General features: G+C 41.2%; 3 protein-coding genes across 5 annotated transcripts in view; 1 reads left to right on the forward strand and 2 right to left on the reverse strand.

Moving 5' to 3' along the window:
• Positions 1 to 7,420, forward strand: part of si:dkey-43k4.5 (potassium voltage-gated channel subfamily S member 2) — a 14,802-nt gene extending 7,382 nt beyond the window's left edge. Inside the window, exons 8-11 of one of the 2 annotated variants that reach the window (XR_005706283.1) lie at positions 1 to 77; positions 2,628 to 2,720; positions 3,008 to 3,936; positions 7,393 to 7,420. The exon at positions 1 to 77 is cut by the window's left edge and continues 7 nt beyond it. Coding sequence is in view for 1 of the 2 variants with exons in the window: in XM_040115553.1 (XP_039971487.1) it covers positions 1 to 77; positions 2,628 to 2,720; positions 3,008 to 3,472 (635 nt within the window). In the remaining variant the exon portion in view is untranslated. Of the gene's footprint in view, positions 78 to 2,627; positions 2,721 to 3,007; positions 3,953 to 7,392 lie in introns of those variants that run through there. The other variant, XM_040115553.1, reaches the window with a different exon arrangement.
• A 4,154-nt stretch (positions 7,421 to 11,574) lies between these two features.
• LOC120806953 (serine/threonine-protein kinase 4-like) lies at positions 11,575 to 52,904 on the reverse strand. Its single transcript, XM_040158521.1, has 11 exons — positions 52,846 to 52,904; positions 45,162 to 45,242; positions 43,137 to 43,265; positions 41,518 to 41,632; positions 41,125 to 41,289; positions 39,864 to 40,031; positions 39,457 to 39,594; positions 38,882 to 39,013; positions 38,440 to 38,650; positions 21,661 to 21,812; positions 11,575 to 12,936 (listed from the first exon to the last, which is right to left on the reverse strand). The coding sequence occupies exons 1-11, from the start codon at positions 52,887 to 52,889 to the stop codon at positions 12,778 to 12,780; spliced, it is 1,494 nt and encodes a 497-aa protein (XP_040014455.1). The 5' UTR covers positions 52,890 to 52,904; the 3' UTR covers positions 11,575 to 12,777.
• A 1,343-nt stretch (positions 52,905 to 54,247) lies between these two features.
• LOC120783491 (cytochrome c oxidase subunit 6C-1) lies at positions 54,248 to 59,499 on the reverse strand. Of its 2 annotated transcripts, none has more exons than XR_005706343.1 (4): positions 59,373 to 59,499; positions 55,848 to 55,962; positions 54,555 to 54,756; positions 54,248 to 54,383 (listed from the first exon to the last, which is right to left on the reverse strand). XR_005706343.1 is itself a non-coding variant. In XM_040116554.1 (4 exons), exons 2-3 carry the CDS (start codon positions 55,950 to 55,952, stop codon positions 54,631 to 54,633), a joined length of 231 nt encoding a protein of 76 aa, XP_039972488.1. In that variant the 5' UTR covers positions 55,953 to 55,962; positions 59,373 to 59,499; the 3' UTR covers positions 54,248 to 54,383; positions 54,624 to 54,630. The 2 variants fall into 2 exon arrangements, 1 of the variants encoding a protein (XP_039972488.1); XM_040116554.1 differs by having other exon boundaries at positions 54,624 to 54,756.
• Between the last annotated feature and the right edge of the window lie 1,449 nt (positions 59,500 to 60,948).

Genomic DNA, 60,948 nt, shown 5'->3' on the forward strand with positions numbered 1-60,948 from the left:
GGCTGATGCGGATCTTCAGAGTTCTGAAGTTGGCCCGACACTCGACAGGACTTCGGTCACTGGGAGCGACGCTTCGGGTGAGTCAGTACTCTGTCAGGCGGAGTTATGAAACATTTGACTTTCTGACTCAAACCTCGGAAGGAAAATGAAAACGATGCGATTGATTTTATTATTTCGCTTGTGACATTTTGGTCCGCTGGCCTTTCTGCAGCCGCCTCAGATAAAGGTTGATGGATTGTGAGCAGATGAAGGTCTGAGCCGATAGGTTGCACACATTTAGAGGTGGTAAAGCCCTCGTTGTGCTTTTTTCACGGATGTGGTTTTGATTTTCAGCGATGTGAAGAAGTCTGGGCCTTTAGGTGTGTGGGACCAAAAAAATAAAAAAGTGGATTAAAAATAGAAAACAGTTAAACATTGAGCTGTAAGTTAATAAAAAATTGTCCCATAACCCAATAGACGAATATTGTACATATGTAGTTTTGATTTTTTGCCTTCAGGTTGTTTTCAACATTTCGGTAGTAGAGGAACTCGCATTGATTCGGACTAAAAAGCAGTGTAGATGTTCTGCTTAAAGGTGCTCTGTGGAGTTTTCATGTAAACTAAAGTTCTGTTTACCTTCAGTGTTTCTCCGTAAAATGAACTGCGTGAATCCCCGAAGTCTGACAAATATGTTGAATGGACTTCCTTTCTCATAAAACACTTGTGAAGCCGTCTTTCATTTGTTTTATTCTATGTTACATCTGTGTTTACTCGCTTGCAGTCTTCTCTGCCTCTGCTGGCGCGCTGCAACGCTTCTTGGCATGTTACCGCCACCTGTTGGTGATCGGTGAAATGGCACGAAACCAGTGGCAGGATGCGAACGTGCACGCGTGTCATGTTGAGCGTGCAATATAAACACGGTAGGACTTGCTCCATAGCCCTACTAGTGGTCAACAACTCCACAGGAAACCTTTAAGGCAAAAAACAATAGGACAACAGTGTGACAATGTGAAAGTTGTCTCTGGTAGTTTTGAACCTACAGAGAATCATCAGCTGAATCTTCAGCTCCCCTCGGATTTACAGAGCTTCACAGTTAGTTAAAGCTCATTGTTTATCTGTCCGGACCACAGCTTTACCGTTCTGGTTCACTCTCACGGTGTCGTTTTCAGCAGCAGGAGGCAGCTGGTTTCAGAGAAATAGCTTTAAAAAGCCACTGTCCGCTACCTGCTCAGCAGCAAACAGCAGACAGACACAGTCAAAGACCAGCTGGTGAACACAGTGGAGCATTTAGCTGCTAAATTGCCAGAGATTTCCCTCAGGAGCTGGTGGAGACCAAAACCGGAGCTAAAAGAGAGGGAGTACTGGACGAAATCAAAAATCAGTTATTGCGGGTCCAAGTTTGTGTTTCTACCTGTAGTCTCGGTTGTACTTTTCCCTGCCTGGCTTTTATGTTTCCTTGCGCTTTATGCAGCGTTTACATTCAAATGTGCTGCTAGCTGCTCTGCCCAGTTTCTTCTCACTGCAGCGGATGTTTTCCAGACTAAAGCAGTGAAAACCAAGCTTGTGAGATTTAGGCCGGTTTGTGAAGCTATCTGCCTGTCAAAGCTTTCTGAAACGCACAGTGTTTAATTTACAATTCAGGTCGTGTTTTACCTTAACTTCGACGACCAGGGAGCGTCTTTGTATGGTAGGGGACTTCTTTCTGCAAACGATTGGTGGTTACATCTAATGTCATTCCTCTGTACGGTCCCATGTGAAGTGTATCGGTCACATCAGCAGAGACGTTGGATCTGATGCAGGCTCCTTTATCTACAGCTGTGCCTCCCCCTGACATGAGATATAAAGTATCTGGGACTAGTACAACAGATCCTGTTACACTCTCATCTATCGTAACGTAGGCGTGTTCTCTCCACCAGAATGATTATCTGTGGATAAAACCCCCTTACGCACGAGTCGTAAAGGCGAATAGATCAATCGTTGTCTTTAATAATGTGTTGTACTTTTTAAAATGTCGCTTGTTTCCTGGATTCGGGTGCATTGTATGTACATTTAGATTGCAGCAGCGCTTTAATTCGCGCTCCCGATCCGTGATCATTATGAGGAGTGAAACGCTGGAAGCCTTTTGGCGTCTTTCCGACATCAGCTAATGTGGAAACGTTAGTTTAAAACCGAGCTCAAGGACTTAAAATCTGGACTCAGAGACCGGGTTTGAATCCCGGCTCTTGTCCCTACAGTGATAAAGCTTTAACTTGAACACACAATAAATATATTTTGAAAAGCAAAATGTCACATTTGGAAAAAACAGTTTCAAAGTGACAGGCTCATTTAGTCGTGATTTTTACTTTAATGCTGGTTGTTGCTTGAAGTAACATTTTATAGTACAGTACTTCAGGGCTAATGTTCATCCTTTTCTATTTATTCTAATGGTGCAGTCTGGAATTCTGTATCTCCTCTTCTCTTCTCTTGTTGAAACAAAGTGATTGTATTCAAACCGAGGGATCACAAGCTTTTGTCGGTGTTGAAATGAGCAGCTATAAGTAAGGTTAAAAGATGAGACACCATTTGTCTGCCTTTTAATTCCCCTCCTGTCCCTGAACCCGGAGACGGTTAAATTTCCTGACGAGCTTCCCTCCATTTTGCGTCTGCAGCACAGTTACCGTGAGGTGGGCATACTGCTGCTGTACCTGGCTGTCGGCGTGTCCGTCTTCTCCGGCATTGCTTACACCGCTGAATACGAAGAGGTAAAATCTGAGTGACGTTTGGCTCTTGAAGCCTCACGTGGACTCGTGCTCTGTACTTTTACGTTGACATTTGATTCTTTTTCATTTCTTATTTCAGCCAGTGAGTTTTTGGTGTTTTCCTCATCGTTTTCTCATTTTTAATTTTGCATCATTTGATTTTCGGTGTTGTAGTTGGTCAGTCAAGGTTTTTTAACTTGGCTGAAGTGGATCAGTTGATGCATGAAAAACCTCATTTGAAATCCGTAACCACATGAATATAAAGCACCTCTGTCCGTGTCTTCTTCCAGGACGTGGGTCTGGACACCATCCCGGCCTGCTGGTGGTGGGGGACGGTGAGCATGACCACAGTCGGTTACGGGGACGTGGTGCCCGTCACGGTGGCCGGGAAGCTGGCAGCCAGCGGCTGCATTTTGGGTGGCACGCTGGTGGTGGCGCTGCCCATCACCATCATCTTCAACAAGTTCTCCCACTTCTACCGCCGGCAGAAGGCTCTGGAGGCGTCGGTGAGGAACAACAACCGCAGGAAGATGAGGATGAGCTGTGAGAGCGAGCCGCGGGAGGACGAGGAGGACGAGGAAGACGAGGAGGAGGGATCGGACGAGGACAGCCGGTGTCTGGACGATGATGATACCGATGATATCGAGGAGGACGATATAGATTATGAGGATGAAGGAGGCGTCATCAATTACAGCTACGTGGAGCACCCGTCCTACACGTCAATACTGAGGAGGAAGGGGCTGCACCAGCTGTGAGGATCGGCTCGGCCTCGGAGCCGCCACAGTCCGCGTTCACACTGGAGGCTAAACCCGCTCAGACTCAGAGTTTCCCTCTGAGTGGGGCACAGATCGGATGTGTCTGATGTGTTCGGTTCTGATCGCGACTGTGACTCGCATCTGATCCAAGGCCGCACGAATGCTGCTGCGAACTGTCAAAAAGGATTCACGCGAGACCTGCTGTCCCTCCACGACCGGTCACTGTCGGAAAACTCTGCAGCAATTCCAACAAACATGGAGGACAACAAATCCAGAAGGCCGCAGTGTGATTAGAGTTTGAGTAGGTGCCTCTAGAAAACTGAAGTCACAGGGGCCACATTGCAAATCACAAAATCGGGGTCTGGACTCTGACTCTGTGGGTCTTCCATGACGGACTCTTCTGACCTGCCGTACTGTAGTTTCTTCTCATTCATTTTGTGCATGTGGGCTGTTTCAGGCAGGAGGTAAAAAAAAACACACACACACACACATGCACACACACGCACAAAAAAAAATCTACGCAAAAACAAAAGGTCAAATTTATTGAACATTAAGGCAGAAGAAGTGATGAACTCAATTCAGTCCTGAACTGAAGTAGCATGCACGCAAATGAAGTTAACTGAATGAAAAATATCATGACAAACGGAAAAGGACTTTTGTGGAAGAAGTAGAGAGAAAAGTCCAGCATTTTGGGAAATATGCTTATTTGCTCTCTCATCCTGGGTACTCACTGGAAATGGGGGGGGGTTGCCTTTGTACAGGGCTAGGCTAACTGTTTCCCCCTGCTTTCAGTCTTTATGCTAAGCTAAGCTAACAGGCTGCAGCTTGACAAATGCGCAGGCACCAGAGTGGCACTGATGTTCTCATATAACTCTCGAGCAAGCGCATTTACCAAAATGTTGCGCTGTTCCTCAGTGAGCCGGACGTCTTGAACCTGGGGCCTCGTGCAGATGTGCAGCACCTTCGCACAGCGCTACATTTTTGAAGGGTTTCACGGCCACAGCGAGCGGGCGGAACATGCGGCAGCTGCAGAGCGAGCGGGATGGTTAGCCCGGGTGCAGTTACTCTCCAGTGAGCTGGGACCACGCGGCTACGGCGCCTTCATCAGTGAATCTACTGTTATCAGCTGCGGCCTTTGAGAAAAAAGGGGATTCGAAACAGAGAGCAAATCCCTCAAGGATGTGATTGGCTCTCGGTTTCTACAGAGGGTGAATCCTGTACATTTTGAGTCTAGTCTAGTTAAACCAACGAGAAACACACAAAACATCTGGACTGGTTCAGGTTTTTCTGGTCCGAAGGATGCGTCGGCGGCTTTGTGCCACAGGTCATTTACCATCACCGACGACGCTCCGCACAGAGGCTGCTGTGCTCTGTTCGCCACCGGCTGCCGCTTCGAGCATCAACGTACACCACGTCTTCCTGAACTCACACCTCCTTTTCGTTCATCGTGTTTACTTTCTTTCACTCTCTTTTACTCTCAGTCCTTCCACCGGACTCTCCTTCGACTTGTCGTCCTCTGTTCCTCTTACTTCTTTTTTTCTCTATATCTGGTGTGTTTCATTTCACGTTTACTGTGCTTTAAAACAAAAAGGTGGTCATAATTAAAAAAAAAAAAACAAGCTGGAAATGATTAAAATTATTAAAAGGTGCATGTTTCACACTCCAAAAAAACCAACAAGGGTGTTGTGGTTTTGTGTGTGTCCGTTGATTTTAAAAAACAATGACAAAGAGCTGAAATAACAATATATTCACACTTCTTACACTTTTTATGTGTAAAATCTTTGTCGCCGCTTCATTTCAAATCCATATCAAACCATATTTGTTAGTGGTGGAAGAATGATTCACATCTTTTACTGGAGTAAAAGTACCAGTACAACAATATTAGAACAGTAAAAGTCCTGCATTCAAAACCCTACTTGAGGAAAAGTATATAATAGTATTATCTAAAGTATCAGAACTAAAAGTACTCGTTCTGCTGAAAAAGGCCCCTGAGAGAACACGAGATTATTAAATCTTTCAAACTGACGCATCAGTGTAAAAACAGGCCTTTTACCGTTGTAGCTGCTGGAGGTGGAGCTGGTTTTAACTATTATTCACCTAGTTTAGTTCAGTGGTTTCCAACCTAGGGTCGGACCCCCCCAAAGGGTCTCAGGGTAGATCTGAGGGGTCGTGAGGTGATTCATGGGAGAGGAGAGGGAAAAAAAAACCACCCCAGTGGTCTGGCGTTCATTTGCTGGACTTTTCACTAGTGTTTGGTTTTTTTTTGTAAAATATTGAATTCCTTCATTTAAGTCAGAGCATGTGGGAAGCTTAGAGGGGAAACGTCTCTTGGGTGAAACTGCCGACGACACGTGTCCGGGAGCCACCAACGGACACTGACTCAAGGGATCAGGAGCCAAAAGGTGTCGAGCGGCACCGGTTTGCCTTCGTTGCGGCGCAGGTCACGTCAACACCGGGAAGAGCTAATAAAAAACACACGTGAAACACCAGCAACCAGAACATGGATCAGTCTGTGAGTCTCTTCCATGGGAACTTCTGTGGTCATACGAAGCACTAAGAAGTCTGAGAAATCCGTGTGGGTAGATGCGACTGGAGGTCAGCAACAAAATATGCTACTTTTTCCTGATTTGAGTGAAGTGACCCTTTAAACGCAGGCCTGTCCCCCATGTTGAGCGCACAGTCCACAGCTCTGCTCCACTAAAATGCTTTGAGACACGCGAGACGAAGGACGTTGAGATCGTCGCGGGGCTGAGTTTGTGTTTCACAAGATGGATGCTCACGCAGGGAGGAGTCGTCCGGCCCCAAAGGAGAGGATGACGCTAACACAGTCCGACGCTCTGCCGGGGCCGGAGGCTCAGTTACCTGTCAGAGAGAATGAAGGGAAACTGAGAACGGCACCAAGATGGTTCTGTTGTGGTTTGAAAAAGCTTCCGGAGACGATTCTCTGCCGTGACGACCAGTTCAGTATTTGGCTCTTTACCACGGTGAGAGAGAATAAAAACATGTTTTGGTTCAGATCAGCTCCGAAGTCACTATTAAAGCAGTTTGAATGAATGAATGTTTTCTTGTAAAGTTTTAGTCCCGAAGTCGTCCGTCCCGGTTCGCCTGGTGACTCTCGCGGCTGCCGGCGGTAACAGCACCTGTGCTGTCCTGCCACCGGCATGGCTGTCCGTGTGGTTCCGCACTTTCATCCAGACTGAAATATCTCAACAACTACCGGATGAACTGTCACGACGCTTACTGCAGGTATTCAAGGTCCCGGGAGGATGAGTCCCACCGACTCTGGCGACGCCCTGACTTCTTCCCCAGGTAGATCCGAAGGCGTCCGTCGTTGCCAGGTGGCTACTTTGGTTCCTGCTGTTTTATCATATCGTCACGTCAACATTAATTCATCATCGCCTGTTCAATCTCTGTTGTCACTAGTTTAGCAACTTGTAAACAGGGACCACGCTAATGTAACATTTAACAGCGTAGCGACATACGTCGTCGTTGATGCACGGGATTTGCTTTCTCACGTGCCACTGAAAATGGCTTCGTATGCCCATGTTTAACCAACGTCACCTGTTTTGCTTCTTTCAGTGATTTCAAATAGTAGCTAGTTCATTTTCAAACTTAGAAACCAGTAGTTTAGGAGGGAAAACAGAAAAACTCTGTTCACGCCTTGAATCCTGGTCTGTGGTTTTTACTTTCCAGTACTGAACAATTGTTACCCACCTACATTTACCTTACAGTAGGTCTAACAGTCTTAATTAGAAAAATAATCATCAACAAACTCAGCTTTTTCTCTGACCACACACACACAGACAACTTTCTGTCTTTACTTGGGCTGAGAGGAACAGCACACCGCCAGTCATGGTGAAGGAGAGAGAGATCAGATTCACGGCCGGCTGATTAAAAATTCATCTCTGCTATTTTGGCAGACAGAACTCTTGACACGGAGAAGAGGGAAGAAAAACGGGGAACGAGCCGTGCCTCCAAAAGTTCCAGCGTTCCCGACGGATGCGACGGGACAGGAGAAGTTCTTCAGAGAGTCTAGACGGCAGCGAGCTCGGTCGCTCCGTCCCCCCGGTCAAGGCCGAGCATGAAGGCGGCGCGAGGCAGAGGAGGAACCAGTGAAAACACAGAGAGGGAAATGTGAGAACCGAAGCATATCATAGAAATAATTAACTACTGGAAGCTTTGCTAATAAGCACTTTGTACAAATCGGAGGTGGTTGAACGATTTAACTTTTTACTGAATCCACTGCCTTTCAGAGTAATATTGTATTTTTTTACTCCACCACATTTATTTTTAACTTGTTAAACTAGTTACTGTACAAATTAAGATTTTAAAATCCAACAGTATTTAAAGTATTAAAAAAGGCTTCACCTCCATGAACGGCAACAGTAAAATGCTACTTACACATGAATGTATCTGTAGTAAGAATGCAGTGACAGAATATATCGTATCATGACACTCAAAAGGGACATTCTCCGCTTTTACTGTGACTTCTGAAACACATTTCGTTATTAATACACTTTCAATTTATGACTTTTACTTGAGTACTTCTACAGCCTTAAAACAACAATAAAAACAAAAAACCAGTAACCAGATGATGGAAAATCACAAATGTCGATAATCAAACCCATAACTAACTTTCTCGTGTCGTTCTTCTTCAAGAAAAAGAAGAAAGACACAAGTTCTTTGGGAAAAAAAAGACACAAGAGTCTCATGTTTCCTTTGTTTTTATTTGTTTCTTTATTAGACAATTAAAAACAAAACCAAACAAAATACACAGAACAAACATCAGGGATCTCTAACATACAGTTTGCGTGACTTCCGCTGCGAACTTTAAGGCAGATGCGCTTCAGAAACTTCTTGTGAACATCACATCAGGCATCATACAGCAAGTGTGCAAAACACGAGCAAGAGCTCAGAGGACACGGGTCCACAGCAGACCCCTACGCGCCTGAAAAAAAAGGGGGTTCGAGAAACAAGGCAGTGAAAACTTCTGGGTTCTCAACAATCAGCGTGAGTCGTCTAAAAACCAGGTCAGCGAAAAACCGGGGCGTGTTTGAAGCTCTACTCGCTGCCGAGAAGCTGCTTTCCTCCTCTTTTCTTTGCTCTGTCCATTTATTCGTTCACCTTCGCAGGTGTCACAGTTCAACATGGAGGCATGACGGGCGATATCTGAACATTTCCTGGTGGAAAACTGAGCCGACATTAGACCACGTGAATTATAAAACACGAAAAAAAAACAAAAAAAGTATCACAAGAAAAAAGTAGAACGTAAAAAAAAGCCCCTGATACTGGAACCGCTGAAGATTTACTATGAAAATGAATAAATTAAACCCTGGAGCAGCCTTAACAGAGGTAACACTTGAGAGATGATGAATCCATACACTGCATATGTTTCAGTAGGATTTACACATTGTGACCGATTGACTCGTTAAATAAAACAGGGCCTGCTGCCGAAATGTCCTCTTTACCTGGAACGAGGAAATAAATTAAACCACATCGCGGTCGGTTGCGTTCCAGACGTGTCTTCCTGAGGAGACCAAAGTCAGAGCACAAGTTTAAGCGATGCTCCACCTTCACTGCCAATTCAAACGAAGCAGGAAGCAGCGGAGTCGTGAGCCCCGTGCGCGGAGCTTCCGACCGTCCGGACCGTCCCGTGGTGCTGCCCCACCCGCAGGCCTTCGACGAACACTACGAGCATCAACGACCCGACAAACAGAACCTGCCCTGACCTCACTGGTCAGCACTTTATAAACGACAAGGACGCGTTTAAAGCTTAGACAATCGTATGTAGCATTAAAAGTTGCGTGAATAAAGAGGAAGAGAAGAAACAGTGGTTCCTGCTGAGACTGGCCACAACATCAGCGACAGTTTAATTTCTGTCTCCGTTCTCCAGTGATTACGACTTAATTCCTGATGCATCGCTTCTGCGGCAGCAGAGCAGCTGCTCTGCCAGCAGCAAATAGCTCAAGCATCAAATTCAATAACAATCAAGCTCAATTATTTTCACTTTTTTTTTTTCTTTTCCCTTTTTCCTCGGTTTCACTTGACCAAATCAGGTCAGCAAAACCCGTTTCTGCATTTAGATCCCTGATCGACTAAAACAGCAGTGCATCCGACAGACAGATAAGGCAGGAACAAAAATACCTTTGTGCTCGGCTTGTAACGCACGACAGAAAACGAAAAATGAATTGTGCTCATGAGCCGTTATCTCACAGACAAACACGGGAGTCCTGCACACAAAGACTCCTACAGCAGAGGTCTGGACTGTAGCTACAGCAAATCCAGCTGAAGGGGTTTCAACCAAAAACATCCGACCCCCATTTTGACTTGTTCTGTTGAGAACTGCTCAGTGAGTAAAGCAATAAGTGACTGAAAGGTGTCTCGTTTTACATGGAACCCTTCACGACATACGAATACAGCCCAGCGTTGCTCATACGTACAGACGTGACTCTTTGCGAGAAGGATCTTCAAACTATCTACAGGAATTTCTCGTCACTACTGTCGTTATTTTACACCCCTGAGGAGTTTCATGACCTGAGAAGCTCGTTTTCATTCCGTGATCAAAACTAAAACTTTTCTCCCCGCTCACCTGCGCGTGACCTCTAAACCTACGTAGAAAAATAGAAATCGTCCCTCATTGCTGGATGTTCCTCAAACATGACCGAGAGGCGGCCGGGCTGCTCTGAGGAATGTTAGAAGTAAGGTTGAATCAGACCTGGGTCCACGCCAGCTCGAGTCTGCGGCCTCTTGCCACTTTCTCGGGGGACTCAATCTTGCTGAGTGCGCTGTGCCAGATTAAACTAATAAATCCAGTAAAGTAAAAGCTTTGTTGAATCTGTTCCATAAAAAAAAAAAAGCTGACTTAGGAGAAACAATAGGTGCTGGACACCGAAATAAGAACCCAAAATAAACACTGGGGGTGGCTACACAAAGAGAAGATTAAATTCCCGTCCCCTCCGAGCGTTTTGGTGCAGACGGCTTTTCCAGCAGTCGGTCAATTAGAACTCCAGGCCAGTGGATCCCAACCCTTTCGGCTCGTGATCCCATTAAACGAAGTAGCTTCTACCTGCCGACCATCGTCGGCAGTGGCGTCCGCACATAGGTTGTGACCAAGTCGACCAAAGTGTGATTACTTGGAGACCTGAAGAGTGAAAACGGCCAAATAATTTGAAAATAACGTGGAGATTCGACGAACATCATTACTTTGTTTCCGCCTCCCCGTAGTTAGCGTTAACAGGCAATATATAAGCCTGTAATAAATGGCTTATAACAGACGATAGCAACGTTACATGTAGATCTAAGTGTTTATTAATGTACTTGTTAACAACTGTAACTCTTTTGCGTAAACAGATAATGAAGGACAATATGTTAAAAAACTGATATAAAATACGTCTTTGTAGTTACAATTCTTGACTTATAAAAAGTCCTCATTTCTGTTTACAACTACATCATAGTGTGTTATAGACCATTTATTACATGTTTATATGGTGATTATAAACGCTAAATGGGAGGGTTCGAGTAAAGTGTTACCAAATATATTTATTTTTTTGTGTCTCGCATTATTTTCTGGTGCTTTTTCTTCCTTCTTCCAAAAAAAAAAAAACCAAACAAACGTGTCAGATCCAGAGCTCCTTGCATTTTAGGATCGTCATGTTTCTCGTACTGACAACAACTCATCAACAACCAGGGGATTCTACATATTTGTCCGTAACTAGTCTTGTAACATCCAGTTAGATCCATGAAGTGGAAGACGAGGATGAAACCAGTATTAATCTCCACCAGCTGCCCTAGTAAAACATTATTATGAAAAAAGAAACCAAAAATCCTCATCATCCAGGCGTAAAGTGTAAGTTGAGCGAATGAGGCGATTTTAAAAGAAAAAACAGTCTTTGACCGTTTTGCATTAACTGAGCTTTTTTTTTTTTTTTTTTTAAATAACATACTCTACATAGAAAAGGCCGATTTTTCTGTCCCTTTGTTGAATTTTGTACAGTTTGGCTTCATGCCGAAGCACAACTGTGAGAAAAATTTCAGCATCAATTTTTATTTTTAGGCAACAGAACATTAAAAAAAAAAAAAAAAAAAAAAAAAGCACCCTGTATAAATAGAAAACGTAAAAAGACGTACCAAATTTAAGTATTAAATTGAGTTTTCATGAACTGAGGAACCTGATGAACAAAAACTGGGTGAAAAAACGCCGAAAAGGTACAGCTCCCCTCACCTGCCAAATGATGAATACGCGGTGGGAAATTCAACAAGAGACCGACCGGTCCACCGGGATTTGTCCAGGTGGTCCCGATGGCCGGTCCAACTATGGGTGAATACGTCGATCTCCTCTGCTTTTAGCTATTCGCCAAATTCAGTTTGAATGACAGTGTAGCAAATACATGGTTCGTTCACATTAATTATTCAGCGATCTTTTTCAAAGGTTCTGGAAAATTTGATCTGTGTTTATAAAATGCAGCTCCGTATCGACCGACATATTATTACATAAAGAGCAGCCATGTGCTGGAACAAACCAATAATTTCCCTTGTATTTTTAACCCCTTTTTTTCATATTTTACAAACTTTCAAGGGCAGGGAATGATTCATTTCTAGACTCGATACTTTCTTAGACTTTCACAGTCCAGTGTGGAAACATCGGAAAGTCCAGCGGCATCATTGTTTACTGACAATGATGGGAAACAGCTGAGGAATCAAATGAAGCGTACCTAAGCGTAACGGTCTGAAGTTAAAATGATAATGTACCACACGATTAAGTAAATTAAGGGATTAAGGGATCTGCGGGGATTTTTAACAATCATCACTGTGGCTTCAGAGAACAGTGTACAAGCTAGAAAAAAAGAATAAAAAAGAAAAAAAAAATCGGAAAAAAAGTCCAGATCAGCTGATGATGATATCAAAATCAGACACTTTCATGTCTTCAACCACTAAAACCAAAAACACAAAAAAAAGTTCTCAAAAGATGATCTCAAAAAGGCGGAACAGAGGGAAGAGTGAATCTCAAATCAAATGGACACAATAAATGTCAATAATCTTCTGTCAAACAGAGAACAGCTCTTTGGAAGTTCTTCTGACATAAAGTCACAGTTCAACAAACTCAGCAGTTTCAACATCCAAAGTGATGATCGTCAGAGGTCTTCTCAGAGGTTTCCAAATCAAGACGTCGCATCCAACCTGCATCATCTCATGACCTATCACTAGGAAGAGGAAACCACAGCGCTGCCTGAGTGTCATTTCACAGAACTGCTGCGGAAAAAGATAAAACATCCAGTTGTTGCTGTAAAGGCCTCAGCGGGTCCTTCTCAGAAGTTCTGCTGCCGTCGTTTTTTGGCCTTGATGGCGTCCATGATGGGCTGTCTCTTGGCCTGGTAGCGCTGATGGATCTCCTCGATCTCCTGCTCCATCTGAGGGTCCAGAGAGGCGAGTCTCATCCGCAGCTCCTCCACCGACCACGTGCTTACCTAAACAGAGACACATCAAGCTGGGTCAGCACTGATACTCCTACCTGTCTGAAGCCACCAGACACACTGCCACAGTCTGGTCTTCTCCCCACTATCCCTTCAAAATGTCGCTAGACTGGGGCCAGTGCTGACCTACAGTGTGACCCCCAGTCACGCAAAACTCAGCTGCTCATGTTGTAACTCCAACCAGGCGTAGACACACTAAGGCTGCAACAAACAATTATGTTCATTATTGATTATTCTGCAGATGATTTTCTCAATAGATTGATTAATCATTTTGACCATGACATGTCAGATAAAGAAGAAAAACGCCTGTTACAATTTCCAAAGACCAAGGTCACTTTTTCAATCTACTTGTTTTGTTCAACCAACCAAGCCTCCAAAACCCAAAGATATTCAGTTTCACGAAACAGAGAAAAACTGAACATTTTCACGTTGGAGAAGCTGGAGCCAGTAAATGTTTGGCATTTTTACTGGAATAAAGATCGAAAACGCTAAACTGATTTTTAAAGTAGTTGCAGATTAATTTTTAATCGACTAATTGATTAATTGTTACAGTTCTAACACATTACAAATGGGAAAAAAATCCCTGCACCAGTAAAATCTTAAATTATTAATTTATGTCGTCATTCAAACTGGTTTATGACTTTAATAGGTTTTACCTGTAAAATCTAATTCAATCCAATACAACAGCTCAGCTATAATTTCCACCTTCACAGAGATGACAATGTTCTGTTTTGACTCACACTGTCAGGGAGGCGTTTGTGGTGTTTTGCCCACCTCATTTACAAACACGAGGGAGGAAGAATATTAGAAACACATTTCAATATAACGTAGTGCAGTCCGACACCCAGTAACTACGGCCATTATAGCTTCACAAAAGGTAAAATATGAGGCAGAGCTGTTTTTAATGGATTGCATTAGATTGTAGAGGTGCTCCAAATAAAGCGGCCAGGGAGTGTATGTGCCAACTTGATGCCTCCAGAATTTTTACCCAATAGATATTGTTGAGTTAACAATCACAAAATAATAACAATCTCACCTACTAAATGGACCTTGAGTTGTGACTGTTCTGTCAACTACTGTCTCCAAGGTCGAGAATGAATTTAAGCATTTGAGCCAATGTTGATGGAAATTCCTTCAAGTGATGATAAAAAAAAAAATGGAAATCTGAACATCTACAATTCTGTGACAACTGGTTCAACTATCTGAAGATGAAGACCATGCACTGTGATGGAAAGCGTCAGTAAAGCTACAGAATGGACCTTAAAGTGACTGTGTTTTGTCAACTGCTGTTTCCAAGGTAAAGAATTAACTTTGAAGGTCGAAATGGTCCAACAATGGCTTGACAAACAATTACTCAGTGACATAGACGACCTTAATTATGCTGTCATCATCTTGTTTCACATCTAAGATCTTCAACATTACTGCTATTGGCTGCATGTGTACTCCAGAGTCACTTCCTCAAATTTACACTTGCAAACGGGTCCCAGATTCACTGCCTCAAAGGTTTGGGAGTTTTTCAAACCCTTTAAAAGTCTATTATTCAACCGTTGGAGAGTTTATATCACCTAAAAAGGCTGGATATGAAGCTAGTTACTCTCTGTAAAAACGACTTCTCTTCCTTATTGATATAATCCTGTGCAGATAGAGGATTTCATGACTGGAAGCCCAGGGATCAATCGGTAACAAGTCCATTAATGGATACTTAAGAAAAACTTCACCACAACTTAAAAATATCTCAGGCATGACACTGATAACCATGGTGTCTGATAAGTGTTATCTATTTTAGTAGCTTTCAAAGGCTACAGCTATTGACATTTATTCAATCTCCCTATCTCTCTGTTGTAGGCCCCTAGATAGGGACCTGGTGCCTGCTTCAGCTTCTCCCCGGGGGATTTCCCCCTCTCGGCTTTTACCAGCAGCACTTCGCTCTCAGGCTATTTATTACCCACAATCAATGGAGCTAAAATAACACTGGCATCCTACTCCGCTGGACAGATAATGGCGAAGAGAGGATGGAAGGTCTTGCAACTGGACTACACCAGGATCAAGGTAAAACGGATACTGAGGGCGAATACCTCAAATAATTTTTTAACCCTCATATTGTTTTTGGCCCGAGACCTGGGGCAACATTCACTGTAAATCCAAATTTTTTCAATATTCCCTCAGTGATCAGTTAAGTTTACTGTTTGCAGGAATACTCCACTTACACATCAAAATGGACTAAAACATCCAGAGAAACTAATCAAACAACTGCTGCAGCATAATCTACTTTCTCCATAATGGAGCTAAATAAAATTCCTGTGTTGCACCGTCACCGCCTCATACTGTAGCTAATATACAGGTTCATTATATAATGAGCCTACATAGGCTCATGTAATAAAGACTGATGTTTATTAACTGTCAGTTAGTCACCTTACAATCTAGCTAGCACTTTGCCACTAATCAGGTTTAAATTCATAGATTTAAATCTAAAACATCATATGAAAACAGGTTGCAGGTGGAGCAAGTGTGCAAAACTTTCGTAGAAACAGAGCCAGGGGCAAACAGGCCGGGCGGTATTTCAAACGAGCGACGCGTCGCTCGGCCTGTTTGCTGAAGCACAGAGCAGGTTAGGACATCGTCATTGGGAAACACTGAAATAATCTGATGTTCGCTCGCTCGCTCGTCCGCATCGCGTCCAGTTAGGAATCGCTGTTAGCTGCAGCCCTAAATATGTTTTTCTTGATCCAACTGTCCATTGAAATCCATTGTAACACCCGTGAATCAACGCTGACTACTGCCGTTGTCCACAAAGGAGTAAGCTACAAGCCCCTCAGAGCCACCTTTCGTACCTACATGGCTGAGTGTTTGAGACTCAAAAGACAAATTTTTTGTGGAGTATTCCTTTAAACAAATGCGGTTAAACACATAAAACTCTTCAAAACTGCTGCTAATAAATGTTTTCTGGCTTTGCTGGGGCTCACCCATCTGTTTACAAAACCCATCTCTTCAATAAACATATTGATTGAACATACCTGGTCAGTTGAAGACATTTTGACCGGAAACCAACAAAAACAAGGTGAAACACCTTCACAAAAGTGACTGTACAGGCTTCGTCAACACCGCTGTCCTTAGAATTTGCAAACAGTTATGAATTATAGATTTAAGAGAGGTTTTTCTTTATCAGGGTAAGGTCATCATAATGGGGCAATAAAAACAAAAAGACCAAGAAAGAAATGCATTAATATTCCTTCTGACAATGTATGTTCTTAAAATTGTTGCCACTATAGTACAATATTTATAGCCGACTGTAGTAGCTGCAATGTTTTGTTTGCAAAGAACAGAAAAACACTTAAGGTCATTAAACATTTAGCATTTGAGCTAACAGCCGACAAACGGTTTGCTCTCATGTTCACTCCCTCTATCACAAACACGGATCCAATAGAAAAGACGGAGCTAAACTCCGAAATATCTCTGAAAAAAAAAAATTAAAATGAAAAGCTTGGAAGCACTTAGAGGCTGTAAAAGAAATGAAAGGTAGAATAAACAACGAGGCTTTGGTTTTATTTTAAGTGGGGAAAAATAGTAAATGTCTTCCTTAACAGATCTTTTTCCCTAGACATAACTCTTTCAGTGGAATGATACAAGAGAACAGGCGTGGTGATACAAGCCAAGAAGATATGAGAATATGGGAATGCAAACTGAAGGAATGCACGCTCTGTACCTTTGTTGTTTTTCTTGCACAACCCTAATCATTTAAATAAAAGTAGCTATAATCAGTAATTTCAGGAAAATGAACAGTTACAAGAAGATATCTGGAGTTTCTTCAAAGTGAATGGAAGTAACTTTGCAAATTGTGAAGAATAGTTTGGAAACAGAGAGACAAAAAAACAAAACCCAAAAAAGCTTAATACAAGCTCAAAAATTGCCTCCAAAAATGTCTAAAAATCTGCCTTCAGTCTAAATCTCAAGTCCATTTCACCAAAATTTAAACCAATGTGGTCTCCAGAACAAGTTCTGTTGATGGTTTCCAAGTCAATACGAAAACCAGCAGTCTACTGTGTGTTATGGATGGACCACTAAAAACCACTGTCAGGAAACCCAACACACACACACTGTGCCCTCTTTATGTAGAGTTTCACTATTACACTGAAGGACACCTGGACAGAACAGGTGCGTGATGATGGGCTCATTAACTGCTGACGGGTTTGAACCTGCAGCCTGAGATTTTAACCTTCTGTCAGGATCTGTTTGATAAGACTGTGGACTCCTTGAGATGTATTCTGGGAAGACAGAAAGGATGGAAGAAAGGAGGGATGAGAGATGGAAAAAAAGAAAACCAATAAGGTACGAAGAAAAATAGATAAAGGGAAGAAAAATAGAAAAAAAGGGGCGAGGACAGAACGGAGCAATTGAGGGAGATTGGTTGTTCTCTGTCTGCTTCTCATGAATAATAACGTAGGTTAGTGCTTTCCCACCACGTGTTGTATGCTGCTTTGTCACTTCACTTAACTGGCCGAAGATAAAACTACAGATAAAATGGTAAATATTAAGACAAGGCAGCTAAATATACGTCTAAAATACTATGTGACATACATGAGCCTTATATAAAAATATTAAACCAGAGGGGTGATTAATTGCTGAGACTCAATTTGGGACTTCTACTGTACTGATACAATTACTATAACTCTGGTATTTACCTGAGAAAGTCTGGAGATACAGTAGGGGTCTCCTTACACAGTAAAATTAAACTTAAGCTAAAAAAACAACAACAACAAAAACAAAAAAAACGCATATGTAAACCACAAACTCATGGAGCTGTCAACCAGGCAACATGCGATAGGCTTCCTGTCCCAGATAACGACATTAAAAAAACATCTGGTAGCAAAATACGAAAATAGCAGAGTAGATAGATCTAAAATTAAACACAGTCAGCATGAAGCTGTCAACAAGCTGCCTCAAAGTATTAAAGATCCAGGAAGGAATTAGCTTTTTATCCTCACATTTGCAAGTCTAATGGAACGACAAATCCCCCCGAGCGGCATCTGTGGCTTCAAGTGTAGCCTCATATTTGACTTTACTTTCACTGCCTGAAACCTTAAACGGTGCAGTAAAGCACAGAGATACGCGCTTTATGTTGTGTTGTACTTCCATTGCTAGACGCTACAAGGTCCTGCCGTCTCTGTAAACACTGAGTCACTGTGATAATTGTCACCGTGTCTCCGTGTCAGTAAAAATGGGGCAAATTCCTCTTAACTCAACCGTGTGTGTCAGAAGTAAACGTACATTTTTTAAATGCTAAAAACGCCAAAAGATGTCGAACTTGTACCAGGACCGGAAAATAAGGCCGATGCTTTCACTGTAATGCAGTGTTCTCTAAATGATTCTTAATCATTTGATTATGCACTTTTGTAATCAATCAAGTGCTGGATAAGACATACCCCTCAAAGCTGTTATTAGCGAGACGTTTTGTCCATAAAGTGTAATGAGACTGTAACTGTTTAATCTTTGAAATAGACTTTTTGGCCATTGGTCAAATATTGAATAACAGAGCATGGGGAGGAATCCTGATCGGTGGAAAACATGACTTTGGTATTTCATAAAGTTTTAATGGTGAATCCATCACTGATCTTTGACGTAGCAAAGATTGATTCACCTCTTATTCCAGTAACTCTAAAGAGCTTTGAGCGCATCTTGGCTCAACCAGAGGAATGAGCTGCCCTTGGAAAACAAAGCATGACATGAAGTATCTTCTTCGTTGTTGTTGTTTTGGTTTTTTTTGTTGCAAATTTTAAACAAGGCTTGAAATAACAATAGTGCACATTGCTTATATTCACTGATCACAGTGACGGAGGACAGTGTAGTAAATGTTAGAGACAACTCTTTTTTATTTTTCTCTTTCTCCCTGAACCTGAACTTTGAGTTGGACCATATCTGCTACCTGACTGACGCCCCTGTGAGATGATCTACTTACTGAAGATGATCATGCGCTTTGTGTGAGACATCTACTACATTTGAGTATGTGGGTGTCACAGCAATGAGTGATACGGCTACTGAAAACAACGCTGTGTGTGTGTGTGTGTGTGTGTGTGTGAGAGAGAGGGAGGACGGCCTGTGTGTTTCGCTGTGAACACTTCAAGTATTAAACGATCCAGGAGAACAAGGGTGAAAATCAGGGTCAGCCAGCGGTTACCTGTCACCGGCTGTTAGCGTAACAATCCTCAAATGCAAACTGGCACAGATCTGGGTCTCAATAGGTGCATGTAACACTACACACAAACACGCAGAAACACACAGATACGTCACGTCACATTCTGCAGTTATGAAGCCGCGCATGCATTTCCCCCCACTATACGAACACACACGTGCTGACACGCCATCGCACAATTCAACATTTCACAGAATTATAGCTGTACGTGACTCCTGCTAATAATCACTGCTGGCAAAATTCAGATTTTCTTCTTTTAACAATCACAGATATCAAGAAATTGTCACCTAGTTGTCTGGGAAACAGATTTATTGTTCTGGTAACCCCTTCAAGTGTGCTTTGCAGCAGATGAGAAAGAAGAGGCTTCAGTGTCCTCTGAATATCTACAGCTGAACAGGAAGCGGTGTGGCCTGGTAAGAGAAACCACCTTGTATTTAAAGGTCACATATTTAATATTTAATTCCAGCAATAGCAATTTGTCCTGCTTAAATGTCCCCGAGCAAGACAAACAACCGCAGCTTTCTAACTCACTGTAATATGCTCTCCGCAGAGGCATCAGCTAAGTGCCCTGAAGTGTAAAGGCACTCAGAAATCTGAGAACAAAGTTTGTCGACCTAAGGTGGTGCATAAACATCAACCCCACAATGATTTCTAAGCACGACTTTTGGCAACAAAACTGAGGAAATTACTTACGAAATGACAGAAAAACTTGAAAAACCTTTAATAACGTGATCTTAATACCTTAGAAGGCTTTGATTTCAATTATTTAAGATTATTTCTGAATTCCTTTACACATTGGAGGTCTTTAAAGGCCAGGACCCTGTGCACAGGAGACCCGATCTGAACAGACCTGAGGATAATTCGACCCGATCCACGATGCTGTTGACCTTAACAGACCCAGACAGAGAGAGAACATGACACAAACTGCAGCCATGGTCAAGGAGAGCAGCGCTACACGTTGTTTTTACTGCCTATCACAGCTCAGACTCTGTCTCGCATCAGAAACACACATTTTTCTGCAATGATTTCAACACAGTGCGATCAGAGGTAATAGCGAGTCCACGTACAGTCCTGGTTGAAATTACTGGCAGCCCTGAATTTTAAATACAGAATTTAGAATATCTTAAGTGAAAAATACAAATTAACCAATTTTGTACAACCAATTTATTTTAATAAAATGTCCAAGGTTACTGAACAAAAAATAAATAAATAATTTTTTTTTTTTAAATTGCGTAATAGCAAAATAATACAAACACAAAATGTACCCCAGACACAATTATTGAGATCCTTCACTAATATTTGGTTGCAGAAGCTTTGGCAACGATGACAGCCTCGTAAAGCTTCTTGTCGCCATCTAGAGGCTTCTTGTAGCTGTCTGCTGGTAGTTTCTGCCACTATTCCACTGCTATGCGTTCAAGCTCTTTTAAGTTTACAGGCGTTTGCTATGGCACGTCTCAGCTTTAGCTTTTCAGATTTAGGTCAGGAGTCATTGCTGCCAGTTTAAAACTTTATTCCTTCCTTTATTTATTATTATTATGATTTATTAATTTATTATTTATTTCATTCCTTTGACACTTTCAATGCCTCCAGCACCAGAGGCAGCAAAGCAGCCCCACAGCCTAATAGAACCTCCACCATGTTTTCCCTATGGGCTTCATTTCGTCACCTATAATCAAACTGGTGTGTTTCATTCCAAAAGACCACTACTTTGGTTTCATCTGTCCATAGAACATTACCCCAGAAAGACTGTGGCTTATCTGTCAAATGTTTTTGAAAACATTAGTCTGGTCTTTTTGTGCCTTTATTTCAATATTGGTGTCCTCCTTGGCCTTCGCCCATTGAGCCCTACTTGGTTTAATGTGCGGTTAATGGACTGGATTTATGGTGATTTTGTAACAGGCTTGAAGCTCAGCAGAGTGACTGGCTGTGTCTGTAGTTGTCCAGACGAGTTAAGAAGACAACTTTCTGTCTAAGATCTCATAGCCACACAGCCGTTGTCATTAACCTGCTTTCTTTATGTTTATTTTGTCAGATGATGTCGTGACCATAAAATAACGATTTAGTCAGCCGGGCTCTTTGTGTCCGGCTCCTTATTAGACATTGAAAAGAAGAAGAGATGAACCCGTTTTCATGTTGTTTAGGTGTTTCCCTGTGGACAGAGGTCTCTACAAAAGAAACCTGGAACTGCAGGTGCAAATCATTTTCACACGAAAACTGCGTTTCAAAATTTAAGACTTAATGAAGACGTAGTCTCCGTCTCCGTTTGACTGTTAAAAAGCAGCCACCTTGTGGCTAATCTGTGTCATGTTCACGGGGCCCTCTGAAAACTACGGTAGTCACGGTAACGCCGATACTGGAACTTTTTACCATCAGAATGTATCACCGCGGTATAGAGTAAAACTGGTACAACTGCAACACCTCTCCTGGAATACAGGAAGACCTTTACTTCACAATGAACATATTCACACTTCTACAGCTCAGTAATTCACAGTATCTGACACACACACACACACACGTCAGTTCTAACTTACCACTTCGAGATCTCCTTCACTGGGCAGTTTGCGGTTGTCTGCATTGTTTTCTCCTCTTCCTCCTCCGTTGTTATGACTGTTGGCCTCCTTCTCTTTCTGCTCAAAGTACTCCAGGAAGGACGGCTTAGCTGGCTGCATCGTCTCATCTCTCCCTGTAAAACACAGCACCAACATTTGCTTTATGACAGCAGATGCACAGTAATTTGTTTTGAACCACGTTTATGGTTAATGTTAGAACAGAAATGCACGCACATAAGAGGAATTTAAGGCATTACATACGGTAAATTCAGCAGTAGACTGTGCATATTCACTTATATAACTTGGGCAAAGAGACAAACGGTTCCACTGAAGCGTAGCCCCACCAGTAGATGGGCCCCCACTGCTGTCCTAGCAAGAGGATGTAGGCTTGGTTGAAATATTGGGTTGGTTTAATTTGGCTTCTCATGATGAGGTAACGAAATGCTCTCTGCATTCAAACATTTAAGATATACTGGTTGTAACTACAGTATTGTTCTCAGTCGCTAGCAACGATGGAAGTTATTTATTAGGAGTTAAGACATTTTTTTAAAAAATGTTCAAGATAATAGAATATTATTTTGAGATAATGTGGTACAGAATAATTCAAACAAATAGAGTGCCTTTAAAAAAAGCTCCCCTCGTTACCCTTGGACTTCTTGAATTTTTTATTTTTGTTTTTCGATAAAGGCGGCCCTCTGCTGGCGTTAGATTTTAATAATTTATCAGAAATTAGTTGTGTGTTTTTTGGCCTTTTAACCAGTGTCAAACACTCTAATAGCATCCACTGAGATTGCATTTTGCAATTAATATAAAGCATGAAAAGGTCAGAGAGGGTGGTGACTGTTTTTTTGTTGTTGTTGTTAATAAGCACTGTACTATTGTGAGCATGCAGGTCAACAATCTAACTCACTGCACCATCACTGCAGATTCAGCATCCAGTCAGCTTAAAGGCCACAAGAGGCTGCAGCCGGAGAGAGCAAAGCAAAACAAGTTTCCCCCTTCTTGGCGCACACAGTCAGTGACAGCAGACTTCCACTACAAGCTAGTTACAAGCCAGTTGCATCCAAAAATGAAACTATACAAGCAAAGACAGCAGCAGTTTGCACAAGCAGATTACAATGATATTCTAGAATCAGTGTTAAAATGTGTGCAGCAGTGTGGCATGAGTGTGAAAACTGTCCTTCAACCAGGAGATGTCAGTGCCAACACTAATGTAAGCAAGCAAGTGTCCCTGATCAACCCCCCCAACATTTACCGGGCAAACATAAAGAAAATTTCCCTTCGGGGATCAGTAAAATATTGCGTTATTAAAGCAGCAATAGGTACGGAACAAGATTACCATAATATACTTGTGCTAACTTGAGACAATTGTTTATCAGTACCAGTGAGTCACTTGGACCAGTCCCCTGAAATTTGACACTTTTAAAACTCACAGACATGAAGGTCAAAAGAGGGGGAAAGACATTTAACACTGACAGCAAAGACATATTTGAATGCATTTTCCTCCGAGCGCACTACATGCTACTGAAAACGTGAAACCACTAAGATGAACTTTTCAATCAGTTTAAAAGGCATTTGACTTCTAAAACCTACAAGCATTATAAAGGTGCTTTATTTGATTAAATTCACAGAGGCGTTAAACTCAGGAACTACAGTATGACCAGCCTGTCTCTCTCAGCAGTAATGTCATTTTAATTTATTTTAATTATCAACCATATTTACATATACTGGCTGCACGTGACCTCTTTTTACAATTTGTAATGATTACATGGGGGATCAAAAAATCATCAAGTCCTCCCAAACAACACAACTACTTTTAAGATGTGAATGAGTGCAGTGGGACAGAGAGGTATTTCTAAATGAAAATGCAAAAATCATTTAGAGGAGTGGTTCACATAGGTCTAAGCTACATGACTGCAAAGACGACTTTCAGTCCTTCACGTGTCTCTGTAAAACAACAGCATTTGAAATGGGAAAGCTATTTTCATTAGGCTTTCTGTATGGTTCACAAAGTCAAATTTAAGATTTTTAAAGGCCTTTTCAACGCAACATTGAATACAATTTAATGCCCGTTTCACCATCATACCGGCCACCAAATTAAAGTATCATGGAAAACCAGTAGGGACGACATGGCCTTGAATTATTTACTAATATATCTCTTTTTTGGCAGGACCACAAGAGCGGGACCAGCACTAAGAAACAGGAATGTCCGAGTGAGTGTGTGAGAAAGTTACACCATTGGTCGGCCGGCCGAGTGTTTGAGCTTCCTCATTGGTCGTTGTGCTTTCAAAATGAATTTAGAAAACATTTTCTATCACATCATCAGGGTGGTGTTCACAAGCAGTGTGGCCAACTTGGTGCCTTTGTCACTAGATTTATCAACTTTTCATACCCTTTTAGCGATTTTTCTTCACAAAAGTACCTAGTGACAAATCTAGGGACTGTTTGGACAGAACCTTAGCTACTTTACGCGTCTCATTCAATTGATCGCACGGTAGCTGCCACAGATTTGAATGAGCTTCTAACTTTCACTCTGAGTGATCATTTTACAGGTGAATAGAGCCGGAACCACAGCACAGCTGTTGTCTTTCACTTATGTGTGTGGCGATTTTGTCAGACGATGACAGTTATAAAAATCAGTATTTTAGCAGTGCAGGGCAGCAGCTTGGAAATGACTGCTGGTTAACATACAGTTTTAATGGGCTGCGTTTCAGTCACTATTTCATACTTGTTCCGTTGTCTGACAACAGAAACAGAAAAATGTGAAAATGAGAACAGCTTTATTGGACATTCAGTTGTATTAAACTACTGTACATGTGAGCACAGAGAGTAGGACAGGAGCAAACAGATAAACTGCGGTCCAGCCACATACAAGGTTTTGACCTAGTCTCCTTTCAAGACTTCCTGAGAAGCACACAACAATAATTACCGATGAAACAAATGAATAAAATAACACAAACTGAACCAGAAAATGGATAAAAGATTAACTCATTTTAGTAAAAATAAATTTTTGCTAAAACTGACACTCGCCCATTATTAGATGATGAGATTCATAAGTTTCTGTAGTGGCAGGTCTACAGTTCCGATGGTGGTAACTGAAACTCCTCAACAATAACTTAGTTTATAGGTGTATAATGTCCCCAGCAGCCCACAATTCGATATAAAATCATTTTACAGTTTACACAACGAGGCTTTTTAACACCGTCTAAGGTCTTCTTTCTTCTTTTTTGTGCAATGAAAATATAATTAGAAATGTATGTAATGTTATGTTGTCTAATGTCTGTGATAATACGATAATAAAACCGAGTATTTAAAAAAATGCAATAAAAATGAAATCAATTATGTATGCATTTGAGATACACATATCAGGAAAATTACAACACTAAAAAAAAAAAAACAGAAAACTGCAACAGAAAAGATGAGGAACATAAAAAAAAAAGGATCCTAAAAGGGAAAAAGTTGAAAGAACCTTTATTCTGTATATATGGTCATGAATGGGACATAATAAGTGTTGGATTGATGACATACGTGTGTGGATAAAGACAGCATCAGTGTGTTAGTATATGTATACCGGTGTGTAGAGTTGCTGAGACAGTACTGGTTCACTGGACAAATCCTTGTCTGCATTGCTAATTTTGCCCAGATGAGCCCACGAGTGGAAAAAAATCAGCGAGTGCATCGGTTTAGTTCAGTGTTTGATTTATGGCTTTAATAAGCTTCTGTGATGTTACAGAGGCTGCAGCATCTACTCATACAGTAAACTGTGAATGCTGTGCAAACAGTTGCTGCTAAGACTTCATATTATTTACTTTTCACTGTGGTTTATTAGGTTGACCCTTAAACTCTTCATTATTATCATGTAAGATTATTCACAGATTTACAGTATAGCAACATCTTGCTCCTCTCAGGCTTGTTTTAATTTGACAGTAAAGTCCTGGATAGAGGAAAATCTGATGTCATATCAAAAGGAAATGAGAACTGGTTTTCATGTGTACTTAAAATAAATTTATGGCCAATAATCAGATTATATACTGTAAATGGACAAATAATTACTGGAGTGCCAAGACCGTGACTCAGAGATGAACTGTTGTAAGCTGTAATGGACATAGAGTGTTTTGATCAGGTTTTATAGCATTTACATTAGATAAGTAAAAGGTTTTTCTGATATAAAGAGGGACTAAACTTATCTTTATTTGTTTAAAGTGATTGAAACCTCTTTTGTTTGCTCTCTCCAGAGTGTAAGGTCAGCTGAAAACAAGAATCCAGGAGCTGGAAGGGTTTCAATATCTTGCTTTGAATCTAATCAGGGAGAGTCTACATACACACACTGAAACTCAAACCTGTTTTTATAACCTGGGATATCCCTGACCACAAATTCCTAAATCTCCAAGTAACCCTCGTTTAGAGATTACATCCAAGACGCCAGATTTAGCAGGGCTGAAACTTGGCTCTCCAGTTCCCCGGCTGAGCCACAGCTGATAATTCAGACAATGTCAAACTATGCTTGGGGTTCACTCAATAGTATATTTAGCTAAAGGCCCTAAAATGTACATCAGTGTATCAACACGTGACATATTAAAGAATACCCCAACATAATGTGTCTTAAATTGTTGGGCCATTACCAGCTGCCGCAATGGTCTCGATGCTGCGTGGCATCAATTTTCTCCCCTCGTTTATTAAGGCTTGTCTTTTTATTTACTACCCATCCCATTAATGATCTCCTACTCAGCATTTATATTGTTAACCCAATTTTGGCAATTAGTTGCAATAGGGAATGGAAACCTCAAAACATCAGATATAAATGTGAGGAGTTTCATCTTTAAAATGGACTGAAAATTGCCTGAGCAGTGGCTCATTAGAAAGATCTTTAACTGGGACATTTTCCATGGACATCCCTGGATAACAGAGTTAATTATTTTTTTATATTTCAAAACAGGTTTCGGTGTAATATTCATGATGCCGAGCACAAATTGTTCCAGATCCTCTAGGGAAAGATGGCCTGTTCATTTTCGATACAAACCTAAATTACCAACATCTTGTCTGATGACAAACAACTACTAAATGGAATCTGGTGTGAAGAAGAACTTAACCAAACGTCAAAAGATCTCCGTGTGCACAGGTAATTACCTTTAGCTTTAGAAACAATCAGGTTTACAGGTCTACCTGAAGAGAGGAGACCTGGTTTGTTATGGGAAATGTAGACACAAGGTAATGTTACAAGTTATGTTCATGACAAATATTTCACTACTGCAGTGGTATTTGTTGGTGTCTCAGAAATCCATCTGGGTTGGGCACTTGTATGTGCAGGACACAATAACTGACGTAACTAACCAGTTAGCTAGCACAGTGTGATACAGCTGTCCATTTGTGGCCAATTTGAACAAAGGTTTATTAGCTTCAATAGCAACAGTATTGCAGCTGCTGTGCCACACACACAGTGCATTCATATGCACTTGAGGTTGAAACTGTCATAGAGTAGCTTCTAGAAGTTTTAGAGAACAAGGTTCTCGAAAGTATCTTGAGTGTGTGTAAACACACTGACTACAACAGAGATTTGCATTTGATTGACTTCCCATAATGTGAAAGAACTGTTAGTACTGTATTTCCCACTGAGAATCAACCAAGAACCAAGTCTGCTACTTTATGCAGTTTTTAGCTCATTTTTCTGGTTGACCAGTCCATATGACTGATTTCTAATGGCTCTGGCTGATGTTTTCTAAAGAGCTGGTTAACCAAACACCAGTTAAAACACCAGTGAGTATTGGACTGACATTCAACAGTACAAAGATGACTCCAATGGGATGTCAACAATACGTGGCTATGTATTTGCTAAACATAGAAGTACGTAATTGTTTGGTGACAGGTTAGCTATAGAGCTGCAATGATTAGCCGATTAATTGATTAGTTGATAGAAATAAAGTTAGACAGCAAATACTTTGATAATTGATTGATCCCTTAAATAATTATTCAAGCAAAAAAGCAAAATATTTGAGGGTTCCAGGTTCAAAATGTGAAAATTCGCTGCTTTTCTTGGTCATACATTATACTAAAATACATTTTTGGGGGTTCTGAACTGTTGGTCAAACAAAAGAAAACATGTGAAGACACCACTGGTACTACAACATTGTGAAGAGAATTTGATTAATTGAGAAAATAACTGTAGTCTTTGATCTAGCTAGCCATAAGCACTGACAGTATATCAAGGTTCTCTTGCTGTACGCTTTTTTATAAGCTGCCGTCCTCCTGGTGGTCAAAATGCAAGATTAAACCACAACAGTCAACAAGGAGACAAGCCATCTGATGTCAAAACCTTACAGTATATTTTTCAGAAACAGATGGCCACCTAGCTATTATTTACACTGTGTGTGTATTCTTAGCTTGGTAATGATGATTAATGCAGAGACACTAAGATGTTGGCTCACATTAGCATATCCCCAGCATCTCGTGGCTGATCTTTTGGCTCTGTAAGTTTGTTTTCACTCAAGTACAATATCAGCTTTACGTGTAGTACCCCCTGACTGTAAAAGAATTCATGTTTGTTTAGTCTACATTTCTGCTGCCAGGTGCCTACGCACAGGATTAAACTGCCAAGAGCTTGGACCTTGGAGGAGTCATTGTTCAAGGAAACAAGCCACAGTTTTCCCAATATGGAGTTTTTTTCAACATAATCAGATCCAAAAATCCATGACCTAATGTGTCTTTGATTCCACTTTGGTATCTGTTGTTGTCGGGTAACTGAGGCAATTATCTGACTGGCCAAAGACGCTTTCCAACTGTGCTTCACATTCCTTTAAATTGTGACCTGCTGTGCTTTGTTGGTTGCTACGCCAGCCCCATGTGGAGGCAAGCAAGCTAGTGAGGAGTGTTTCCTGTGTCTTGTGTTTTTATACTTCTGGATGTATACATTTTAAAGTTTATTTTCTGTCATGTGTTAGGAACTGTTGTGTAAGTGTACTCATTATTGTGACGATTAGTATCACAACTGTATTGAAGCCACACATGTTCAAGCAGAAAGATCAAGGGTATGAAAGCCCACGCAGTTATTCAAGTGAAATGATCATCGTTGTAAAAATATGTACACACAACCATAATAACTTCTTCTTTGAAGATTTTTATAATCTCACAGTTCCTGAGTGAGGAAAGTTGCGGTGTTTCTGTCTTTCTTTCAGCTAATCTTTCTGCTATGTAACTCAATTTAAGAAGTGTTAACCTAGCTTCTGCTCAAACGGGCTTCTCCCGAAAACACGCTCACGCACCATATGAGGTTTTGAAAACATGATTTTTCACTTTAAAACTTCAGCCTTAGACATCAGAGAAAACCATAAATTTGACTGTTTTGATTTGTGAGTACTCTGACAAACACAGGGAACACTTGATATACAGTATCGACTTTACGTGGTCCAATTTTTATGTCGCCTAGTTGAAATGTTTTATAACATCGATCGTGCACATTTTAAATGAATAAAATTTTTGAGCAGATTCTCAAACACATCCTGACTCACATCATCCACGTATTGGTCTGAATCCCATCTCTGTGTAACTGAGAGACACAAACCATTTGGTGAGTGAGCAAAAAATGAGATAAAGAAAAATATATAGTATATGCTGTATATTATACATGCATACATACATATATACATACATATTATCTATATATCTATATATATCTATCTATATACATATATATATATACATACGTATATAAATATATATGATTATACATATACATATACATATATATATATACACACACACAAACACATATATACACACACACACACACACACACACACACACACACACACACACACACACACACACACACACACATACACACACAAACACAAACACACAAAATCGATGATACTATCTGAACCCCCCCCCCCAAACAAAAAACAGCTGGTGACATAGCAAACTGAGACTGCTGAGTGAAAAAAGGAAAATGAGAAGAAATGTAAAGAGAAGCTGCATGAATACTTTTATTTGACTTTTTCTAGCAGCATTTGTTTGATCAGTAAACAGTGGCGAGGGATGAAAAAATGAGCGGACTTGAGTGGCGCACCAAAACTCATGAGATAGATTCAATTTTGTCATTATATTAACAAGCTCAGTCACTGCAACACCCATACACCATTTTCTAATGAACAGATTCTCATGACATTTAGCCTTTCATCATTTTTCCACATTCTGGTAACAGACGGATAAGACTCAATGATGAGAGAATGGAAAAGAAGAGGGAGTGCTTGGATGTTTTTACTGGAAGCAACATGAACCAAACTGATTTTATTGCAATGGGGCAATTAATTACAATACTAAATTGTATCACTGCACCGACACTGAAAGGTGCGGAGAGGCTGCCTGACGGCCCAGACCCACTGTCATCAGCTGATGAGACACAAGCTAAAAAAAAAAAAAAGAGTAATAAAAAAGGTTTTCTCCATTACTGTTTGTCACCCACTGACAAGCTCATTATTTTGTTCCATCTGCTCTGACACTGTCTCCTCTCTGTCGTGCCTTTTCTGACCAATCAGATCATAAATCACCTCACAGCAGTCACAGCAGGAAGTGGACACATTGGTGTTTACTATGGATTAAAAAGTATAAAAGCTGCTTTTTGTCCTGGTGGAACTTTGTAGAAGTCTTCCAGGTTTAAACCTGCAATAACTGATTTTTTTGGCCACCTGGGGGGAAGCGGAAACAAGGTGTGAACACAACACTGATGTATCATCACCTTTTAAGTTGATAAGTTGAACTAGTTAGCAAACAGTTTCTCATTTACACAGCCAGCAGTTCCAGAAGCAACATGATCCTTCATCTTGAGTCGTGTTTGTGTCACGTGATGAATCTAAGTCCAGTATTCCCTCTTTTTTTTTTTTTTAGCTCTGTTTTTGGTCTCCACCAGCTCCTGAGGGAAACATCTGGCTCCTTAGCTGCTAAATGCTCCGCTATGTTCTCCAGCTGCTCTCGGACTGGGTCCGTCTGCTGTTTGCTGCTGAGCAGGTAGCGGACAGTGGCTTTTTGCAGTTATTTCTCTGAAAACATCTGCCTGCTGCGACCGAAAATGATGCCGTGACAGCGTTGAGAGTGAACCAGAGCAGTAAATCTTTGGTCTGGATAGATAAACAATGAGCTGACACACACTGTAAAGCTCCGTAAAGCCGAGGGGAGCTGCAGATTCAGCTGATGATTCTCTGTGGGTGACTAAAACTTCAAGTGAACCCTTTCACATTGTCACATTGTTTTCAACTTGCTGTATGATACACTGTTATTATAAAATTAGCTGTTGTAGCTGCTTTAGAGTGGTGATGGACTCTATGGCATCCAAAGTCACTCAGATCAAACTTGCTCATTAAAATAATAAATTAATAATAAAATTAATAATAAAATTACAAGGTGTGGTGATATTTAACAAGGGTTTAAAACAAATCAGGTAGTTGGTATTTTTCAAACAGAGAAACCGAACTCATAAACATAACTCTGGTACAGGCCTCAGTGGGATTGAAGTCTCTAACCACAGAACTGTTAATGCCTTGATCTGCCCATAAATTCACACTAATGCTGCCGCCGCTAAACCAGGCTGAAAACCACAAGTTTAGAAAAGTAAAAGTTTTACACAGTTTGAATTTAAGGGGAAGGCCACAGCAGAGTCGACTTGAGAGAGGACTGCCATCTTCTCCCACAACTTCCCAAAACAAAATTAAACTTTAATAAAGTACAGAGATTTGAAAGCTTTGCAGGTACGGAGAGTTATTTAATCCTTTTAGTCACAACTACAATGAGGATATTGGAAAATACAGTATTGTGTTTACTTTGAGTGTGTGCGAAGTTCATTGTGCTGTTTGTACAGTACATGCAGGTTTCTATATAAGCAAATGTATGTTAAATACAGGGTAAGGGCTAACTGTATTCAAAGAGCAAAGCATCTAAGCATCTGAGGATTAGAGAACATTGCTGAAGCTCAGAGAGATGGGAAACTCGATTTAAAAAATGTATTTAAGTCAACATAATGGTTCCGTCTACATGTATTTCAAACAATGGGAGAGTTTGAATCACTTCACTTAAGACCACCGGCTACTGCTCATGTAGTTTTTGTGTGAGATACAGAGAAAGAAGAAAAGTGACTATGTCACAACTGCCTCTAACTTTTGTCTTTTGCTGCTGTTTTGTGTCTCTTTACCACGGTTTCTGTCTTATTGCTGGAGAAAGTAACAGAAGACGAAAAAAGCATTTGAAATGTGTCATGAGCTTGGCTGCAGTAAATGTTTGAACTGATATTTTAAAACAGCATAATACTTCCCTCATTACCGATCTCAGAAGAGATTACTATTGCTTTTTGGCATATCAAATCCGAGCCTGTGAATTGAAATTTCAAGAAACAGCTGCCGTCAAAAAGATCTCTGTAAGAGATCTGTGACAACAAAATGGACAAAGGAATTTCAAAGGGCTTATTTCACAAAGATCTGAATCTTTTAATTTATCTGTGCCTTAAATACTGTACTGAATTCTTGGGGAGTCCAGGTGAAGAGTTGAGGTGCTGACCATGAACCACGATGTCTGTGGTTCAAATGCTGACAGGCTGGTATTAAAATGGAACTAAATCAAACCGTTTCTCTAAATTAGGGCTGGGCGATATAGACCGAAAATCTTACTTCTATATTTTTAGGCTGGAAGGCAATCTGATTGCGATTCGCATATCTCGGGTGTTTCCTACAAAGTGGGCTAAATGTCCAGTTTAAAGTCAAAGCCACATATTAGATGTCACAAGCACTTTTATTTTTAATAGACTGTCATCAAAATAAAAGGCAAAGCCAGGGTGTCCTTCCCTGTTTGAAAATATACAGCTGCAAATCATGCAAATGAAAAAATATATAAAATAAATACTTACATTAAACAAAAATAAGCTTGTCTACTTTTTCCCAAATGTTGAGAATTTACTTGTGGTGGTAGGTGGCCTGGCGTGTGATCGATGTGCATGCAGAGACTCGTGCAGTTTAGAGGGGGACCCCTGTTTTGTTTTTTGTAGATACAATTTACAGATGCCCCTTAAACGGCTCACATGCAGGCTATTGGTAGACGCTACAATTTACCGATGTCCCCTAAATGCTTCACATGCAGGCTATCGGTAGAAACTAGCTAGGCGGCTGCACACAGAGAAGCCTCTAGTCCCCACCCAGTTACTGTGGCGCACGCAACTCAGACAGGTCTTCGGCCAAAAACGAGTCTGTTTGAATAGAGTGAAACGAGGAGTTTTAATGTACGATTTACCTCAGATGAAACCGAGTGATTTTATCCACCTGGGCGGGTCTTAATCTACCTGAGTGGGCTGCCCAAGTAGGACCGCATAGGGAGAAGCAAGGAGCGATGCAAACACTGGCATGGCTTTGCATAAGAAATGGGTTGAGTAACGCTTTATCGTCTCATCCTATATCTCGTTTGAAAATATATCGATGTACCATAAAAGGTCAATATACAGACCAGGCCTACTCTAAATAACCTCAATTGATATTTTTCAACACTAGCTGCTGAAAATACATCAGTGTGGTGTCAGAATATCTATGTCCATATCCGCCAGAGCTGCAACTAATAATTACTTTCATTATCGATTCATATTCTTTTGATTAATCAACAAATCTTTTGTCTATAAAAGGTCAAAAGACAGCCAAACTATTAAATGACAAAGCAAAAAAATCAAATCCTCACATTGGAGAAGCTGAAACCAAGGAATGCTTGGAATCTTTGCTTAGAATTACTGAAATGGGTACGTTTGAAAGTGATATTAAGTCATGAATCACCCAAGACATGTGACGTGCTATATTTAGGTAACATGACATATATACATTAGGACCAATATGTTGTTAAAATTCCCTCCAAGAAGGCAATCAGGAGGAAATGGTTTAAAGAGGACTCCCGTCCTGTGTGTGTGTGTGTGTGTGTGTGCGTATTCTGGACATTGTTGAAGAGATATACAATACTGAAAGACTCAATAACCAAAAATGGAAAAAGTGGACTTCCTCCAAAACCAATCACCAAGACACTAGTAAAACCTTTGTATAAAGACTGAGATGTTTTAAGTTGCATCATTATATTAAATACCTCACTGACACTATGTTTTCTTTTGTAATGACAAAATGAAAAGCAGTAACATCTAAGTTAAAAAACAATTACTGAAACGAGAAATCAATTGTCAAAATAGCTGCCAGTTCCTTTTCCCTTGATCGAAAAGTCAACTAATTGCTTTAACTCTAATGCTATCTGCTGGAAAAATACATCTAAAAACTAAGCGGGTACGGAAATCCCGAAGTATACCGATTTTCAACAACGACAGAGGTAGAATATCCTGCTGGTATAATCAACATACTGCTCATTTATTAAATCTCGATTGTGAATGAGTCGGAGTAGTAGTATTCTCGAGAGACGGGAGCGACGGAGAGGTTTCGAACACAGATTCTAAGGACTGAGGGTTAGTGGCTAATGAGTGTAAATTAAAAGGTTTTTTATTGCTAAGAACCATTCAGAGGATCAATTTCTGATCTAATACCTAATCTTGATCCTCAAGGCCCTTTTGGCATCAGACCATGGTCATTAGTTTGGGACACACACACACACACACATGCACACGCGCACGCACACACAGGCTGACACACACACAACTTTGTTGACATTAAAGCAGAGGCAGTAAAGGACACAACAGAGATATACACACTCACACAAACACACAACTGAAGGATATTGGGGTACTAATGTAATTATGAACTCTAAATGTTCCTTTGTTAATGCAGTTTATACTGCCAGCAGTGGAGATCCATGCTAACTCAATAGTAGGACATCAGACAGGAGACTGTTTGTTTGTGTGTTTGCGCGCGTATTTATGAGTATGTGCGTCAGAGATTTATAAATTGTCACTTTGTGTTGAGGCAAAGTACTTGGATGATCCTGTGTGTGTGTGTGTGTGTTTGTGTGTACATTAATGCCCTTTCAGACACGCATCCTTTTACACTTAAGGTGTTGGTCCCACGTCTGAATCAGCACAAAAAGTCACAACTGCATACCTACTGTCAGACCCGAAACACCTGTGTATCACTTCCAACACAACACAAGTCTGAATATAACGTCATCAGACTGATGCAAAGGCTGCAGCGGCACTAAATTAAATATGTAGAGACAGAGAAATGTGTGTCCCTTACCTCCTTCTGAGATCACTGCAATAAATTTAATATCTCAATCATCTCTTATGCACAAAATCAATTTAGTAAACTAGGAAAGACCACAGGAGTAGGAATTATTCAAGAGTCCCAGCTTACGTCCTGTCAGTCAATGCTTGTGTATACCGTTGGATATTATAAAACTTGCATCAGAATTCACAATCAAATAACATTAGATTTTCAAACTGATGTGAAGATGTATTATTAATTTCACTGTAAGAGGCTGGGGCAAGCACAACAGTTCATAAAACATCAATGGCAAAAGAAGTTTTAAAACCAGTGATGCAGCCTGTACGAGATCAGAAAACAGTCTTCGTCCTCACGCTCATAACTTTTTTAATTCGCCACTGTTCTCTCTCTCTCTGCTCCCTCTGCTGCACTAGGTGCCAAATATCACTCGAGCATGACGCTCTTTCCGTAAGTTGTACTTAAGTCTTAAGTGTGCCGTCGTGTCTGAATGAAGCCGTAAGGAACATGAACGTAAAGTCAGGTAAAATGTCTGATTAACAAAAGGCCATCACCTCAACAGAGAGATGAATCCGGCAATGTTCCATCCTCGCTCTCTTTCACGTGTCTATGTTTAAATCAGCATGATTAATCAGCTGAGGTGTTGAGTCTACCTGTCTGTTCTTAGTCTGCAGGTGGCTCATTACCCCATGGTTCGATCCCCCCGACGTCCGACCGTTTTGACGGTTTCGGCACGGCACGGCACTGCAGTGTGGGAAATTACCCCAGTGACCATCAGAATGCTGCCAATTCCTGTCAGTGGCTGGAAATGCTATCACGCTCCCGTGGCTTAAACATAAACCTCATGAGGAGGGTGGTGTAGGAGTTGTGATATTTTGACGTAGCTTCCTTGTTTTCATCAGCAAAGTACAGCAAGTGTTCTGGTGGTGTTTTCACGATCGGGGTTTCGCACTGTTGGAGTCAAACAGAGCAAATGCAAATACACACACACACAAGTTTGCGCAGCCATCCTTGATAAGACATTGCACTGACTTCCATTCATTGTGGACAGCCTAACCCCAACCTTAACCGGGACCTCAGAAATGACGTTTTGCCTCATCAGGCGTCGGTCCCCACAGGACTACAGGTCCCAGCAAGTTCGGTGTTCATACCAGAAAAGGTCCCAGAGAGGTAACAAAAAGGCATGCACACACACACACACACGCGCACACACACACACACACAAACACAAACCCAGAGTGCTGTAGTGCCTCATTGGGGTTAATTCTGTGCGTATAAAAACAAACACATAAAACACAACCACAGACTGCCAGCACTGATGAACAGAGTCCAACTCTTATTGAGACTCCTTTCCAAAAGCACCTAATACATCCAACGCTTACAACTCCCACACTGCAATAAAAAATAAAAAAGACATCAACAGACTGAAGCAGGGCTACCATCTCTCTCAATAAATGACACCCCAGCACAAATTAATGGCTTCATTGCATGAAGCGGGATCCTGACATAAGTCTGTTGACTCCGTTGCCCACCAAATTATCAAACAGTGCTCGGTTCTCACTGCTGGTTTACTATTTGTCCAGGTAGTTACAGTAATTACATTTATGTGTCCTCCCAAGTTTAAAAGTACATAGCTGTGTCCCAGTTCTGAGATGTCTGCACTATAATACCAAACACATCGTAACAGGTCCAGTGGCTTTTCTAAATGCAGCCAAGAAATGTGGATTTTCTGCATGCCTGAATTTAGAGAACAGTATACGTGTACATGTATGCATGGATGTGTTTGTATGGATATAACGATCTACCCTTTGTCCTATAATGCACTCTTTGGTGTAACAATCACGCTTAAGTTATGACGGGAAACCTTTTTTCTTTTTCATTCTTTTCTCTCTCTTTTTATTGTTATTCTGTTTCTTTAGGTGTATTGGTATGGCTTCCTTTGACGTCAGGTAATAAAATTAGAGGTCAGTAATTTAGTCTATTCTTTGCAGCGACCTGTGAGAAAAAATCCATTGCGAGCTGGCCACTTGTTTAATTGTGTATTCAGTCCTTCTCCATTAACGTAAAAAGGTCTCCTGCAAAAGCTGCCTCAGTGTATCACTTCTCCTCTCAAATTTGAAACCGATCCTCAGCACACCAGGTCTCAGGACTGTTTCACTCGTTTCCCCTCGGGAAAATACTGAACTTGGGAAGGCTTCCTTCCACTACTTTGGGCCTTCTAAATTACAAACTCATAACTTCAGATCTTTTTAGTGATGTCTGTGATTTTCTCTGATGCTGTATGTGTTTCTCTTATGTTTGGCTATGTTGGTTTTTCTTTCTCTCTGTTGTACTCAGGTCTCTCTTGCAAAAGAAATCTTGATCTCAACGAGATCAAGCTAATAGGTTATTTACTAATGTAGGTCGTTACAATCTTTACGTTGTAATGACATGAAATTAAAGTTACCGTATATGAATATACTGTATTTACCATTTACAAATTGTGAGAAAGTCAAACTTGTACTGTAAACTCCAACATGGAACTTGCCAGAGTCGTATCAACCACTTCATCAGATGTTTGAGGGAAACTTCCTGACAGTAAATATGGTAATTACTTATTTACAAGTTGACGACCCGAAACACATCGGGCTCTCTGAGATTAAGGACAGTGTCAAAGTAGACAGACTCTGAACTTTACAGCACTCACAACAGCGAAAAACAATGTAAAAAAAAACCACAAAAAAAAAATCCCATCCCAAAAAAAACTGTGCAGGAGTTAACTACCATTAATCTATGGATTCTTCATCATTCTAAAAAACATTATATGCAATTAAAAAAGTGAGAACAGAAACAGAAGTCATTAGCCACTGTCTGAAGCTACTCAGACACCCCAGTGATCCTCCAGTCCACAGGTAAGTCAGGGAACCTCCTTCCGTGCAATGGTCAAACTCTTCCCTCTAGTGGACAAAAAACTCTATAGCTGCACTTTTTGATGACTGTCGATTCATAGAATCTGTCTCTTTGTTTTCCATATTTGAGAAAATAAGTGGGAAAATGATGAAAGACCAAAACATTAAACGTCACTCATTTTAAACAGGTATGCACTGTCGCCGTTACTAAAACTCTGTAACTTGCCAGAATGTTCCTCATCCCCTGGTTCCTCTAACACTGTTTTCAGTACACTGGAGGCCAACTCCTCGTCGCCATTGTCAGACGTGAAGATCTGTCTCTACGCATGTATAAGTATATTTCTGGAGGATTCATTACCATCACTATATTCAGTATAGGACTTCATGTGCAAGACAGTTGAGCATTATGCGTATTTATTAATACAGGTTATTCCATACAGCTATAGACTGTTACCGGATGCTTCAACTAAGTAGAGTAACTAATAACTACTCACGTCACAGTTTACGGGACCGTCGTAACTGATAACAGCCGATAAAATAAACCTTCTTGCGCACGTTGCAATAACTCGATTTTCACAACGCAGACATTTTACAGATTGTGCAAAAACCAAAATTAGATTTAATCATATTAATTTGATTGGTTAATTTACTGACCAAGCCCTAATCAAACACCACTGCATGTGACTGTGCTTAAAGGGACTTACTTTTCATTGTGCCAGCTTCTTCCTCGTCCTCATCGTCAGAGTTGATGACCATGGTGCCCAGCTGTGACTGCATGGTTCCCGTGTCCTCGTGTTGGATCATAGTCCGTGCCGCACCGCCGAGTGAACCTGCTGTAGAACCGGCAGCCCGGATGGTTCCTGAGTCTCCTGTCGCCGCCCGCACCATTGTCCCCTGGTCGACCTCATCGTCATCCTGAAACACACAGGCAGGAAATGTAACTGCGATGACTTCCTACGGCAAATATCATTTTATTAAAATGCTCATTTCTTTAGGTCTGGAAAGCTAAAAATCCAAAGAACATGAACTACAATGATTCCAGTTACTCTATCAGTCTCAACTTCAGTGCTTGACCGCTGCTACAGCGGAGGACAACCTCCCCATTCACCAGTTTTCTTTATGTTTTAGGATTCTTCACGTCTGTACCGAATTATTGTCATCTTCAGCATCCTGTTCTCTCTGTTCTGCCTCCTCTTGTCTCTTCAGTTTGATCTCCATGGCGTCTGTGACCAGGGCTCTGAGGATGGAGCTGGGCTTGACTGACTTGATAAATGTATGCTGAAGGGGTGAGAGACGAATGGATGAGAAAGTGGGAGAGAAAGATTAAACTGATGAGAAATGTGCCAACACATTTTCCAATTTCCTTACTAGCAAACATGCACTCCTACTGATAGCAGCTGAAGGCTAGTTTTAATGGCTCTTAACTACAGTAAAAATCCAGTCTTTACTAATTAAGCTAGGGCCCTAGATAAAGCAAGCTGTATGTAAACGTGTTCTATATCAACCAAACAAAGATTATGTGTAATACCAGTTTACCCTGATTAACACACCTACTGCAGATTGTTACTCTGTCATGTAAAATGCTTCGATTTGATTTCAGTGTACCATCTGTAATTTTGTGGATCCGTTGTCAGAATTTCTGGACAAATAATGCCTGACAAACGCTACTTCATCTACTATCGGTAAAACGGGTTCGGTACCAGGGTTTTACATAGAGTTACCTGTAACAGCTGTGTGGCAGTCGCCCTGCTTTCTGGCTTTTTCACCAAACACTGGCTGATGAAGTCTCGAAATGCCGGTGACCACAGCTCTGGGTTCCGAAACGTTGGAGGAGGGTTGGTGGGAATCATGAAGATGGCCTGGAGGAGGAAATTTGACTCAGTACACCCAAGATGGAGGCGATGAAATCATAAAACACTTCTTCAGCCCAACCACTCGTACTGAAGCTGTTTCATTCAAACACCCATTCCTTCCGTCTTTCTGTCTTCATAAAAGGAGCTGACCCTCCAACATCTTTACACAAACAAACATGCGGCACTTCCTCTTAACAAACACTTTATCTCTCACGTTTAAATGCAAACACATGCACTTTCATCCATGGACACAGACAATGAACACACTCCCTCACCCTCATAGGGTGTATGTCGGCATAGGGCGGCTTCCCCTCAGCCATCTCTATCGCGGTTATTCCCAGAGACCAGAGGTCAGCCACGCAGTTGTAGCCAATCTCCTGTATGACTTCTGGAGCCATCCAGAACGGCGTGCCGATGACCGTGTTTCTCTTCGCCATGGTGTCCTGTGGCAGAGAGGAGGAGAGAGAGGGGAGTATTATTCCTACGATGACTTGAAGTGAACCAGCTTCGAACAACAATGGGAGGAAAGAAAACTTCTTTACAGTTCAAGGCGAGCTGTTTAATGGATGTTGCTTGACCAGACACACTGCTGCACTTCTGAAGTCTTACAGAAGCCATTGTACCGTAATGGCACGATCCTACTTTTCTCCGCTTATACCTAGACTTTGGGTATCGGCCAATACTGAGCACAGAGTACTATGGGGGATTGATCGGGATAATTCTCAATTCATCCTCTGTTGGATTGCTGGTATCTATCTTTATTGTTATTGTTTCTGAGTTGTACCTGCACCATTGGCATTAGGTTTAACAGAACACTTTAATGTACCTGTCTGAATTTCCCAAAAACATGTCCGGAAGAAAGGCGGCGCGCCAGAGGAGAAAAGAAAGAAAAAAAAAGAATGACGTAATCTGCTGAAGCATTTTGGCTTGAAGCCGTCGTCAGAGGATGTGTGACAGCGGTAAGATCTCTTTACTGCCAATCACCACAAAACAATTGTACCTGTACCTTCCACTCCCTGCGCCACGAAAATAAATGGATTTCCCAGAAAAGAAAAAAAAAAGAAAGAAATATAAAATAAACTATAAAAAGAGAAAGAAAATAATAATGATGATGATAATCAATATATCAATACTAATAATTAAAAAAAATTGATCAAAATTGGAAACAAACAAAAAACACATGAAACAGCAATAAAATAAATAAATAAATACTTTGGAAAAAAAACAAGAAAAACAAAGACAAATATAAAATATAAAAAACAAAAAGGAAAAACCCACAAGTACTGCACAAAAACTTTAAAAGTGCCTATTTGTCCTCTCACATCAGGCATAACAGGCCTTTTTCACTACAGATGTTTTGACACGTCACAGTAAAAAGCACAGGTCTAAGTAATAAAATGAATGATGTCATGTCTGGGAAATTTCAGTGTTTTTGGTAACACCTGCCCTTTTCCTACTATGACAAGTCAAAATGTCTGCTGCGTAAAAGGTGAATGTCTGAACACACAGTGATCATCATTTTTATTTTTTCCTTACTGTGAGCTGCCCAGCAACTCCAAAGTCGGCCAGTTTGGCCTGACCCTCTGCGTTCAGCAGGATGTTGCCTGCTTTGATGTCTCTGTGGATCTTCCTCATGAAGTGAAGATACTCCAGACCATTCAGAGTCGACTGCAGGATGGCGGCTATCTCTTCTTCCGTTAGCTACAGGACACACACACACACACACACACGCACGCACAGAGATGAAGAGAAAGTTTTCAAAATCATGTGACTTCAGTGTCTGTTTCCCCGCTTTTTGCTACTACATGCAGACACATGAACGTAAAAACGTAAAAACCTACAGGTGGTTTACACACACATACTATGTGCTCTATACAAACTATGTGTATATTCAAGTGCGTGTGTCTGTGTTTTTGAGTATTACATTACCGTCTTGTTGCGTATTCGAATGATATCAGACACCGATCCGGCTCCACAGTATTCCATGACGATCCACAGGTCACTGTTTTTGAAGTAGCTGCCATAGTACCGCACTACATGGGGACTGAAGACAGAGACATGACGCAGAAAACTGTAGTCACTTTTCATTAGTTTAGTTCTGGATGTAGTGACTGCACTGCAGCGCAACAGGGACAATACCCTGTTACCGGAAACTCCCACTTTTGTGCACAAGCCTGAAAATGATGCACCCAAAATGAAAAGGTTACTGGTCTTCGACCCTTTTGATTACAGTCATAACCCTGGTCTCAGTCCATCAAGCAATCGCAAACAAATCTACTCAGGTTTTTGGACCTTTTCTCCTCGACAACATGTCTACTAAAGTAAAGCTTGGGTGTGGTGAAAAGTGTGTCAAGTTTTTAGGTCTTATACGTGCGTCTTCACTCAAAAATTACCGAAAATGTAGGGAGCTCCTTTTCCGCTGTGCGTGCTAACCTGCTACAAACTGAGAAACAGCTGCTGCAGTTATCTGGGAATCCTAGAATGCTTTATACAGATAGAATCGGGAGACTTAGAGCTTTCAAACAATGTCTAATTTTTCAAGGCTGCGTAAAGACTGAGCCTGGTACAGACCAAAACACACCAAAAGTAGTTCTACCATGGTCAAAGTTTCCCACCGGGAGGGAGCAGGGTGCATTTTAAAAGTAGAAATAGAAAAAAAGAGGCATATTCCATGAAAAAAAACTCACAGGTGACTATATTTAACATATTACCCTTTTTTTTGGTGATATAATAGATGCAATTGTGTTTTATTTCTGCACATGTAAAAGAGTGAAATTTCTCCAAACAAGAAAATGAATCATGTTTATTATTTCAAGCTTTTGGTTTTAAAGTCACTACGAGCAGCTGGTGAAGACTCAGAATCAGAATCGAACTGGTTTTAAAGTGAAACTGTAACCCTGAAACACCAGTCTGTATCCGCCATCGTACCATTACTCATACTCTGAGTATAAAAGTGGAGCATCACGTTGTACGGAGTAAAAACCTAAGCAAACATTTTTATTACAAATGACTGTGTGATGACTTGGTACATTTACCACTGTTGCAGTGTTTCCCCTAAAAAATTTTTGTGAATCCAGCCTTTTGGTCTGAAGGAGTGGAGGGTGTTAACTTATGGGAAACCCCCCAACCAAAAAAGGAAACCATGATAACAGACTGTTTTTGATTCTTGTTTCCACAGAGGTTGAAAGCACTTACAAGTCAATCTGGACAAAAAGCGTCTGCCAGACAAAAGTAGTGACTGTAAAGCATCCTAAATTTCATATAACCAAACATATACTTTAGTAATATAATTTAAAATAAAACAAAAAAAAACATATAGGAGAATCCACCGCTTTCATGCAGCGGACTTATTTGTACTTTTTCTTTTTTTTTTAATTAAGTTTGGGGTCATTTACAATTCAACTGGGGTATTCCACCTCTGCAAAAGATGAGTGGGAGAACTCTGACCACATGAACTGGCAAGTTTTATGAGTCACTAGTGATTCCGTTATTGGCTTTTTCAATATTACAATCACACTTGACTCCACGTCAACCATGCATGCAAGTACCTGTTACACTGCTGCATAATGGATATTTCCTTAATGATCTCCTGAAGATCGGACTCCACAGGAACTTGTTTGATGGCCACGATCTCCCCCGTCTCTTTATAATTGGCTTTAAACACACAGCCATACGACCTGCACACAGACACAAAGGGAGATGTTTAACATGTTGTGTTACTGGTTTGCATTACTTGTGAGGGAGCCTCTGACCAAAACAGACCACAGTGAAACTGCTGCTGAGCAAAATTTGTCTGTTGTAGTAAAATCTGTCTACTGTTTGTTGTCAGACAGCAGCAATAAATATCTGAATATCTTTGTATTCTCTGTAAATCCTACATAAGAGCAACAGAAATTAAATTTCCCTAAGATCCTATTGTAACTGATCAGACAAAAGCCTGGGACTAGTCACTAGAGATTTGGTCAAGTGTGTGTCAAGTGAACCAAATTAAACTAAAACAGGCCACATCCCTGAACGGAACTGTCCCCAAAGGCTGTAACACCTGTTAAATGTTTAACTCCAGCAGCTCAGCAGCTAATTTCACAGTTCTACCGTCAAATCCTTGTTGTTTTATAGATTCTTCTTGCCTGACTAAAACTACACTAAATCTTATTACATTTCAACTGATTAAAGCTGGACTAAATCTGACCAAAACCAATATGGTGTATGATAATCTTTTTCTGGAAATTTGCATTAGACAATTACATGTAACAGCAACGGCAGATATGCTTTTTGAATGGAGAGACTATCAGTGTGAACACCAGCTCCCACAGAGAGTGTTGCAATATGGGTTGCTTGTAGCACTAATGTTGCTAGGCTGGCAAGTCTAATAAAGTCTGTTTATAGTGAGTCTGTTGGAGATAGTTGGCCCAGGAGGGTTAGGTTAGTCCAGTTTAACCTGCAGGAGTTTCTGAAGGCTTGCGTGACACATTTTCGAGGAAATAAATTCCTGATGAGTCTTAAGTGTTTCCTGATGTCGTCACTGCAGAAGCAGAACGAATCGTCTGTCAAACACCAAAGAGACACCGGTTCCACATGAAGTCACAGTGAGGATGTGAAAAAGAAGAGCAAGAAAAAGTCGTGCCCATTTCAACAGTCTGACGGGAGAGTGTGTGAGGATGTAACTGACAGAGAAGCTGAGGACTCGCTGTTTGTATCTCGGGGCAGGTTTTATTTCCCAGCAGGAGTAGTCTCAAAGCATTTTGTGTCCAGAAAGAGGTGTTGGAAAACCCTGTCTTATATTCAGGTTAAAAATTACATTGTTTAAAAAAAAACAACAATAAAACTAAATCAGGATGAGGAGCCACCATCGACCAACACCGCGGCCCTCAGTTCATTCTGTTATCGGGCTTTTTACGCGTGAGGAACTAAAGGCCATCGGTTGTCAACATCTGTCACGTTAGGTGTCCTTTCCTGAGGCTGCTCTGGATCATGCTCTCATTATTCTCCCACGTCTTGGCTTTAAATCGTTTTCATACGTCTCTCGAGTTTGTTCTCACCTGCACAAGTTAACTACAAGGCAGGAAATGCGCAAGTGCTCAAAGGGTATAAACTGGTGTGTGCATGAGTCTCATTGTGGCTGACGATTGTGTTATGCTGCAGAGAGAGAAACTACACACAGGGTACGAGTTAAATTCACTGGACGGTAACACGCGCACACGCACACACACACACACACCCACACGGGCGTCAATCAGCGGCTCAGAACAGGAAGTGGGTTGAGACACAGGATATGAAGAGGCAATGTTTATGTTGACAGGCAGCAGAGAAGGGAGGCGCTTCGTGCGAAGAAAGGGGGAAGGAATGAGGCAGAGATCGAGAGAGACAGAAGGAGGGACAGAGAATGAGTAACAGAACGCAGCGAAGAGAGAAAGAGGAAAGAAAAGTCGATTAAAACGAACACTGAGATCCCATTTAAATGCAGACAGACAGATGTGCGAAAACACAGGCCGTCCCACTATTAGGCGTGTGTAACGTTTCTGTGTCAGCCGCCGTCTGATCGCGTTGACTGACTGCACGACTAAATGACTCACCCTTCACCCAGCTTTTCCAGGACATCAAAGACTTCCTCTGGCTGCTTGGTGAGATTGTCCTCGCTCAGCTTCTTCAGCTGTCTGCGATGACAGATAGAGAGAGGGATGTAGGCGGTGGAGAATGGACAAGAGAGGAGCGGAAATCAAAAAGTTCAATTGCAACTCTTTAATGTAATTATTTCAGTGTAGTGCTGCAACTAAGGATTATTTTCATTACTGATTAATCTGCCAATGAAGCCCTATGTCGTTTGGTCAATAAAATGTCAGATAATAGTAAAAAATGTCTATTCCAGTTTTCCAGAGTCCCAAGGTGACAGTTTCAAATGTCTTGTTTTGTCAGACCCACTGTATAAAACCCAAAGATAATTAGTTTACAATGATAAAAAAAAACCAGAACAGCAGCAATTCTCCCTCGTTTTCTGTCAAAAAACTCAATTAGCTGGAAACACTGATCGATTAATTGACTAACTGCTTCAGCTCTATCCCTCTGTCTTTCCTCTCATTATCACCGTTCCCGATCTGGGTGACATCAGTTATTATTTTTTTAATCCCCCCGTTTTTTTTCTGCCAACAGAACTTTTAGCAATTCATCCATCCATATTAACTCAGGGTGTAGAGAATTCACAGATGAACAGTGACTAATAACGTAGCCATAAATTAGACATAGTGACACAAATTAACAGCTAAAAGTTCAACAATTCATTCGTTGCAGCATATATATTGATTTTTTGATGGATTGCCCCAGCAACCTAGAGAAAATATACAAGTTAAACTCCAAAAAAAAAAAAAGAAAAAAAAAGAAGAAGAAGCTTGAAATCAGAATGCATACATCTTAGACATTATTAAGGAACTAAACTGTCACCAACAACTATTTTCTATTTTCTAGTATCTACAGTCAGGATCTGCTAATGTTTAATTTATCTTCATCTTCAACTTTTGCTCTCTCTTGAAATGTGAGCAGCACTATAAGACTTCTCCAGATGTTTGACAAGTCAAGAGACAAAAATAGTCTCAGACAAAAATAGAGTCACACGTGTTCTAGATGCGGCCTTTGACGAGCCATTCTTAGGCTGATTACAGGAAGACAGAAGGAAATGTCAAATTAAGCCAGCGTTAAATCAGAGACAGGAGGAAAAAAGTGCTGTTCCGCTCCCATTTCTGGTGAATCAACTCTCCGATTTGCTATCAGAAGCCTGTATTACAAAGACTTTTGGGTGCATCTATTGATAATTTCATACAACATTTCATCAAACCCAGGAGTGTGTGAAATACATTGATGTGATTTTTTTTCCGTTTTTTTTAAACGTGTTTTGTGCATTTTTGCCTTTTTACTGACTAACAGAAAATGTGGGACGAGAGAGAGACGCTATGACATCCAACAACTCAGTCCAGGGACATTTTAATGATTAGATTACACACTTCTTAGCCCACTGAAGCTACCAGGACACCCCGTAAATCTCACCCTTATTAGTACACGGAAGTGTAGTTAACTGGAAAAGGATTCAATAGTGCAAATTAACTGAAAAGTCTGCCGAAAGCTTGAACTCTTGTGTAAATAGTTTTGGAGTTATCTTATGAATGCAATCTGCTGTTTTGCAAAAGAAGTGTTGCATTTATATATCGAGATTTTACAATAATATGTGCTGCGGTCTCACATCACAATACCGACTCTATATCGATATATCCCAGCTTTATAAGGAAAGATGCACTATGAACTAGAAATTGCAAAACATATGTACTAGAAAGTACCTCGTTTGACATAGATACCACCCACTATGAGGTCAGTTCTACAGTTTACGTAAGAGCAGATCTGAGTAAGTGCTGCGCGGTAAGTGGTCTCCATGCTGGAACTACGGTAGCAGTAAAACAAGGTGTGACAGGTTACCCTCAGGCAAATAAACTATGACCAATTTACTGTTGAGTAAGATGAAGAAAAGGCTTTGGTCCTATACCACAACCTTGAAAACAGCAGATTGATGGAATGAGATATAAACTAATATGAGGAATATTTTGTGCTTTTCTATTTTGGTTTGAATTTTGCATATGCATATTACCTGTGCTGATTGTTACTGTTATTTTTAATGAAATTTGCTTGCCTGAAGCAATAAAGCTCGATTAAATAAAAAAGGAAGACAAGGCAACACCACACGTTGCTCAAGCTACATTTTTGATCACCTGGGAAGCCCTGAGAGACGACTGTCATCAAACTGCAACCAGTCCTCTTGTTTGTCTGTTGATAACTGAGCTGAATGGTCAGTAGGTCTGTGACCTTCTTTAAACCCCGTGGGCCCGGTTTTATACTCAGCCCAGCACGGCCATAGGCCCAGCTGCCCAGTGTATCGACTTCAACCCGCAAGCCGCAGAGGACAGGGAGCCGATCGCCGAAATGCTAAGCTACCGTAGCAGCCCATAATCTGCGTTTCACGTGGACTCCGTGAACCTCTGCAAATGCATGTGTGCATCTGCAGTGGCTAAAAGTACCGAACACATCAAATATTTACATTACTAAATTTAAAACGTCCTATGTTTTCCCTCAGCTCTGCTCTTCTTATTCTACTTCTATTTTTGATAGGAATGCAGTCACAGTGCTACAGATCTGACTCCTACACTCAGTGCTAACTGCTGCTTATAATGTTGTTCTTCTGGGACAAGCGGAACAGCTACATACTTCAAAACAAGCTCAATGTTTAAATTTAGGGAAAAATTGAATTACTAGGTTGAAAAAAGACTCAAAGTAGTAACCAGATGACCCCAAAGAAAACAAAAAATAAACGGCATTCGAGTAGAGACCTGACACGCAGGACGCCATTAAAGATTTGCATGTTTTGGTGTTCAACACGGAGAGATGACAAAGCTAAAATTAAAATAAATAAACAAATAAAACGCTGTAGTGGTGTGAGTGGCCTGTATTTTCCACATTCTGTTTAAACTTTGGAGACCGGGACACTGACAGCAGCTTGATGGGCCTACACAGACATTTCTATGCTGCAGCTGTTGACTGACATTTGGTGCCACGTGGGCGATTTCCTCATACATGACCGAAGTCAATTATTAGGTATTCAACATCTAAAATACACAGAGGTAGACTAACAGTTGAAACAAAAGTTCTACAAAACTAAATAATGCAGTGAATGAAGTGCTGCTCTTGCTCGTGCTAAACAAACGGCCAAACTAAGTTAAGATCTGTTTGGCCATTCGATTGAAGTTTTCACTGGAGGACGTACTGTAAATTTGATGAGACCCATTGTTGCCTGGGCAAAAAGGGCTGACATGAACTGAAAACTCCTCTCTTACATCAGCTTGATGAGGAAACGCTGGATGAATGAGTGGACACGATAACAAATGAGCAGTGCGTTTTACCGGCATCCTGCCGATAAGTGGACAGAAAAGGAACAACTCAGTTCCTTCTGTCAAACACAAAACACACACTGACCGAACTGAGCTGACAAACCAGTTTCTAAGTACAACAATAAACAGAAAGTGCATCTCTTTTAACGGCCCTCTCAACGTGTCCGTATAGCACATTAAGAGGCCATAAAAAAACAAAATAATTGGGGTCGAGCTTGCTTTTCTAGTTTTCTTCTCTTATTCTGAGTGTCACTACTGTCAATACCTTTCACTGATTTCTGACAGGTGTTTCCTGCTCTAAGCTCTTGAATCTGCCCACCTGAGTGTTTTTTGTCCCACCTCCATGGTTTCAAAAACCACTTCATTCGTTTTGCCTGCATTCAAACTAAATGTGTTCTTTGAGCCCTATGAATAATTAGCCAGGTTTCTCACACTTTTAACAAACAGACACAGATTGCCGTCGCTAACACCATTGAAAATTTATACAATTGTATGAAATAAAACCTCAACCTTCAGGGGAAAAAAGCTGCGGTGCTTCTTCACAAAGCAAAGGCCATATGTTGAATGAGCGTGACTGCTGTTTAGGCTGTCGGCTAACTATATAAATTGATCGTGAGATTAAATGTGTCAGGACCTGGGTGGCTAACCACCGCGGCTAAACAAGTTCCCGGGGGAAACCCAAACTCCGACTACAACTGCTTTCATTATTAATTGATCAGCCATATATCTTATCAATCAATTTTTCTGCAAAATGCCAGAAATGAATGAACAGTGGTGATTATATTTTCCCAGAGCCAAAGGTTACATCTTCAAACAACTTCTTGTGTCTGAATAAATAATTTAAAACCTAAATATATCCAGTTTACTGTCATAATAACAGAGAGAAGAAGCAAATCCACACATTTAAGAAGCTTGAACCCGCGAATGTTCGGCAAAAATGACTGAAATGATTCAACCATTACAACAACAGTTGCCACCTGATTTTCTGCCGAAGAACTAATCAATTAATCGTTTCAGCTAATTATTAGGATTAGTGTTGGAAGTACTAACGTAAACCCTAAGTGTTAACCAGTGGTAGAAAGTAACTAAGTACATTTTCTCAAGTAGTACAGTTCTGAGGTACTTGTACTTTTATGCCATTTTATGTTACTATATATTTCTACTCCACTACATTTCAGGTGATGTTGTACTCTTTACTCCGTTACATTTATCTAACAGCTGGAGTTACTTTTCAGGTTTAGATTTTATTTCAAAAAAATCTATGATCAATTTATATATGACAGTATAATATAGCAAGACACCATTATGCCAAACGACTAATTTTACTTTTGATACTTTAAGTACATTTTGCTGACAATACCTTTACACTTTTACTTTAGTCGAATCTCGTAGGGCTGCAACTAACGATTATTTTTATTATCGATGAATGTGCTGATGATTTTCTCGAGTAATCGATCAGTTGTTTGGTCTATAAAATGTCAGGTTTCTCGGTTTCTCAGACCCCAAGGGGACATCTTAAAATGTCTTTGTCCAATCACGAGTCCAAAACCCCAAAATATTCAGCTTGCAATTGTACGAAAGAAAGAAAAACTGAAGATATTCACATCGGAGGATTAGGAACAAGCAAATTCTTGGCATTTTATCTTTATAAATGACTAGTTTTATAAATAATGGATCGATTAATTCAGCAGCTCTAAAATGTTTAATGTAAGAATTTTACTTGTAACTTCAAATTGTGGTATTGCTGCTTTCGCTTAAGTAAAATATAGGAGTAGTTCTTCCACCACTGGAATTAACATATTTCAACAAAGCACTCATTATTCTGTATTTATGCTCCTGTGTTGCACTAAACATCTCCAGATTTCAATCATGTTGTTTGCCGAGCTGAAGTCTTGTGACTGAAATAAAGGGAGTTGAGGTGAAACAGACATTGCAACTAATTTAGTCACGTACAGAAGAACAGTCTGACACACTCAGTGCTGGGATGATAGAAGTCTCACTTACATTATATGCAGGTTTATGCTGTAACGTTTGGGCAAATTTCATATTCTGTGTATTTCTGAAGTGAAAAGAAGTAAAACCCTGCAGCAAACAGACATTAAAAGCGAGCCTTTCTTCAAATGTAAATTCCCGGTTGCCTTTTATTTCATGAACTTGAAAAAAATAAATAAAATAAACAGTAACTGGAGGAGGTGAACCCTTACAAAGTCAGTACTTACAGTACAGTACAAAGGGTTAGAGTCAGGTCAGGGGGGCTGCGGGGGCCGTTCCAAAAGCTTCAGCTCGTGTTTTTCTGGAGGTGGCTCATGGTGGATTCTGTGGTCTGCTTTGGATCGTTGTCCTGGTAGAAACCTTCCTCTTTTCAGTTACACTTTCCTGACTGACTGCAGGTCATCTGCCTCCAGAATTTGCCGATATTTAGTGGGGTCCATTCTTACCTCTGTCCCTTCAGTGTTTCCTGTGAGACTGGTTGCCACACAGCCCCAAGCACAGGGTTACTTAAGGCGGGCATGCTGCCTCAGTAGGCTGCCCAAACATGCCACAATTACTGTTTAAATTTTTTCTGTTTTTTAAGTTCTTGCAATACAAATTAAACAGAGCATGAACATTTGAGGAAAGGCTCATTTAACGACTGTTTCCTGCAGGGGCTGGATTGACTTCTTTTCACTTCAAAGACCAACAAAACCTGTAGTTTGAACAGGGAGGGCCAAAATTTTGTACACAACTTCACGCTACATCTGAAACAGTCCAGCATTTCCGTGTTATTAACCAAAATATCACTCTTTCCAGTGGCCCGGATTTTTCTGCCACAAAGCCAGTGCGGTGGTCTCGGATGCCTTTCACACCTGTGAAGCATATAAACCCACCTGACAAGCCAGTGCGTCTTGCCAGCTCTTCTGTCAAAACCAGAGGACACAGCCACGGCTTTAAACCCAAACACACGTGCCCAATGATCAGGAATTATTGCAACCTGTATCCGCTCTGAGCTGACTGACTCTAAACCTGTCGAGATTGAAGCAGCTAAGCCAAGATCAACAAATAGGGGTAAGGCGTTGAACTGGATCGCCGGGACTTTGATGGTGACAAATCCTCAGGATCTGACTCAACAGCTCGAGAAAATACAGACACTTACCTAATTCAACAAGAGCTGGAGTTATATATAATGAATTTTTCCCTTTTTTTGGTTAATTCAGTCCAAGACACCAAAATAAGACGTGGAGACATTAAGACGTAGTTTTACTATAATGTAGGGCTGCAACTAACAATTATTTTCATTACTGTCCATAAAATTTGTCTATAAAATGTGAGAAAACAGTTAATTTCCCACAATCCAAGTTGACGTCTAAAACTCAAGAGGATATTCAGTTTACATCCATGTTTGAAAAAGAAAAACATCAGCTTCTCACATCTGTCAAACTGGGACCTGCAGATTTTTGGCATTTTGATTAAAAATACGACTAAAATGATTATTTGACTGTAAAAATCATTGCTGATAAATCTTCTGTCGACTGAATAATCGATCGAATCGACTAATCGTTGCAGTGTCATTTGTTATTTTTTAATACAGTAGTAAACACTTAGATCTGCTCATTACCACATTATAGTCAATTATAAACCTTTTATTACGTGTTCAGATACTGATCATTCATAATAAACTTAAAGTTAAATGTTACCAAAAAAAAAAAATTTAATGACATTTTAACTTTAGCCATCAAATGATCCTTATTTTACTTAGAGATTTTGATGTGGGTGTTTCTCATTTTAATTTGTGTTGAAATTTTGGCTTTCTGGATTTTATTGTTTAGTCTCATGTTTATATCGTCCGGTGTTTTATGTTAGAAACAAGTGTTTCTATGACATTTTTCTACTCTATATTATAACCTCCATGGAGCAGGGTTTATGGCAGTTGCTGTTGCATTTAGACTACATCAGTTATATTCACAAAAATACATCAATAAACACTTAGATCTGCTTCTAACCACCTTATAGTCTGCTAGAAACCCTTGGTTACATGTTTGTGTACTTTACATGATAAATAGGAGAAATAAGGTGAAGTGTTTAAGTTCCTGCTCCGGCAAAGAGTCCTAACCTGGCCTCTGTAAGCCCGTCTCGTTTTACATTACGGTCCCGGTAACCAAACGGTTTTCTTTGACACCCGGTGATGTAATGTTCTCTAACCCGCTCGCACACTGTGACCGTGTAATTTGGTATTTATCGGACTCATTTTCGGTCCGGCAGCCGCTAACTTCGGCCGGACCCCAGCCTACACGGGTAAAGTCAACGAGGATGTCACACATCTCAAGCCCGCCTGTGTTTATTCTTATCACGACGTTACCTCCGGGGGTGATTCCTCATCTGCACTTTGTCCTTGTTCTCCATGTCGTCGTCCCCCCCCCCCCCGCTCCCCACTGCGCGTCTACCGACACTCCTCTCGGTCGCCTGTGGTCAAAAACTTGACCCGAGTTCGTCGGCGATTCAACACCACCAGCAAAAACACCGTCCGCCAGCGCTAGCAAGCAGCTAGCAGCAGTTAGCCCCGTTCAGTCACTGCCGCGAGAAAAGAAAAAAGAAAAAAAAAAACACCGCGTCCGTTCACCATTCGGAAAAAACGAGGGTCACACGGTGCGCAGACTTCAGCCCAGCTGCCGTATCCTCGCCGCCCGGTTCATCCCGGACCACTCGGAACCCGTTTCTCCAACCGCTCGGCGAAACGCCGCGACATCCAGTAGAAAGAGGAAAAAAAAAAAAAAACAGGAAGAGCGAAGGCAGGAAGGCGGGGCAGACACAGGCCGCAGTGCCGCACAGCGGCGACAGGCGGCGCCACAGACACTCTCCCACTGTGTGTGCCCTGTACCAGTCCTTCAAACTGGTTTGGAGGCTTGGACTCATGCGTTCTCACTGGGGGGGCGGCTGATAAAATTAAGAGCAGTCACAGACATGTCATTTTCTCTCTGTGTCGTTTCACTCAGCGGTGTTAACCGGAGTCGCCCGGTTAAACGCGAGACTTTAGCTTTGTGCCTTTGGATGAGCGTCGATGAGCTTCCCGGCTCCCGTCTCCCAAGCGCGAATAGCTGGAACTCACGTCAAGAGGAGGAGGAAATATTCAGGACCTTTGTAGATTAAACCGAAGACCTTTTAAAACCTTCTGGAGCTTTTTGTTTTTGACACTAAATCCAATGTTTTTAAGACTTTTAGAGACAGCTAACCCGTCTTAGTATGTGCTGAAAAAGTCATCTCGTACCAGACAAGGCGACGCTGTCAACACTTTTGGTGAATTCATTCAATAGCTACCTTTTTTTTTTTGATTTGGACTGATTTCCTGTTTCCTGGTAAACCACATTGATTTCTCTTATACCATGTAGAAAAACATAGTATACTATATTTTTAAAAACCATTATATAAGACATATTGTATACTAGTGATGTTGTATGGAATTGGGACACGACACCTGTCTTGAATAGTCTGTGGGTCCCACTCCTCTCACAACCGAAAACTTCCAAATGTTCTGTTTGATGACGAAGAGTAACAGTAATACGTGACGGTGCTATTACACATCAGATGAAACGGTGAACAGTCGGCTGTCAGTGATACCCAATAGACACGTGCATTTTCTTTTTCAGCAATTCTGGATTACAATCCAAACACAACTGCGGATTATTTCGGAAATTTAAAATTTACTCCTGCAAAGCGCAACGGGCACGTGACGTAGTGGGAACAGGACAAGGACGAAAGGACTCTTAAATTAATAGCGTATTTTATTTAGAGGAACAAAACAGCATAGCGAAGTTCACATCTAAATCAGTAAATAACATCCAACGGGGCAAGAAGGAACTTCATCCTCAGACCAGGAATGAATGACGGGGGGGGGGAGAGCTGGAAGAAGAAAACACAAAACCATAAAAATTACTCCAATGTTTCAGTTCCATATTCAGCAAAACTCCCCCAAAATTTTCGGTATTTTTATAAATGGCGCCGGTTCCCAAAGAAACTACGTTTAATCTCTCTCTCTCTCTCTTTACTTTTTATGTTTGAAATGACAATAACCTTGAACTTCACTTCACAGATGTTACTGTGATCCACTGATCCGACCCCACCCAGAAAAGACAGACTCACGGTGGGTTTACTCCCCAGAGGGCCGCACGCTCTCGAAGATGCCGGCTTCCCTCATGGCGTTGAACTCCTTGACAGAGTCGTACTGCTTGTAGAACTCAGCGTAGGCCCGTTTCCTGGGCTCTGTCACGGTGTACTGTTAGAAAGAGGAAGGGAAAGAAAAACATCTGTTTTGTTCACAACTTCAATCAAAATCCATCAAAACCCTAAAAACAGTCGCCTCCTAATTTTTCCCAACAGAAGAACTGAACAGACGAGAGTGTTTCAGTGCGAGGCGAGACGTAGCCAGTTCTCCTGCGTTTTGTCGGACCCTCAGAGATCTACAACTGGTCGCGGGACGCGACGCCGATAAGTTCATACGAAGATGAGAAACGTGTAAATTAGCTCAGAAAGAAATCGAATCAGCTGCGAATTCGCGCATGTGCACTGATGCGAACACGAGTGTGATGGGAGCAGTCTCTTCACTGGGCTCGCTCGTCTCCTAAGACAAATACAAAAACGTCTGAACTGCAATGAAAACTTTAAGTTTTATTTTATTGTTTTAGTGGAGCAGCCCTTTCTCAATAACCAGAACTGAACAGTTACTCATTTACACTGAGTTCACATCTTAATCACATGTGCATGACCTAGAGCGTTCCAGTAGCCTGACAGTAAATCCGCTTTTGTAAGCTCGCGGTGTTCGGTTCTTCCCGACGGAGGTGTGGATGCAGCTCTACGCTCATTGGAGGCTGCAGCGTGTTGTTGTGGCTGCGTTGTCTCCGCCCGGGTACTAATATTGCGTTGCCTCATACACGCAGATGGGGGACGGACAAACATTAAGACATCTCTCCATATATTGGCATCCGAGGTAAAACCACTAACTTGAGTCCTAAAATGACCTGAGTTGAATCACCACCTCACTAACGGCGTCTGATCAACATTAGAGGCTGTGCAGAGGCAGGATTTTGTTGTAGGGCCGATGCGTGGACTGAATTACACCATAAATGTGTACTAAATAAAAGTGACAACACAGCATGTGGTTATTCTGTCAACACAATGTAAAAACAAGCCCCTAAAAACTGACATCAATCGGCAAAAATGAGTTGAACTGTTTGAAATTTGTCTGCGGAGCTACAAATTAGCCCGGATGCTGATACTAAATGTTAAAGTGAGTGCGCCCACCGTCAGGTCTACTGGGTGTCATCTGAATTGAGGATGCGGCCGTGTGGGCGTGTGTCGTACCCTCACCTTGAACATTACGGCAGCGCCAAAAGCCAGGGCGAAAGCGATGGGCAGGTGAAACCTCAGACGCTTCGCCAGCATCCCCCTCATCACAGGCTTTGGCAGAGACATGGTGGATCACCTGCGGGGAGAGGAAGACCTGTGTAGTCACAGACGGCACCCTTGAACCAGTTTCCTGTCCTCCCTTTCTGCTCCACATCACAGGAAATGTGCAGTTTATCCCTTCTCACAGTTCTGTCAGTCACCCCTTGTGATTTCCCATTTTGCAGACTACAGCTAGCGGAGGTGAAGAGCTGCGAAAGACCCGAGGTCCCACTTTTAGACCCGGACATCTAAGTTTTACACCAGAGGATAAAAGCAACAGCGTCTCATCCTGTCTCATGTTATTAATGTGCCCATTAATGTAAAACGGGGCTGCAACTAAAAACGGTTTTAGTTTTGGTTTAGTCCAACCAAAACCCAGAAATATTCAGTCCATCATGATAGAAAAGCAGCAACATTCATCATTTTCAGAATGTGGAAGCACCAACTGTTTTAAACATTTTTTGATAATTGATTATCAAGATAGATGGAGAAAAGTTTTCTTCTTTCTTCTATTGCAGCCAATATAAAAAACTGGGACAACTGCTGCTCCGTTACGACCCGTCCAGACATCTCAGGTTTTTACCGTTTGCAGAGTCAAACCTAAACACGGAGCGGCAGCGTCCAGTTTCTATGCTCCACATATCTGGAACAAACTCCACCACGCTGCACTGTCATATTTATTCTTCTGTTTAATCCATCTCATTCCATTTTAGCATATTTTTATCTTCTATTATATTTAACACCTTTTAAATCCTACTTGTGTTTGTCTTTGTACAGTTAGGTACATAAGTATTTGGACAGTGACAAGTTTAATAATTTTTCCTCTGTAAACCACCACAGTAGGTTTGAAACGAATCCATCAAGATGTGACTGAAGTGCAGACCTTCAGCTTTAATTCAAGGGGTTTCACAAAAATATCACATTAACGGTTTAGGAATTACAGACATTTTTATACACAGTCCCTCATTTTCAGAGGCTCAAAAGTAATTGGACAAACCAACATAATTATAAATAAAAGGATTATTTTTAATACTTGGATGAAAATGCTTTGCAGTCAGCGACTGCCTGAAGTCTGGAACCATGGAGGTGAACAGATGCTGAGTTTCCTCCCTTGAGATGCTTTACCAGGTCTTTACTGCAGCCGCCTTCAGTTGCTGCTCCTCCGTGGGTCTGTCTGCCCTCAGTTTTGTCTTCAGGAAGTGAAAACCTGCTCAGTTGGGTTGAGGTCAGGTGACTGACTTGGCCGTTGAAGAATATTCCACTTCTTTGCCTTGATAGGTCTTGTGTTGCTTTCGCAGCACGTTTGGGGTCATTATCCATCTGTGCTGTGAAGCTCCGTCCAGTCAGTTTAGCAGCATTTGGCTGAATCTGAGCAGATAGTGTAGAACTGTCTCCTTCAGAATTCATCCTGCTCCTTCTACCAGCAGTCAGAGCATCAGTAAACACCAGTGACTGGGTTCCATTGGCAGCCATACATGCCCAGACCATAACACCCCTCCACCATATCTGACAGATGATGTGGTGGCTTTGGATCATGACCGGCTCCTTTCCTTCTCCAGACTCTTCTCTTCCATCATTCTGGTACAAGTTCATCTTGGTTTCATCTTTCTAAAGGATCCTTTTCCAGAACTGGGGAGGATTTTTTTTTTTTTTTAGATGTTTCCTGGAAAGGTCTAATCTGGTCTGTTCTTGGGTGTTACTGTATTTACACTCATGGAGGCATCTCTTGATTGTAGACTTTGACAATAATACACCTCCCTCCTCGAGTGTGTTCTCGACTTGGCTACATATTGTGACGGGTTTTTCTTCACCAAGGAAATAATTCTGTGATCATCCACTTTAGTTGTCTTCTGTGGTCTTCCAGGTCTTTTGGTGTTGCTGAGCTCGCCAGTTCATTCCTTCTTCTTAAGAATGTACCAGATTGTTGATTTGGCCTCTTCAAGTTTCTGTCATCTGTCTGATAGGTTCGTTTGGTTTTTTCAGCCGAACGACGGCCTCCTTCACATGCATCAACACGTCTTTGGACCGCATATTGAGAGTTCCCATGAACGGCCGCCAAATGCAAATTTAATACTTGGAATCAACTCCAGACCTTTAAGCTGCTTCATTTGTCATGAAATAACGAGGGGACAGGCCACACCTGTCAGTAAACTGTCCAATTACTTTTGAGCCTGTGAAAATGACACACTATGTATAAAAATGTCTGTAATTCCTAAACCGTTAATGTGATGTTTTTGCGAAACCCCTTGAATTAAAGCTGAAAGTCAACACTTCAGTCACATCTCGATGGATTCGTTTCAAACCTACTGTGGTGGTTTACAGAGGAAAAAGTATGAAACTTGTGTCACTGTCCAAATACTTATGTACCTAGCTATGTTTTTATGTCCTATCTAAATGCTTTAAACTGCCTTGTTGCCATCTAGACCATCATGCTGTCTCGATTGGGGGGGGCAGTAAAATCTCCCTTTTTTGTGTTTTTACAAATAGACGAAAGGTTTCCCAAAACTGAATCCATATTTTAAAGAGTCTTTTGCTTGTCTGCGATGATGTAGTCCAGATCTGACAAGTCTGAGTAGAGTGGTTTTTAATCTGGACTTGGTCTGATGTGGTCTCGATTGGGGGGGCGGTGAAATCGCCCTTTCTTGCTTTCATGAACAAAATAAAGTTTCAAAGTTGGTTTCAAACATTGTCAAGTCGTTAACTACAATGCCCGACATCTTATCACATCAGAGCGAGTTGCTTCAGCGTTGTAAGCTTCTCCTTAACTGCTGAATCACGGTGCGGGACCTGGAGGTCACCAATCGGTCACAACAGTCAGTGCGACCGACCGACTGTCGCGTTTAACCCCGGGTGTGTTTCTACGTGTCTCTATTTTTAATAGTGAAGTTAAATGATCCATGTCTGCCTTCGTTCACGCGTTTAAACTTAAAATAAAATATTTAAAAGGGCCGATATAACTAATGAGTTAGTTCCTGGAGGCCGGTCGCTAATCCTTACGAATAAACACATCAGCGTGGATCTTCAGCGGCGAGCCACCAAGTATTAATATAAAAACGAATATAAATATAACAGAAAGTAAACCCAGTGTAACGCCACCAGCTGCGCTGCAGGGTCAAATGAGCTCAAAGTCACAATCAAGATGCGACTTTTAAGGCCTCATCTGTTCGTATTATCATAACTTTATTAATAAATGACATGAAGCGAAAATATATTAAAAGAAACATGTAAATCTGACAAAGTTTGAGAAATGGTTCGTGTCTTAGCATGAGCTAACGTTAGCTACCTCGATGAAGCTAACTGCTAACTAGCCGGCGAAAGCAGAGCAAAGAGACAAAATTCAACGAAATCCGTCAAATCCGGGAGGCAGTAATCAGTTGAAAAATTACTAGGTTACAATCTGAATTCAACGCAGGTGGTTCAAATCGGCGCAGTTGGGGGAATACTCACAGGTTGGACTCACGACCTTCACACAGACCGCTAGCGCACACTGTCCGGAAGAGCTGCTACTGGAGCCGCGGACGGACAAAGTTAATCAAGTCCTGCGAAAGCGAAGCGAGGTCACGGTGACGACAGACGGACGGACGGACCGACGGACGGAAAGACTACATCGCGATAACGTCTAGAAACCGTTCCGATGGAGTCTGGAGTCACTCGCATATAATACACATTAAAGATACGATTTTATTTTTCCGGTGGTAAATGTAATTTTATTGACTGGGCGGCAGTTTGCCACCTGCACACCAAACCTGTAGTTACACGGCCCGACCACCAGAGGGCGGCAGAGCGACACCGCCCCGACCTGTTTCCTTTTAAAGGTTTCAATGAACCTTTACTGACAACATCCAGTGTGCACAACATCTGTATTCGCAGCAAACTTCTTGGATGATACTTTATGTCGTCGTTTTTTTTTTCTCCAAGTGTGAATGAAAACAGAAATTAAACCGGAACAGATGGCTAGATTTTCAAAATATGGGTGCTGTTCATTGCACGACGAAGTGTAATGTGCTGTAGCTGTGGGACCAAATGCATGGGGCTAGTGTGATGTGGTTCCATCTTACTCAGGCAAATCACACTGGCTCAACGTTATGTAAAATATATCTGATAAAAAATTCATTTACTTTCAATAAGCATGGTAAGCATCACTGAGATGATTCCAACTATGAAATGTGATAGATATTAAAATGTTCCTTTAATATTAACCAAATATTATAAAAAGGTGGACAAGTGACATTTATTCTAAGAGACAAAATTCCAACAGTGAATTATTTATGAAATAATTCTTTTGTTCCCATTCTGCCTTCTCTATCAGTGAATGGCTGAGAGAAGGAGAAGCAGTGACCACTCAGACCAGTTTTATTAACATATTTTATTGTACAAAATACTGCAGACGGTTTACAGTTGAGTGGACAAGCTTTATGACAAATATGCAGTAAATAGAAAATTAAAAAACAAACAAAAAAACAAGTTTAAACCTGAAAAAAGGTGTAATTTGTTAATGTTTGCAGTATCTTGAAACAGTTTCAATACAAAACAACATACGATACACAGTAACACTGAGAGCAGAGATTAAACTGACCACTGCATCTGTCCTAAACCATTTTCTCTTCCATAAAGTGCATTTTCATAAGAGTGAAGCACAGACGCCTTTATTCTGAGAAATAAAAAAAAAATAGAAGAATGCGACAACCTCACTCAGTCATTTTTAAAACCTGCAGGGAATCCTACAGGCTTAACGTACGAAACCGTGTCGACAGCCGTCGTGAGGAGAGTGACTGAGGATACAAATCAATCACTATTGTCACATGAAAACTTTCTATCGCCACAAAGCCCACTTCTGAGGGAGCTATTATGGACGGCCTTGTCTTTTTTAAAAGGAATAGTTGGACATTTGGGGGAAAATGCTTATTCGATCTCTTGTAGGGAGACTGAGGAGGAGAAAGACACCGCTCTCTCTGAGCTACTGTCGGTGGCTGGTTAACTGGACTTAACTGGACTAAATCACTTCATGGTCTTGCACCAGCCT

This window comes from Xiphias gladius, chromosome 21 (genome assembly GCF_016859285.1).
Source record: "Xiphias gladius isolate SHS-SW01 ecotype Sanya breed wild chromosome 21, ASM1685928v1, whole genome shotgun sequence".
Taxonomy (NCBI): domain Eukaryota; kingdom Metazoa; phylum Chordata; class Actinopteri; order Istiophoriformes; family Xiphiidae; genus Xiphias; species Xiphias gladius.

Bases quoted from the DNA above. Each gene is read 5' to 3' on its own strand.
- LOC120806953 (XM_040158521.1), bottom strand. From the start codon at position 52,889: ATGGAGAACAAGGACAAAGTGCAGATGAGGAATCACCCCCGGAG. The intron at 41,290-41,517 runs GTAATGTAATAC...TGTGTCCTGTAG, and splicing joins TTCGAATACGCAACAAGACG to CTAACGGAAGAAGAGATAGC. The intron at 21,813-38,439 runs GTAAGTCCCTTT...TGTGTTTTACAG, and splicing joins AGAAGCTGGCACAATGAAAA to GGAGAGATGAGACGATGCAG.
- LOC120783491 (XM_040116554.1), bottom strand. From the start codon at position 55,952: ATGTCTCTGCCAAAGCCTGTGATGAGGGGGATGCTGGCGAAGCGTCTG. The intron at 54,757-55,847 runs GTGAGGGTACGA...TCTTTCTAACAG, and splicing joins GCGCTGCCGTAATGTTCAAG to TACACCGTGACAGAGCCCAG.